We start from the raw sequence: 72,089 nt of genomic DNA, 5'->3' as shown, positions 1-72,089 counted from the left end.
AACAGGACGCTGACTTTCGTTGACTTAACGGCCACAGGTGTCGCTGTTAAGTCCAACAAACACACAAATTTTAACCAAGAGGCCGTGTTCGAGACTGGTGTTTGTTCTGTAAGTTACGTTTGTGACGTTTGTCACGTGTTTTCCTTACTTACGTTACGTTGTTTCCGTACGTATTTTACTTAGTTCACATTCCTATTTCAAGCCCAACCATGATGTTTTTCCTAAACCTAAGTTGGTGATTTTGTTGCCTAAACTTAACTGCGGACGTTACCGTAGTGTTGTGTGGCGTACAAATAACACGTGAAAAGCCTAAAATGCGTCCTCATATGGAATGTTGTGGGTGTGTGTAATGTCGTGCTATTTCTACGCCTTCCTGTGAGGCCGGGCGGGTTGGTATTATCTACAGCAGATGACACTCGGCACGCCCCCAGCTTGGAGAAACAGAGTACCGACACGGGAGCAAAACAATGTACTGCTGTGGACGTATTTTAGCTACCTAAAAGAAAAGCTCACCTAAAAACACCTATATCTGTTTAAGTGTACACTATCTTTAGAATATTTCCACCTCTTTACCTTGCTGTCAGACAGCCCTTTCCGGAGGGGAACTGAACTGAATGTGAAACTTACGGTATCTATGCTCTCTCTCAGTTCACAAAAAAGTATAGATAAGTTTCACTTTGAGTTCAATTCCCCATCTGAAAATATTCTAAATATAGTGTATACACTTAAATGAATATTGGTTTTTTTTAGTTGAGTCTTTCTTTTAGGGCGATGAAATAGGTTCTGCTGCTGCCCCCGTCCAAAGCAGTACATTGCTTTGCTCCCATGTTGGTACTCCTGTCTGTTTCTCCAAACTGGAGGCGTGCTGACCGTCATCTACTGTCTGTAGGTAATACAGTGACTATGGATACGTACCTCATACAACCCCACTGAGAAACAGCCAAACTCTCCCTTTCATGCTGATGCATCAATAGTTGCAGTATCTGTATGTGTGCAGAATTTCTCGTGTTGTTGGTATTGGTGAGTACGTGATGTGGGTGGCAGTTAATAATAGCAGTGAGTTTAAGCAGGAGCACAAACATCCAGACACACACACCGATCACCAGCCTCCCGAGCAGCTCTTATCAGCGTCTCGGTCCATCGGCTGTCTGCACCGAGTCACCTTCACAGTTCAATCAGTGTTTGTGACTCCTTTTCTCTGTAACACCGTTTATTATCTACATGGGGGGGGGGGTCAAAGACCAAAGGAGGGAGAGTAAATGAAAAGGATTCCAAGAGCTGCAGATGGCTTTAGCGATCCCCCTCGCTCTCCGTCTTCGTCAGAAACCTTGAAGTAATGAACTCTTATCTCACAGCTGAGTCTTTATACCGTCTATGTGTCACTTCACAGCTTTTAGTGGGAGACTGATGTGCTGTGCGTGTGTGCTGAGAGTACTATCTGTTCTGGTATTTGATGAAATATTTCTTTATTTTGTCTTATTTTTTAAGACAAAAGAAGTTATGCTGGAGGAGGATAGAGCAGTCACAACCTGGCAACCCCAAAGAAGTTCTTATAAAATGATTATTGCTGATCTATGCAGCATTAATCAATTATTTATTGACCATATACTAAAATGTACATGTACATAATTAAGTTAATTGTCAATTAGTTGCAAGCAGGTGAGATAAAATAAAGGCTAAATTCTGACAATAATTATTAATACATTTACAATAAGTCATGACAGGAATAAATGTAAAAAAATATTATAATGTTGGAAAGTAACTAACTACAATTTACTGTACAAGTACTGTGCTTTCCATTTTATGCAACTTTATACTTCTATTTTACCACGATTCAGAGATAAATATTGTATTTTTCACCCATGTACATTTGTTTGAAAGTCTTCTACATAAGACATAAAAAGGCATTAAGATAAGTTTTTTGTTTTGTTTTACACATTTGGTCTAATGTAAAGCAGCAGTTTATTGCTTTGAACATCAATTTGATTATTGGGAAATGTCCTCATATTGAAAATAAGTGGTTTTATCAATATCGCCAGAACCCAATAGCTCCACCTCAACTACAACATTAAAATCATCAGTAGTAATAATCTTATCATATATTGACTTCTGAGAGGGACCATTTTGCATAGTGAATACTTTTATTTTTGATTTAAGTACATTTAATTGTAATTAACAATTATTCCAACCAGGAACATAAATGTGTTTCAGGACAATCCATCAATGTATTCTCGGCTCGAATGATTTCTCATAAAATGTTATTTCTCATTTTTCGTGCGTTTTCCTGACGCACGTGTCAATTTCCGCTCCAGGCTTTTTCAAAAATAAAAGTTAGGTTAGGTTAAGGCAACATAACTACATAGTCAGGTTTAAGAAAAGATTGCAGTTTGGGTTAAAATAACACAGGAAGTGGCGTAGCTTAAGTACACAAGTTATGTGACAAAAACTAGTTAGTTAGGTTTAGGAAAAGATCATAGTTTCGATTAAAAAAACAGGAAGTGGCGTAACTAATACACGTAAGTTACGTGACAAAAACTAGTTACTTAGGTTTAGGAAAAGATCGTAGTGTGGGTTAAAATAACACAGGAAGTGGTGTAACTTATATACAGAAATTACGTGACAAAAACTAGTTAGTTAGGTGTAAGAAAAGATTGCAGTTTGGGTTAAAATAACACAGGAAGTGGCGTAACATAAGTACATAAGTTACGTGACAAAAACTGGTTAGTTAGGTCAAGGAAAAGATCATCGTTTGGGTTAAAATAACACAGGAAGTGGTGTAACTTATATACGGAAGTTACGTGACAAAAGCTAGTTAGTTAGGTTTAGGAAAAGATCGCAGTTTGGGTTAAAATAACACAGGAAGTTGTGATTTTAAGTACGGAAGTTACGTGACAAAAACTTGTTAGTTAGGTTTAAGAAAAGATCATAGTTTGGGTTAAAATAACACAGGAAGTGGTGTAACTTAAGTACGGAAGTTACTTGACAAAAGCTAGTTAGTTAGGTTTAGGAAAAGATCATAGTTTGGGTTAAAATAACACAGGAAGTGGTGTAACTTCTATACGGAAGTTATGTGACAAAAAATAGTTACTTTAAAAATACTTAAAAAGTTACGTGACCAATACATCAATGTTGACCTCTGGTTTCACACAGGGTATGACCACCGTCTTTTGGGCTAAAAGTCTGGTCTTTTTTTTGACACACCCATCCACACCGGCGTTTGTTGCTCTTTGTACTTCCTGGTTCACGACTACGTGGATTAAATACAAAATCATTTTGTCGGATATATATACGAATTACAGTGCATTACTTTTTCTTAGGTATAACTACGAATGGTGTCCGAGAAGAGCCTTCAATCCATCCAATAGCTGTTGAGATATTTCACTCCAGACCACAAATGTTAACCTTGTGGTAACGATAGGGGAGAAATCAAGGGATCCCCAAAGTCGGTAGGAATCTTTCTGTGGGGACCGTTAATGTCTGTACAAAATGTCATGATTATCCAGTAGCTGTTGAGATATTTCAGTCAGTACCAAAGTGACTGGCGTTGCCATCCCTATAGTCACTCTGCTGATGAAGGACAGCCGGTGGAGGGGGGTGGGTGTAAAACAAGCCCTATGTTTGTTTTGTCACCCCCACCTGCTGTTGCTTCCTCCTTTCATTTATTTTAGCTTCCCCTCGTTTCATCCTTCACTTCTCTGTCTGTGGCAGGTTGTTCCCAAGCCCCTCTCACAGCAGGGATTCACAGATGGCAGATAGATAGTTCACTCCTCCTGCGTCTCATCCAGTCGTAGTTATAAGTTATACTCGTAACAATATAATTACACATTATGATTACCTTCCTTTGATTGAATTATCAGTTATTTGTTGTGGCTTTTTTTTTTTTAACAGCAGTCTCGTCTCTGCTCGAGTTGCTCTCGAGACCCGTGTTTGAAGACCCCAGTCAGTGTGTTTATTTAGCTTTTGACCTGAAGGACACTCACTCACAGAGGGCCAGTTACCTTGAAGGTCCCCACAGGTGTGTTTGTCTATCCCTGTCCTTTCACTGATCCTATTCTTGCTTTTTGTCTCAGCTGTCACCTTGAAACAGTCTTTGTTTGGTTTGTAAAATGTTCTCATGTGACCTCACGGCGCCTCACAGACTAGAGTCATTCAAAGAAATCAAACATATCTATAAGCTCTTTTACATTTCTTTGCCATGTAGCCATAAAATGAGCTATTAATCATGTTCTATATGCTTGTAATGTATTTCCTCATACGTGTTTTCCGGCATTTTAAAACAATAAATAATACCACCGTTGAGCTAAAGCGCTGATTGATTAGCTTACACCATCTCGAGGCTTGTTTTGGAGCTTAGTTTCTCAACCTGGAAGCAGAAGAGTAATTCATTTTCTTCCACAAACACATTATGTCCCAGTAGTGTTGTTGTGCTGAGAAAAGTGGGTGTTTGGTTTTTCAAAATAAATGTTACTAATCCTGTACAAAAGTGTGTGTGCATCCCTTAAGTGGGTGAGTTTTATGTTTTAATGCAGTACGATTAATGTTTGGCTTTGGCCCAGCTCGAACCTTACAGCTCCCTCATAAGGTTTTATGACACTCAGCCAAGCATGTCTGTCTTTTCGTCAGCTTCTCCCCGCAGGTTCCTCGGCTCAACTTCATACTTCCATAGTAATCAGTGCAGTTGGATGTGTTTGCCAACGGGACGGGTCCACAGTGGATATTATGTTGGCTAGTTCAAGGTCAATATTTGTAAAGTGACGGTAACGCCAAGAGACATTTAGATTATTCATGCTACAACAGATTCAGGTTATAATTCTCTCTAGGTACATCACTACGAGTGTTTTCACATTGAGTTGATGTATTGTTATAAAAATATTGATTATAGCTGCTTTAAGTTGAAGTAAAAGTGGAACTATGCAGTAGAAACAAAAAACGAATGTCGCTGTAATAACACGCTGTCGCTCATGACCGTGTTACACACGTTTTCAGGATATAAAGAATTCATCTGGAGGAAAGAAAGATGAATAATAATAAAATAATGAGGTACCATTCAAGTAGGGGAGAGCGGGGTCAGTTGGGACACTTTTGTATCGACACCAAATAACCTTCCATTATTCACAGACTACTTGAACAGTAATGAAAATAATTTGATCCCTGAACAGAGACAGGTGTCTAAGGAGTGCATTTTCCCAGAATTGTGGGATTTTCCCCGGTACAGAGGGACATCTTGTTCTGGGCTATCATTTAAATAGAAAAAAAATGCAGTCTAAATTTAGTCTAAACACATTTTATTTACAATGTCACTAGTTCATAAATTCCTTTGAGAAGAAGAAAACATTTGTAAAATGATTACATTTTCATGAATTACTCAGATATGGAATTTGGCAAATCAGTGGGTCTGATTCAATTAGGAAATACCTTTGTCTTGTTTTTGTCTGCTTTTGTTGATTTGTATCAACGTGTGTGTATATATATATACATATATATATACATATATATATGTATATATATATATATTTTATTTTTGCCAAATAAATGAAAAGCATGTTGAAATCAGAACATGACCTCTGCACTGTAACATTAATGTACTGAACCCAAAACAGTGATATGAACCCAACCGTGAATTTTGTGAACTGTTCCACCCCCTAATATATATATATATATATATATACACATATATATATATATGTATATATATATAACTGTTCCACCCCCTAATATATATTAGGGGGTGGAACAGTTCACAAAATTCACGGTTGGGTTCATATCACTGTTTTGGGTTCGGTACATTAATGTTACAGTGCAGAGGTCATGTTCTGATTTCAACATGCTTTTCATTTATTTGGCAAAAATAAGTTAATAAATGTTTGCCTTAACAAAAGTATGGCTTACATAAAGAACATAAACGCTTCTTCATTGTCAAATCTTAACTGAAAGAATAGGTCTTCTACAGTAATTAGTGCAGACAAAAAATGCAGCTTTGTTATTTTGATATAAATATGATGTATTATAGACTAAGGCCATCAACATTAATTGAAGCATAAGCTCAACCAGAACTATACTAAAAAACAACAACACCAGTATAACATACAGTGTGTCTCAATTCCCTGATTATCAGCTCTTAATTGAAAGATTAGTTTTTCCACTCATAAAGTGCAGTATTTGGAGGATTACGGTTGGATTTCTGTACCACTGTGTTGTTTAAAAATAATTAATAAATATGAAACACATTACAGAGATTGTGCTGCTGGAATTACTGTGTTACTTAAGTGTCGGCAAGAGGGAATATAATAGCGCGGCTCAAGTAACGTTACGTTAATCATATGCTGAAATCCAGCGTCCTCCACGACTGCATAAGGCTGCATGTCTTTCACTATAAACCTCCCCGATGCTGTGGTTATGTTTTTTGCCCTGTCTGAGTCTGAGTCTGCATGTAGAGGCTGTTTAAATGCTGCGGGGAGGAGTTGGTCTTTCCTACCCGAAGTGTTGCCGCTACTTTTTATCCACCACTTTTTCCATCATTTTCATTGTAACACTAAATCCGTAATGCTCCCATACAGCAAAGCCAAACGATGCTGGTGGATACTCTAACTGGACTTTATCGTGTCTACTTGCCATTTCCTAAACTGACTGACAGCTGCACTTCATCCATGAAAGGGGCTGGGTCACGCTTCGTCAACACATGCGCAGTAAAATCTGATCTGCACTCACCGAAATTGAGCCAATAGCAACGCACGACCGCAGCTTCAGTTACACTGCGCATGTGTTAAACCTCTTACCTGTCCGCCCGTGTCCCAGCCTCCTTCAATAGGCCTTGATTTCTACAAAAAAATACACAATCGGCCTCATAACTTATTTCAAATGAACCGAACAATTCATACACACCCCGAACCGTGACTAGAGAACCGAACGGTTCTGACTTTTTACCTGAACCGTTCCATCCCTAATATACGTATATATAATCAATACTGTCCCAATCATCCTAGGGAGAGCCGACACACTTTTGACTCCTGTGCTAGCTACCAACAACAAGACTCGGTCAAAACCGAGTATACGGCTGCACCGTGTTTAGTCAGTCTGTGAATTTGTGGCTAAATTGTTCCACTAATAGTCAGTGGTCATGTCTATAATGTTAAATCCAGCGGTACATGTCCACCAGGTCCGGCGAGGACACTATTGGACGCGCTGCTCCACTCAACTGGCCGGTCAAGCGGTGATGTATTGAATACCCGTCAAAGAGTATAAAAGCAAAGAGAGGAAATTGTGTTTTTTTTACAGCTTCCGCCGCCATTTTGGACTGAAAACGATTATTATATCTAAAATGTTTTATTGTTCAACACAGGCCATTTCGGTAGAATAGGACAATAGAATAGAAATAATTGAGTTCTACTTTTCTACGGCACTTTTTAGGCGGATGATTTACTGGTGTCCGGTAGTCGCTGCAGTCCAAAATGGCGGAAGCATAGCTCTGCTGCTGGGCGCTGATGTTGACATGGAACGAACAATTGACGTTCTATGTGCACCTGATTGGTCCTTGGTTTTCTGCTCGCCATTTCAAACAGGAAACAACATGGCGGCCTGCTCGTGAACCTTCTTCTTCTTAACTTATTCCGTCTAAACAATCCACCAAAATCTACCTATGAAAACATTTAAAGAGAGAAATAGGCGACGATGCCACTGCCGAGTCTCCTTTCATTTCGCCTAGTTTGACAGTTTGGTCCTAGTTTAGTGAGCCGGACGCATCATGCTGGACGGAATCATTTGCAGGAAGGACTGTTCCCACCTTTTCATTTTGAAGAGCAACGACCAATGAGGAAACTACACTTGGCCGACCAATGGTGTAACTTCATCACTCAGTCACTAGGTGACAGACGTTTGCGTTTGTATGGCTGCAGTCAGACAGCTAACACTAGCATCAACAGAAAATAAGCTTCCCAGCGATATGTTTTTTGTTTGTGGCTATACTAAAAACAGTATGGTAGAAGAAAAATAACAAAAGAGCCAAAAATGTACTTACACTCTGTATATTTCAAAACTGTGAATAACATGTGAGGACCAGTCAGAAGGTCTCCACTCTGAGGTTGAAAGTGAAGAGGGTGTGGCTGAGTACGAGCGCATGGTGAATGGTCCCAACCGACCCCGCTCTCCCCTACATTGTCAAAGTCCACATATAGCCACCTCTTTGCACTCAACCCTGCCCGCTCTCCATCCCCCCACCCCCTGGTCTTGGAGGTTGGCTGCGAGGAACGTTCACCACCTGAGAGAGGAAGGCTGCGGCGGATGTTGGATATGAAATCACGTCCTGCTCAGGGTCTGAATATAGAATGTAGTCCTGATGGGGTACAGAGGGGATGTTTACATAGTGGACTGCAGGGGCTCCTCACACAATAGGGACGCATGTTTGTTGGATGACGGCAGGCATTGTACTGTAGAGACGTATTCTCTCACTTTGTCTTTAAGTAGAGCTCCAGTTGGCCCTTTGTTGCTCTGTGTTTGTCCTGTTGCATGCTGGGATATCTGTGGTCCTTATTTTGCTGTGGAACATTCAGATATTTATTTGGCAGTCAGCATAAAACACATTTCACTCATATGAACATTTATGAATGACTTTCCATGCTGGTAGTACAGCAGTTCAGATCTGAGAGCAGGTGTTCCAGGTTATCTGTGTCAAATGGACTCTTCCTTCCTCTCTGAGCCGTGTCTTGGCCTGTTTGATGGACTCTCCTGGGCCACCGTCCATAAAGGTTTCTCTGCAGTCCACTCTATGTGAGATATAACAAAACTGACAGAACACACCCAGTGGCGGACTCAGGCTGTCTGAGGGGCAGGGGCAAAAAACAAAACAAAAAGGGCACCAGCGTGCAGAAAGTTTTCAAGCATGTAGGGCAGCCTATCTGGCACTGCATTGTGTTTTATCAACCTTCAGGCCACCCTAAAGGACACTTCATCACACCCTCTCCACTAGAATGGCACCTTATAGGTCACTTTCATGTTTTCTTCATTCAAGGGCACCCTATGGCAGTTCATCACATTTTCTCTACTGGAAGGGCACCCAGACAACACTTCATCACGTTTTCTCCATTGGAAGGGCACCCTAGACAACACTTCATCACGTTTTCTCCATTGGAAGGGCACCCAGACAACACTTCATCACGTTTTCTCCATTGGAAGGGCACCCTAGACAACACTTCATCACATTTTCTCCACTGGAAGGCCACCCTATGGCACTTCACATTTTCTCTACTGGAAGGTCACCCTAGACAACACTTCATCACATTTTCTCCACTGGAAGGGCACCCTAGACAACACTTCATCACGTTTTCTCTACTGGAAGGGCACCCTAGACAACACTTCATCACATTTTCTCCACTGGAAGGGCACCCTAGACAACACTTCATCACATTTTCTCCACTGGAAGGGCACCCTAGACAACACTTCATCATGTTTTCTCCACTAGAAGGGCACCCTAGACAACACTTCATCACGTTTTCTCCACTGGAAGGGCACCCTAGACAACACTTCATCGCATTTTCTCCACTGGAAGAGCACCCTAGACAACACTTCATCACGTTTTCTCCACTAGAAGGGCACCCTAGACAACACTTCATCACGTTTTCTCCACTGGAAGGGCACCCTAGACAACACTTCATCACGTTTTCTCTACTGGAAGAGCACCCTAGACAACACTTCATCATGTTTTCTCCACTGGAAGGGCACCCTAGACAACACTTCATCACATTTTCTCCACTGGAAGGGCACCCTAGCGGGCACCTTGTCATGTTTTCTCCGCTGGAAGGGCACCCTATGGCACTTCATCACATTTTCTCCACTGGAAGGGCACCCTAGCGGGCACCTTATCATGTTTTCTCCACTGGAAGGGCACCCTGTGGCACTTCATCACATTTTCTCTACTGGAAGGGCACCCTAGAGGGCACTTCATCATGTTTTATCTCCCATGGGGGCATCCAAAAGGGCACTTTTGCTGTGATTTGTTGGAACATGGGGGCAGCAAGGGGAGATTTTATATGTTGAAACTGGTGTATGAACCTCTGAAATGTATCATGATTTTTTATTGAATTTTATTTTTAGAGTGATTTTCTAACAATAAAGCAATAATATTTGAGCAATTTGGAGCTCTAGAATGTTAAATGCTAATGTAAAAAATTAATTGGGTGGAGCAAATGAGTATTTCAAACACATGTTAGCTTATAACACCTATATTTTGGGTCATGACTATAACTTTAATGCTGACCCAAGTGGTTTTCATATGAAAAAACACTGTTGCAAAAGAACACACTTTTCTTTGTACTTTTTTGTACTTTATTCAAATGTGAGATTCACTGAATCTGCAGAACTTTATATCAGAGTTGAATATTTACAGCTCTTGCAGCAAATGAGAGATAAGCAGATTTCTTTTTCATTTTATTGAATCAGTTATTAGATGTTTATATGACTAAATGGGGGAGAAACCGGAGCACCCGGAGTAAACCCATACGTACCACCACAGTAGACAACACACAAACTCAGAAAGGCTCAGGACCAGGAATGGAACCCTCGCCTTCTAGCCGTGAGGTCACATTGTTGACCACTGAGGTGGTCCTGAGAGCTTCAGTCCTGCCCCACATCCAGTGGTAACCTCCTGCTCCACTGCTCTCTGTCCCTTTAAGATGAATGGCCGAGGCCAGTGGAGATGGTAACAAGGATGATAGGCAGGACTGGAGCTCTTTATTGCATTCATCTTGAAGGAAAAAAGAGAACTTTTTTCCTTCAAGATGAATACCACATTTAAGAGATTTCTTTTTTTTTTTTTTACTTTATTTAGTGAATCAGTTCCATATATTCACTAAACGTGTGAGAAACTGGAGCACCCGGAGTGAACCCCGCCATTATGTACATCTACGTCTGCAGTCTGCAGATATTGGAGATGGCTTTGCCCACAGATGAATATATGATATTAGATTGTTACTGATGCATCAAAGCGTTAACAGCAATTCACCACTGTATCTAGACGAGGTGGGGCTAGTTTTAACTGAGGGGAGGGGTGCTGACAGAAAAATAGATTTTTAGACCACAGCCTCATTTTATTAGAAAATTAAGAAAGAAAAAAAAATGCTTTCCAAGTACATGATTTAGTATTTTTGGTAGCCCAAGTATAGTGTCTATCTTGTAATTCTTATTACCTCAGTGGTGGAAGCTTTTGTAGTTACTCTAATTCAGTGATTTGTGTGTTCTGTGCTTTCGGTATTGACAATAACTGATATTTAAAAAATTAAATATTGATATCATGTTAATAATACACATGATAATATTGTGTAAATAATAAAATATATACAGTTATAGTTACAGACTCTCTCTCAACCTCGCTACTCGTATTTTGAGTGTAAGTCGTTTGCCAAAAAAAGAGACAAAATGCACAATACTTTAAAGATGAATTTGATAGGATTATTATTTTTATTTTTTTTTAACTTTCTAAAGATATTGCGATAATATCATTATTGTGAATTCTTTTGGCCACGATAATTATGTAGTGAAAATGCGATGTGGTGAAAGCCCTGGGCTCCAACTAGACTTATCGATAAGCAACTAGTAACTGAGTAGAAGTACAATATTTTCCTTCACATTTCCCTAAAATGGAAATACTCAAGTTAATTACAAGTACTTCAAAATTGCACTGACCACAGTACTTGAGTAAATGTTAGATACTTTCCACCACTGGTCATTTGATCCGTTGTTGTTATAAAAATGTTGATGAGAACAGCTATAAAGTGAAAGAAAGATTAAAACTCAGCGACTGACAGTTCTAACATTTAGGTCTTATCTTACATTCACTAATCATATTGTTGCCTATGAGCCCCCTGGTCTTACTGGTCTTACTGGTCTTACTGGTCTTACTTCTTTATTGCACATCAGTGAACTGTTGCACTTAAACGCATCACATAAAACTGTAAATACAACAGGATCTGATGCATGTTGGAGGGAAAACTAACAATGAGAAAGACATAAAAACAGATGGGAGGGTAGCTGAAATTTTTTTTAAGTGACCACTGTACATGATTCAGTATTTTTGGTAGCCCAAGTATTGTGTCTACTTTTTTCTCTCTTGTAATTCCTATTACCTCAGTGGTGGAAGCTTTATTTACTGTAATTCAGTGATTTGTGTGTGTTTGTGTGTGTTGTGTTCTACTCTTTCCAGAAGACATCCACAGTTAAGGGGAAACCAGACCAAAGCAGTGAGCCCCTCCTGGTGGTGTTATGAGGTACAACAATTCAAATACAAGCCTGTAACTACACTGTCTGCACACTCCCGTCTGTTATATTTAACACATGGCATTCATTGTTATAAACTCAGAAAAAAAGTTTGGAAATTTGTGTTTGGTGGATTATTTCTCTGTTATTACAATGCTAATGGTCATTGTATTTTACATCGTTGGAAAGCCTGTTTATTTACCTTCACAATGATGCCCAACTTGTAAGGATCATGCATTTGTGGGATCAGCAGCACAGCTGATTATGTGGGTAGCGCCCAAGAGAAATTTGCCAAAATGCTCTGCCAATGGTAAACAGTGTATTCTCCTGTTGGTGTTGACTCTTGTTTTGAGTTGTTTGGTGGATTGGATGATTGAACTCTCTATCAGTAACAAGGAACAAACAAGACATATTGGCAATTTTACACTTTATTCATTTAATCCACTGTCAGGAGCCTCAGTAGCGGTGGAAGATCCATAGGCAGCCACAACAGCCTGGCACCTCCTCCTCATGCTGGTCACCAACCTGGTCACACGTTGCTGTGGGATGGCGTTCCATTCCTCAACCAGGATTCGTTGCAGGTCAGCCAGCGTGGTGAGTTTATATCTAATCTCTCCTACCAATCAAGGCTCTGATCTCCTCCTCATCTTCTCTCATTGTTAACTTCACAGGAATGTGCTTTAGCCCTGGTTGGATTCTTTAAGAGGCCATCCAGCAGGAGCAGCCACAGGGTGACCAGAGGGGGGGTGGGGGTCAGTGTGTGGTGGCAGTGCCCTCTGTTCATAGTGAGATTAGAGGTTGACCTGCCCCCTCTGTTTCCCCCTCAAAGCTCCAACTCCTCCACAAGTGCCCTCTCCCTTTCTTTAACCTCTGAATGAGCCAGCAATGGAGGAGTTTGTGGGAATAAAAGACCTCTCCACTCAAGTCTCCCACCTGGTAACAGCACAGTTAATCGTCTTAAAGCAAGCTAAATATTTTGCTCTGTCAGAGTCTTCAAATCATTTTCCAACATCCAGTGAATAGACATTTTTAGTTATTCTTTCCCACCACTTGATGATGGTTGAGATGATGCCCAGAGAGTTAGTGTAGGGGGAGAGCGGAGTTGGTCGGGACGGCAGAGAGTCAGAGACTTTTTAGTAAGTTAGAAAGCAACTATGCCATTCACCATGTTCACCATGCGCTCGTACTCAGCCACACCCTCTTCACTTTCAACCTCAATGTGGGAGACCTTCTGACTGTTCCTCACGTTTTATTCACAGATATATAAGTAAGTAGTATTTTTTGGCTCTTCTTTTTATTTTTCTTCTTCCATACTGTTTTTAGTTCTGCCACATACAAAAAGATATTGTTGGAATGCTTATGTTCAGTTGATGCTAGTGTTAGCTGTCTGAATGTTGTTGGTAGATAGCACGAGTCCAAAGCGTGTCCGCTCTCCCTGGGATGGACAGTATTGTTTAAAGAGCCTTGACACTCACTTAAAATAGATGCTTAATAGTTATACCATACAGTCATGTAAAGTCATGAAAGAGATGAGCATTGAAGCTCATTCAAAGGTTGTTGTAGAAATGTGGGTACCTTGTTTTCCTAAAGTTGTTGATGCTACCAGATATAACAGGAAACTGCTTCAAGTGGGGACAACAGAGCAGGCGTAGGGCTGCTTTCAAGCTCTTTTTGCACTTTTTTTCACAGCTATCAAAGGAAGCTCAATTCCCTCCTTTCCCTTCGAGTTATCTGGGCCCACGAGGGAGTCTGGGCTTCGTCAGGAGTCACGGTCCCCCTCCCCGAAGAGCCACCCTGAGGAACTCGAGGAAGAGCCCTGATCCGGGAACATAAGGAACACCGTCTGACCCCGTCCACACCAGGAAGGACACGCTGCCACAATGACAGGCTGGAGGAGAGGAAGGAAAAGCATCAGCAGCAGAAAACGAAGGTCCTTTGTTTGCCTTGTGCCTCGTGAGACGGTCTGTGTTGGCAGATTTATGACCGCCATCCTGATCAGGACTTAATGTCATGGCGGCTGAGAGTACGAGTGCTATGGAGGGAGATCTAGGACAGTGGTTCCCCTTTTTCCATCACTGAGTAAATTAACAACCCCTGACTATTTCATATTATATTCAATGCATAACAATAACGGTACAGAACAACTAATAAACTGTACAATTAACCCAAATAGTGAACGTAATACTGCCATTTGGATGAATTTTGAATTATTTCCTGTGTATTTCCTATTGCAATGGAGATGAGTTTTCCTGTTATTTTAAGAACTTTTAATACAATTCTTTGTCTGTATCATGTCGGGGGGGGGGGGGGGGGGGGGGGGGGTTCATTGTTAACAATTACGCAAACTTAATAGGCTTCTTTCTTCTCCCTGATGCTTGGTCCTTGTTCCATTAGCTCTTTGATTGTTTTAACTGTGTACTTATCTAATGCAGGATGAGGTTGTTTAGCAGAGAGGGATGGCTCTGTGTTCAGGTCTTCACCGTGCACTTATCCTCTTAAATAATAATCCAAACTTTAAAAATAACAATTTCATTTAGTTTTCTTCACAATGAAATGCTGAGATATAGGCCAACTGTATATTTTTAGAAAAGTTGTCTTACACCCCTTAAAATCAAGAAGGCCTCGCGACCCCCCTGTGAAGCTTTGGCGGCCCCTAGTGGGGGTCGGGACCCCTTGCTTGGGAACCAGTAATCAAGAATATAGTATCTAGAGCCTGATATGAATTCAGTGCTCTTTACTTCACGTATCGAGTTTGTCTAAAACATGGGTGACATATTTAAAATAGCACTACTCTTTACAGCCCATGAGTCCCGTGTTAAAATTATTATTATTATTTTGCCTATGCATTTATTACATATCCAGCTGCAAGGTTAGCTTCAAACCTGTTCTTGGTTACACTGTGTCACCATCCTATCCTCAAAGTGTGCCTAGCAGAGCCCGGGGCTTCAGAGGCTGCAAAGAGGGCGAAGTACTGGAGGAAACATTTGGTATCTATAAACCACGCTCTCTTATAATAGACGAGTCTGATCCGGAGAGGGAAAACATGATCATGGAATAAAGGGGTTCCCAGCGAGGATGACCTTATGACACAAAGCATAAAGAGCTCATATTGTCAAAATAACTTTTGAGTGTGCCATTTCAAATATATCAAGTCAAGCCATGTCAAGATTAGGGTATTTATAGCCTGTTGCATATGGCTGTCTCAGTGGGATTTAAAGGCCACGACAGCAGCAGTTCCTGACCCAGCCCAGGCTCTGTAAGAAGACAAACTCCCCAAATATAAACTAGGTCAAGAGTCGGCCAGTACTGAATTAGAAATGTCAAAGCTACAATACAATATTCCCCTTTGCTCCTAGTGGATTTAAAACCCTACATGTTTACTTTCTCTCAAGCTCTTTTATCTTCATATTAAACCCGCCCCATACTCTAAAGTCACAAACTCAACCTTATTCAACCCAGTCAGTGTAAAGTGGCTTCATGTTTGGCCCCTTTGAAGTACATTCCTCCTCCAAAACTGATCCAGAGGTTTAATTGATGGAAGCTCGAGGAGGACAATGTGGTTCAGTCCTGACAAGGCCGGAGCAGAGAGGGAAACAAGACAAAGATAGGGTTTAGAGAGGGAAGGTGCTTTTATTGTTGTAGCTTCTTTTCCTTTGGAAACAGCTTCCTGTGTTATTCAAGCATTTTCTTTCCCCCCTAGTAAATTATTTTTGACCATATTCTGGTAGCAATTTAGATACTACGTTGCACCTTGGTGCAAAATTATCCATATTCATTTAAAAAATTCAAAAATAAATGAATGAATAAATAAATTACTCAATAAATAAATATGTCATTGAATGTAGCAAATATAATATTAAAGTTAAATGTAGCCATTAATTAAGGTCGACCCGCTGTACGGAGCAAGGAATGAAGACTGGAGTGCAGCTAGCTGGCAAACATATAGTCCATCAATGACCTCTGACCCCATGACACATGTTGAGTGACAGTTGAGTGTCCCCTAATTTGCATAATGAGGCAGAAATGCATAAAGACATGTAGAAAGAAATGTGTAAAGAAATGTATTAGAAAAGAATACATAAATAAATAAGTTTGGGGAAATAAATAAGGGGTGAAATGTAAACGGAAAATCGTGCATAAATAAATACATAAAAAAATGCATAAATAAATACCCACTAAAAAATAAATAGATACATTTAAAAATTAATAAAAAATACATCAATAAATAAAAGGGAAAATTAAACAGAATAGTAAATTAATGAGGGAATTAATACAAAGATAAATAGATAAAAAAGCAAATTAAAACAGAAATATCAATTTATGTCACATTTTTATCAATTAATTAATGACTACATTTATTTTTTATATTATTTTTGCTGCATTTAATGACATTTATTTATTGAGTCGTTTATTTATTAATTTAATTATTTGGTTTATTTCTGTAACGCAAATTTCAAATACTATGGTTTTGAAAGGTCCCTATATTCTAATATGTATCCTATCTAGACCAAGATGTATACAGGCACAAGCAAAAGTCAAAAACCTGGGTGGTCATTCAAGAATGAATTGAGATAACTTTGGCGATCCCCTGACTTTTTCTCTGGCGCCATCATCAGGTCAAAATGTATACAACAAAGGTTAACCTTTTTATCCCGAGGAAAACTACTGTGCAGCAATACAAAGTGGGAAGAGTGCAAATACAAAGAATGCTAATCCCAACATATACAATGTACTGTATACATGATCAAAATCAAGTATGGATCAACCATCAGTATGGATACAAAAAACAACAACAATAAAATAACCAAAATATTTATATAACCAAAACTCTTGCAGTTGCTGTACTTTGTGTTTTGTGACAGGTATATTATTATATTACTTATAAGAGTTATTCATTTTCATGCAAAAATGATTAATAAATACAATTTAATTTGGAGAAAAGCTAATTTCATCCTGACTTGGTTGCTATATTCTGTTGTCAGGACATGTATGTTACAGTTGCAAATGTGTAGCCTATTAGTACTGGTCACTGTTAAGACTATGCAAAACCTTTAATACAATAAGGACTGGTTGAAACCGGTTGAGAAATGTAGACGTTCTAGTGCTGTTTATCCAGACCAGCGGCAGCTCCCCATTCACTTGTATAGGTTTACCCGTTCACTTGTATAGGTTTACCCATTCACTTGTATAGGTTTACCCGTTCACTTGTATAGGTTTACAGTCTTGCCCTGTCCAATATGGCGCCCACACTGCCATTCATTTTTCGAATCGAGGATTTGATTATCAGCTATAATATCATAAACATCCAAGATAAATGTAACCACGAGCTACGAGATTGTGAAACGATGGTATATGCTCCTGTAGAAGCTACAAGTCCGTATGATATCAACCTGGTTTTAAGAAATACATGTTTTATTCGCGATGTCATCGGGAAGTACTACACTACCCACAATCCTAAGTGTAACAGCGACCTCTCTGATTGGCGGAGCTCGCTGTTGCCATGGAAATGTAACAGCGAGGGTTACTGCTCGTAAGCGCTCGTACGTAGCTGCTCGTCCATGGCGGGCTGAACCGTTGCGCATGCGCGTTTGGCTGGTCGGCCCCGGTCGCTCCGCCATCTTTTGTCGGCTGCTCATTGTTCAGTGTTCACTGTGGAGCTAACAGCTAACAGCTAACAGCTAACCGCGGCGGCTCACCAGCTAACCAGCTCATACTGCGCAATAAGAGAACCGGACGGGGTCACAGGCTGCTGCCCGACACAGTCGTGGATTTGCTCTCAGGGTTGCGACTTGTTCTCGGCCAGCAAGTTAAACAGAATGGACGATGACCAGCCCAAAACCCTGTAAGTGTGTGTGTGTGTGTGTGTCTGCGGTACCGTTAGCTAACCGCTCGTAGGTTAGCGGTAGCTCAGTGATCACTCAGAGGCAGCGGTTCATCCTCAGCGTCCCAAAACCGAGAGATATGAACCTCAAACTCTATTAAACATCCAACCATTGAATGTAGGTGTAAAGATAAGGTAACCCATGGTAATGATGTAACATCTGGTAGCTAACGTTCACTAACAGCTCAGTCCTGAAAGAGCTCAAATCAACGCGTAGGTTCACGCTGCTCGCCATGCAAATGTTAATTATCATTAAAATAAAAACAGTTTGGTGTGTTTTGTGTAAACCGAATTAAATAATGACTTGCACAGATTGGCAATATGTGGTCAGACTGCTCTATACTGCAAACACGTCTGAGGATGATGAGGAGAAGACAGAAGAGCCTGTTTATTGTATTGAGTTTGGTGCGCGATCACCTCCACGACGTTTACTTGGCGATAGCATCCTCATTGCACAGGCCCAGGACCGTGGATACCTTGTACGGATCGTTTTATTACCAGTAACCTCGCTACAGGTGAACATAGGCTAATGCTGAAGTTAATTTAGAAAACGGGTTATTTTAATGACCCGGGTAAGATGAACATACATCTATTTCAAGCCTGCAGTGTTGTAAGACAAGGTCAGGCTGCAGATATTACCATCATGTTAGTTGTCCCTAGATGCACTCTATGTTTGGATTATTAAATCCATACTACCAAATCATTTGCCATAAACGGCCTTGAGATTTCATTCTTCATTTACTCCAATCTTGAAGGTAGAATTGAAATCTGATTATTGCTGGTAAAGTTATCTGTTTTTTATTGTGTTGTGTGTGTGTGGTTTTGGCATTTACACATCCACCAGTCTTTTAATACTGATATTCCATGGGAATATGGATGTTTAAAATGCGTTTGTAGTTATGTTACAAAACACTAGAGTATAGGGAAGAAACTTAACACCATTGTAATCAGGCAGTTAAAGACATTTATGGTTTTGAGGCATATGGATACAAACATAACACAATTTAGAAAACAGAGGTGAGCTACTCTACTCTTACCTTTCCAACCCAAACACAGCCCTTCACCTAGTGATCTAGGCATGTGTCAACTAAAACAATCTAAGAACAGGTCCAGATTATCTGTTTACCTCTACCCTGTATGGTAATAGTCGGAGGAAAAGCTCGCCACTGCTTCAGCACCCTCACAAGATGTCATATTTTACATCACAAAACAGTAATCAGTACTTTCTGTGTGTTCTGTCCATTGCAGGTATGTGGGGAATCTGTCCCGGGACGTGACAGAGGCCCTCATCTTGGAGTTGTTTGGCCAGATTGGACCCTGCAAAAGCTGTAAAATGATAGTAGATGTGAGTTCATTTGTCAGCTTTCACTCTATTTTGCTCCCACCCTCCCCCATCTTGCATGAGTATATACTCGGATTACAACAGGAACCGTTGTCCAATCCAAGGACAACTGTCGTATAACATGAGAATTCATACATCAACACTTTGCTTCCCGACCTTGTGATCTGATTTAATTGCTTGCTCACCTCTTCATCATGCTCATCCTGTTGATCCACAACTATTTCTCCAGTGTCAAGGATTATTCTGGCCTCCCATTTTAATGCTAAATGATGTCATTATAGTTACTAAGACTTGTATAATGGCCACAGTAGGGCTGTCCCGAATACCAGTTTATGGGCTTCAATGAGAAATATTCAACGGTATTTGAAGCTTCGCAGCACAGCGCAGCAGGCTGACATGTTCTTCTGTCTGTCTCCATCTCCCCCGTTTCAGTGCCACTACTGCACACACACTCACCTCTACACACAAACGGCGATATCCGTCTGAAAATTACTAATAATTAATGTTGAATATGAATAATGTTGTGGGATTATTCCTTATTTCATGGGCTATTTGGGGATTTATACATTATTATTACATACTTATATAAGAAATCAACAAAAACTAAGTATTTGATAACTGATTTGGAGGTTGATTACCATGGCAACGGTCAAAGCTTCGAAGCATTCGGGTCAGCCCTAGGCCACAGTGACTTTAAAGTCCAACTGAATTACACATTCTTTTGTCTGCTACAGCAATATATACTGTGTATATATATATATATATATATATATATATATATATATGTGTGTGTGTGTATATATATATATATATATATATATGTGTGTGTGTGTATATATATATATGTGTGTGTGTGTAAAAAAAATCTGAAACCAAAAGGGAGAAATTCTGTATATTTAAATTTTTTTCGTTTCATGATGGCACCCCCAATTTTTACATACATTTGATAGAATACCATTCTGGTAGCAGTCTACATAGATGGAGACCTTATTTCAATACAGCCAGTCAAATCTTGCAGGGAGAAGTGCACTGCTAACAGTTAGCTAATTAGCTGCTCAGCTGCAGCATATTCAAGTGCATGTAATCATACCTGCAGATGTCACTTTGGTCTGGTTAGATGCTTGTGTGGTCCTTGCTCTTCAATAAATAACAACATGTCTGCCCATGACTAGTAGGCTACAGCGCAGCAGCCGTGGCCAGAGGCATTTTGTTTTCGGGTTGTCCGTCTGACCCATCTCAGGAACATGATATCTCAGGAACGCCTGGAGGGGATCTTTTCAAATTTGGCACAAACATCCTCTTGTACTGTGTACCGTGATTAGATTCTGGTGGTCAACGGTTACTGTGACCTCACAAAATATGTTTATGGCCATAACTCAAGACAATTTTACACAAATGTCTAGTAGGATAAAATGATGAAGTGATGACATTTTGGACAGACATGGATGTAAACCGCAACGGAGGCATACAACTGCAAGGCTGTAATTCTAGTTCTTCCTTCTTTAATCATAAAAAACAATGAACAATACATTTGATTAATATTTGTGTTTCCTGTCCACTCCAGACAGCAGGTCATGATCCGTACTGCTTTGTGGAGTTCTATGAGCATAGACATGCCACTGCCACAATCGCAGCCATGAATGGTCGGAAAATACTGGGTAAGGTAAGCTATCATATCTCCTGGGTGAGTCGACTGTGGCGAGGCTGGGTGGGCAGGGTTGAAATGAAGCGGCTGGAGAAACTTGTATCTTTTTAGACTTTATCTTACTTCCCTGTTCCTGCTCCACTGCACTTAATTTGTTTTATTCCCCTGTGCACATTATTCTTCTGTGCACAATCTGAAATGACCGGGGAGGGAACACCAGACACTGATCTCTGTCACGTTACTGCTGTGAATCCTGAAAACAGAACGTCTAAATACTCCACAATGTCAGCCTTTGGATTTCCTTTGTAATTGTTTGGCCATGAGGGATTCAAAGTAAATTACTAGGTTATTCTAGTGTATTCTGTGTTATCTCCTACACAGTTGTTTAGTTTGAGGTTTTTAGGAGGCTAAAGGATTGTGAAAGTGTTTTTTGCTTTTTCATTCTTCTAAAAAGAGAGAAGCTATTAGAGTGCTACAGGAATGAGTCCTAAAACCCAGAAATGAGTTAGCATTTGAGCTCTTCTGGTTCCCTCGTCTGGAAGTCGATGGGTTTTTTTAGTGCCTGAAATAATTCTTTCTGCAATAATCCAAAATCCAATGGAACAATCCCATCGGCTTCTTGTCGAATCAGGGCGATGCTAACTTCCTGGTTGGCACACAAAAATAGGTCATCCCCGCAGCACTCTATACAGTGTAGGAATTTATACAACTTTCAGACTGATGCGGTTTATTAAGTATTGACACCGTTTCAGATTTAATTTAGACCAGTTATGTTTTGAACAGGCACTGAAGCTCTGAATGTTTCAATATCTATTTTAGCAATATTGTTATCATCGTGCAATATTTTTTTCTGTGCAACAATATCATTGAAGTTTGTGCACACAAAAAAAGCTCAGTTGTTCTGTTTTGCACTCTATGGCCGTTGAAAACCCAAGAATGTTTACTTAATGATATAGAAAAAACTATGAAACCAGCAAATATCCAGACTGGAGAAACTGGAACCAGTGATTTTATTTGGTCATTTTTACTTACAAAATGATCTGGAATAATGTTGAATCCATCAAAATAGTTGCACGTTAATCCAACTCGTTTCTTAGAGTTAAGACATTTGACAAATAAAGTTATGAAAGCATTTTCAATTAATTGTCTTTCCGCATGTGTGTTGTTCAGGTTAGGGCCAGTTGTCACCACACTGTCACTGGCTGTAGAGTTCTATTACATGACAGGCATACCTAATAAACTGATAACTTACATTGTGATTGTACACAGGTGTAAACAAAGTGCTGTTTGGGGTTTTTATTGTCACTTAATGCACCATGCTGTCTGTTTGAATTAAGATGTTCCATCTGTTTGATTGATTTAACATGGCCCTGCTGTGTAATCTTGCTACATGTATTTTGATCTACTTTAATTGATGCTCTTCTGTCCCCTTACATCTTTACTGCTATGTGTTCTTTTGCAAAGTTATTTCCACATAGAATCCACATAAGAGCAACTTCAAGAGAAATCCATTCAGTTGAAAATATTTTATCCTCAACAGGTATTGAAGGACCATTTGAGGAGTATAACAAGTTCGTAAAAATCACTTGTTTGTAAGTCCCTTGTTATTTGGACCTTACTTCCTACAGTTTTGCTCCAAATTTTGACTTGACTGAGACTGAAATGTTCCTGATTATTGAAGGTGAAATCTTGATATCCCTTTTATAGTCTCCACTGTATTTAACTGTTTGATTAAGTAATGCCAATTAGATAATAACAATGGATAAATCCAGTTGAAGTGGTGGTTTAAGAACCCACATGGCCACCTTATTAAAAATAAAGTTCTCAATCACAAAATATAAAAGTAAAACTGGTGTGTGACAAAACCTCTAATCAAAGAAAAATCACCTTCCTCTCTTCTGCAAGCATACTTCACTTCTCACCTTCTCCCCTCTTCCTTCGTTCTCGACATCTGTCTCTTTTACAGGAGGTCAAGGTCAACTGGGCCACGACGCCAACCAGCCAAAAGAAAGACACAAGCAGTAAGTAGTAAGAAAAACTATAAAGATTGTTATGGTTTCTTCTTCAAGGGGTTTCCAGGTAGAAAATATTATCATTCAATATTCCGTGTACAGGGGGACTAAATGATTTCTGTATAGTGCTACAGTTCTACACAACGTTGTTTGTTTATTTCATATTTCTGAGTTTTTTTTCTCATCTCCCAACTAATCTGAATGTTTCATACGTGAACAGCCAACTCAATTATCCATATTTACAAAATCTGTCTTTATCTTACTAAACAAAGTAGTTCCAGTAAATAATAACACAATAAAAACAGATACAATTTAAAAATAGATAACGAGCGCAAATCCTATTAAGTTGAGTGAAGTGCAATAAATGAAAAGTGCCATCCCACATGTAAGGATGTGCCTTATTTTATTAAAAACAGGAAATGTTCTACTGGATAAAACTGTACATGAAAACGTAATAATAATACCTGCAACAATAAAATAGAAGAAATACAAAATGGCAACATTAGACATTTTAGTAAATCAAGTTCTTACAGTCAGACTGCAATGTTTTTTTATATTGTTTGTGTGAACTATAATGTGAATGTATGTATGTTATTTATTTTATTTTTTAGGTCACTTCCACGTCTTTGTTGGAGATCTAAGTCCTGAAATCACCACAGATGACATAAAAGCTGCTTTTGCTCCATTTGGGAAAATATCGTAAGTGTATTCTCATGATCATTGTTAGTCTGTGTGATTATTTATTTTTAATATATTCTATATTACCATCATTAGCATATTTTAAATCTCTTCTTGAAAACTTTCTTTATGGATATTTAATACATTTTTAATTTGTCCACAGGGATTGTCGAGTGGTGAAAGACATGGCCACAGGTAAATCTAAAGGCTATGGCTTTGTCTCCTTCTTCAACAAATGGGTAAGTGTGCCAGTAATGCCCATGTGTTAGAGGACTGAGAAAACATGAGCAGCTTCTGATTGTTCACTTAGTTGAAGCTCAGGGTTTACATGCAGATGTTTGGTGTCGGTGACTCAGGAGTTTGCATGTTTCTCTGTCTGTATAATCAGGATGCAGAGAATGCCATACAGCAGATGGGAGGACAGTGGTTGGGAGGAAGGCAGATCAGGACCAACTGGGCCACCAGGAAGCCTGCTCCTAAAACTACAAATGAGAGTAAGTTCACTGTAATTAAATGAAAGATAATAAATGGATGGGAGTGTTATCTTAGCTCTGCTACCTACTTACCTTGCCTTGCAAAGGGTTTCCAGATGTTCTGTTGCAACTGGGAACATCCAATGACTTTGTTTGTTTCCTCCTGTGCATGAAAATCTCACAGGACTAATAAACACATTAAAAGTTAACACTTAGGTGCCCAAAGAATGAAATCTATGTATGAAATCCCAGTAGGGCTGGGTATCGGTACTCTGACTGAAATAACCCGATACCAAGTAGTATCCAAACTTCTCCAGTAAAACAATACCTGTAATCCTTTTTTTTGCCTGGATCTAGAAAAAAAAGACAATTTGTAGGGTTTTGTTTGCAGCCAATCACAGCAAGCAATCTTTGATTTAATGGGGCGTGTGATTGGCCCACTATCGCTGCAGCTACAACCCATACAGCCGGGATGGCCTGCCTGCCTGCCAGTGGCTTTCAGCTAACGGTGCTAACAGCGCTAACAGCGGCAACAGTGCTGACAGAGTTAACTATTTTAACCTCGGGGGAACCGGTGGGTGGGTGCTACGCTTCCACAACAACGTGGACCTGCCACCGTGGGACGGGGGGGCAGCGTCATCAGCGGTAACCACTGTATGAGTGCTATAGCTAGTCAGTGGGACACACGCAGAGCCTCTATTCACCCTAACCCTATGATGGGTATCCAATGAAGTACTCTATTGGTATCGGTATCACTTTAAGGGTACTGGCATCGTCATTTTTTAAACAATACCCCGCCAGAAGAGGCAGGCTGTTGTATTATAAGAGAAACATTTTGAGAAAAGGCAACAAATGAAATGAAAACTGCTCTAACTTTTCTTTTAGCGACCAATAGCAAGCAGCTATCTTTTGATGAGGTGGTCAACCAGTCTAGCCCCACTAACTGCACCGTCTACTGCGGGGGAGTCACAACAGGTCTCACAGGTGAGTACGTCCATATGATTAAGATGCAGGTTTAGAAGCACTACTTTCTAATGGAATATTAACAGCTTTATTTTCTTTGTAGAGCAAATCATGAGACAGACCTTCTCACCTTTCGGCCAAATCATGGAAATCCGTGTTTTTCCTGACAAAGGCTACTCATTTGTGAGGTAACTTTCTGATGGACCTGTCGGACATTTATGTGATGCAATGAAGGCTTAACAGTCACATATGTACGTCTCATATGTGCACAATGAGTTGATATTAAACAGTCCGTCTCTTTTCTGTGTGCAGGTTCAACTCCCACGAAGCAGCAGCTCATGCCATCGTGTCTGTCAACGGTACATCCATAGAGGGCTATGTTGTTAAGTGTTACTGGGGCAAGGAAACAACAGACATGGTTAGCCCCATCCAGCAGGTACAGATGCCACAGGTATGTACAAGGATTATCCCCAACACATGTCTTTAATCATCAGCCTGCACTGCTGACATCAAATGAAATCCCTGCTGAGCTGCTGCAGTGCTTGTTCATATCACTGTGGTGCAATGTGATACTCTGCCTCCTAAAATATGATTGTGTATGTCAGCAGAACACGGTGAGCTTTGCCGCGCAGCCCTACAGTCAGTGGGGTCAGTGGTACAGCAACACAGCTGCTGCTGCTGCTGCACAGCAGATTGGTCAGTATGTGCCCAATGGATGGCAGGTGCCAAGCTATGGAGTCTATGGACAGACCTGGGATCAGCAGGGCTACAAGTGAGTACCAGAGAAGATGCAGGATCAAGCAGCGAACATCTTGTTTTCATGCAGCCATCTTGTTTCTTTCCCCTCCCTGCATCTGTTGTTCTCTTGCTCTGCCAGTTGCTATCACCACGGCAACACTAAGTGGGTGATATCGGGTTGTTTTTTTATGGTCTCCATAGTAACCGTGTTAACAATGTCTCTCTCGCTATGTGATGCGGGCAAAAGCTTCATTTCTGAATATGGGACTATTTTGTGAGGTCGACGTATTTACGATATTTATTTACTAAGGATGCACCGATTTATCGGCCAAACATCGGTATCGGGCGATTTTCGCCTCATTGACTGCAATCGGCCAATCGGCAAGTAAGATGACATTCACCGATGGCAGTGGCCAATGTTTGTGTGTTGCACTCATTTTGTGCCGGCTAAATGTGTCAGCTGCTGATTTAACATTTGACATTTAATTTAAGTTTCACAAAATGCTGAATGTTGGACGAGGTAATAACGTCCTCTCATTGAGACGGTAGTTGTGTACAGGCTGAGGGGCTTTGAAGCAGTTATTTTAAAGCTTGTTTCATAAATCTGTATGATTTTAATTTGTGCTCATTCTAGATCTGAATGAATGAATTTAAGAGTGAACACAGTTCAGTTATTTTTTAATAATGAAGATGTCTTGGTTTCCCAAAGGGGGAATAAATAACAATATAAACAACAACAAAACATCGGTATCGGGTATCCGCACAAATCTGTATTTTAAGTATCGTATCGGCCCATCATTTTGCAATCGGTGCATCCCCATTATTTCCGATATTGTCTTCACTCTCGACGATCGCTGCCGCCATCAGGAACTCCCAGCGTAGCTTTGAAGCCTGCACATGTAGCTGCCTTAGGTACGACTTAACGCAGACGTATGAATTCAGCGTTACTGGCCCTATATACACTTGTTACTTCAAATGTCCAGTGGTGTAAGAAGTATTTCAGATCTTTTACTGAAGTAAAAGTAACAATACTACAGTGTTGAATTACTGATATATTGATTTATATTTTGTATTAGATAATAACCTGAATCTGCAAAGTAACTAAAGCTGTCAAATAAATGTAGTACAAGTACAATATATGCCTCCAACATGTAGTGGAGTAGAAGTTTAAAGTACAGTACTTGAGTAAATGTACTTAGTTACATTTCACCTCTGCAAATGCCTCGTATCAGGATAAAGTCCAAATGCAATCTAATACTTCCATTCATGCTTAGCCACATATTTGTGGCCTGATCACGAATGTGACTGCTCCAGATCAGCCCCACTAGATGTCCCACTCTCCCGCTCCCGCTCCGCTGCATTCACTCCACAACAAGTGATGAGACTCAAACAGACAGTCATGTCAAGTGATGAATCTTCTGTGTTATAGTAATGAAGTCATTTTACAACATGTAGCTTTACATTAGCAATATATTTAGGAGACTTTGTGCGGTGGTGTTTCCAGATTCATGGAATATAATCTGCGGATATGGCTATCTCGCTTTAGGTAACGCTTAGCTTGTCATCCAAGCAGTGTGTGTACGCAGGTATACGCCTTTTTTTCAGTTGTCCACCCACTGCTAACCCCCCTCTGAGGTGCATCTTTGTTACACATTGTTTAAGGAAACTATAAGTGACACACAAGCATCACTAATGCTAACGTAGCTCCTCAGGGATTGAAGCTGTTATTGTTCTCATTCTGACGACCTAACCGGTGACAACACATTCGTTCAGGCTGTAAGGACGATGGCTGTTGGTAGCTGCTGTTGGTTTTGTTTAAATATGCCAAATTGTAATTTGATGGGTTATTGTTGTTTGGACGATTAAGCTAAGATAGTTAATATGTGTTTACGTCAGTGGTCACTTGTTACCACGGTAAATCTTCACATATTGCTCAGCCTGATGGAGACACCAGGGTCAGTGTGGCCAGGCATGGCGGAGGCAGCCAGGCACTTCCTGTCAAACTCAGCCATTTATCCCTTTTCTCCACTACGAAGACTCTTGATCGCTGATGACACAGAAATGTAAACGATTAATTCACAATCCTAATAATTGTTTTTCTAAAAGCTCTGTGGATGGATGTGTTACTTTTTAACAAATATTCATCCACATAAAAAAGTGATCAATAAGACCTTTTAAGCAGTTTAGGAAGATAGCTTATAAACGGAACACAAACATGGATGAATCGTATTTATAAACTAGGAGCGAGACAAAAGTTCTGACTCCATCACGCCACACACATCATTAAATGGTTGAACTCATTAGGGATCAGATGAACGCTACAACAGCGTCCGTTAGCGTTTGTCTAACTGCATTGTTTCTGTGTGCTGTTCCAGTCATTTACACGCCGGTGCCGGATGGACAGGCGTGGGCGCTGTTAGCAACGGGAGCATGGTGGAGCCCGGGCAGGGAGTCAACGGGACGGTGCTGACCAACACGGCCGGGATGAGCGCCGCCGGCTACCACACCCACTGATCACTCACCACAGTAGCCCTCTCTAAAGCCTCCGAGGCCACAAGGATGATACTCTGCTGGGGGAAGGAGTGCATTAGATGCTCTCTCTCTCTGTCACCACACACAGTTATTCTGTTAGAGAGGCTGGTACGCCATTTTATCAAACCTCTACCAGCCCATAACGTCACCCACTGCCCAAATCTGCAAGTGTAAAGAAACCAATCCACTCCAGAACACTTAAACACTGTCCAATCAGCTAACTGCTAATGCACCTTGCATTCCCTGGGCCCATTTTATTCTTTGGCGTATTTTTGTAATGCCTGCAGATAACTGGCCAAATGTAAATTCTACGAGCGTGTCAAGATATTTCTAGCACAGCCACATTTTAGTTTAAAAGCAAGATCGATGAATTCTAGTAAAACACCAGGTTTTGTTTGTTTTCAGCCCCTCAGAGCCAAAGAGCAAGGGCAGAATTTTATACCAATGTTTAACAATCATACGGGAAGAAGAGGCTACCAACTTTACCACAGAAAGCACCCAATAGTCCAGAGCAAGTAATGCAGTGTATTGAGTAAGGGGTGCAATTTAAATTTTCTCCTCACTCTCACTTTTGGTCTGTCCACCTGTTACTAAAGTGACAAACAAGTCGAATCATTCTGTGAAATGTAGGAAATCACTGAGCAGAAGAAGCAGGCAGGTTGAGGGAAAGCGGAAACCACAAAACAAGTAAAATTCAGAAGCTCCTTCACTCTCATCTCCCGGGACGGACTGAACGGACTGAACAGAAATGTGTGTGTGCTTGCGTGTGTGTGTGCATGAACTGATGCTTTTACACACAAGAACAATGTCCAGTTCATCTTCCCCTGAAACAGAAAGGACTACGCCATCTTTTTTCTTTTGCAACCGATAAAATAGCATCATTTTCTTTTTTGTTTTGAGCAACTTTAAAATGCTGACATTGTATAAAGAGCTTTTGCCTTTTTTGTGTTTCATTTGGGGACTGTCTTATAAAGAAATGTTGCAGTGACACCATCGAAATCATGTGACACGTGAGACCTTTTTATGTTTGTGTATAAAACATTAAACTGTCAACTTTATTTTTTAAATTAGATTTTCAATATCTCAAACAAACCAATTGCAGGGATTACTGCCATTCTTATCTTACTTATAGGCAGACAAATATTGCACAAATACTTATCTTTTCTCAAAATTTGAAATACTAGGGGTTTTTTTTATTTATGTTTTTGCATTCCACTTTCTTTTGTCTGTTTTAATGTAAATAACCAAACGGTTTGTTCAGTTGTACTGAATCTGTATAAAGACAACATGTTAATTTCTGGTTGGGCTAATGGACTCCATACACAGCTGTTTGACAGTAGCATCCCTGTCCAGTGCTGGTCCGTGTACAGTAGAGACGGTGCAACATTTGATTCTTCCAGAGGCTCGGACGACGAGCAGCATTGCTATGCAATGCAAAAGCCTTTTCGATTGACAAGTAATACATAATTTAAGTTATTCTGTCTTAAACCTAAATAACAATTGTTTTTATAGACGAAGAAAGGATCAGATTTTTGCACTGTGACCATCATTTTTAATATAGTTGAAAAAATCCATTGTGTTGCCTTATTATTATCCGTGAGTTACTTTTTAATTTAACCAAAAATCATCCACGAGTAGGCGGTGCCTAAGAATGTTTCAACCTATGTTTTGGCGAGGGAAGTTCTGTTGATGCTTCAGTAACATGGTTTGAATTTTTGCTTTGTCTCATTAAAATGCTGATGCTTAAAACAGCCCCCAGTTACACTGTTTGCATCGTATCTTTAAAACCAGCTGGAACGTGTCGGGTTTGACGAAGCATCACTTAATTACAGCACACTCCTGCAGACGCAGAGGTGTCTCCAGCAGCATGTGATGTATTCAAAGTGTACGGACTTCATTTTTTTGTTCTTTTCCTTAAGTCTCTAAAAGTCGCCTAGTAACATATAATTACAGTCATAGATCATTTTCAATAGCCATTAATCTGATTATTGTCTGGATTAATTGTTTAGTCCACGAAATGTCAAGAAAACAGTAAAAGAATAAATCTCAAAGGATCTTCAAATGTTTTGTATTGTCCGACCAAAAGTCCAAAACTTATAGATATTAAGTTTTATATCTATATGACAAAGAAAAGCAGCAAATGTTAACATTTGAGAAGTCGAACCAGACAGCTTTTATGATATTTTGCTTGAAAGATGACTAACTTTTAATGCACTATAAACATATTTGCTGACCAATCGACTAATGGTTTAATCCATTAACCATCTCAGCTCTAATATAGTACATTGCACTTTTACTTATGCAGTGTGAGGACAAAATAACACCTATAAGGTTGTCCCTGCCATTGAGGACACTATGGTCACGTCCTTTTGTATTTTTTACGTTTTACTTTCAGCACATATATTCAGTTAAACACTTAGTAGGCTGATTCCAGTATGTTTACACTCTTATTTATTTGATAATTAACTAAATTCAGCAATCCACCTGAATTTTATTCTGGCACAAAACTATGTAATCTGGTACTTAAGAAACTGGTGTCAAAAGTTAAAGGCCCATAATTTGAGTTGGACTTGGAATTGTTTGTAGAGCTGAAATGATTGACAGACAATTATTTGATAATAGATTCAGCATTTTCATTGAGCAAAAATGCCCAAAATAGTGGGGATGTGCTGCCTCTTCTTTGTGTTACATCATTGTAAACTGAATATATTCTATTTGGACTGTTAGTCGGACAACAGATTTATAGGCTAATCAATCAATCAATCAATCAAAAAGATAGACATGAAATGATTAGTTAGTTGCAGCTATGAACTGCTCTGACTCCAGGTTCACCAGGTTTGTGGTCATTTAAATACTGTAACAGCATTTGTTTGTTAATGAAGTACAGTATAAATGTCATTATAGGGGTTTATTTGCTAATCTTGAAGCACCATAATTTTTTCAAGTGGGTTTAACTAATTAGTGCTTAAGTTACATGTACACACACAATGCACAGACAGTTTGGGGGCAGCACCTAGTGGGCTGATCCAGGCCTGGTTAATTAGCTGTCATTAGTTTAGAATTAGTTGTTGATTTACTTGAAACAACTGTTCCATTTAAAGGCTAAATAATACTTACTAGAGCTAATACAAGTACTTCATTAATTCATTAGTCAATCTACAGAAAATTAACCTGCAACTATTTTGGTAATCGATTAATCGTCTTTTGTCCTCCCGTTATCTAGTTCAATTATCTAGTTCAATTATCTAGTTCCATTATCTAGTTCCAGCTTCTACAATCTGATTATTAACTGCATTCATCAGTTTTTGATTTCATTGTAAACTGAATACAGATAAAATCAAGACTTCTTAAGACTTTAACATGTAACATCTAAAGGAATTTAACATCTAGCTGGGTGAATAAGAGCTGTGTGAGGCTCTACCATAGGAGGGCTATGGGCTATAGCACATGCTTTGAGCTAAATGCTATGATAATGCTAACATGCTAACGTGTAGCTGGTCAGTTTAGACTCTAGAGTGTTAGCATGCTAACATTAGTTGTACCCATAAACACTGATAATAATTCATATTACAGTGGGAGTACAAGAGAGTAGAATAGAACTGGAATAGATTTAGACTGTTTATTGTGTTTATAAAGGCCAAAGTCAACAAGAAAACACCTGATAAACGAATCTAAACCAAAGATACACTGGTTAATCCACATGAACTACATCTCCCATGAGCCAGCGCTCCCAGAGAGGCCGCCCCCCCTTTTTCCCCCACGTGATCGCGTCCAGCCAATAGGGAGTGTCGTTACAGGCGCAATGCGGCTGCGGGGATGTAAGGAGGAATGGCGACGGTCGAGACGGTTCCGGAGCCGGAGAGGAGCTGAATGAACCAAACAGAAGCAACGCAGCTCCTTTAACGCTCTCACACAGTAAGCGCGTGCGTGACCCTGCTGGTGTGTGCACAGCATGTGAACATATACATGATATACATTACAGAGCATTGAACTGTGTTAGCAAAACTTAAGAAAGCAATGTGTTTTAAATAAAGTTTCATATTGCAACTTCAATTTAGCATAAAAAAAACATGGATTATTTTCCCTTCACTTTGTATGTTCCATGGATGCCACTTTCTACTACTGCCATACTGCGATTATACTGCTAATCTGATTAGAACTCTGTTTACATCATAATCTATTTATTCTATTTATTACTAGGCTTCCTCTTCATACCTGCACACATCACAGGATATCTTTTCTGCACGATTTTATGTCTTAGATTCTAATTAATTTTTAATTGGATTATGGATTTGTTTTTAACAGAGATTCAAAAAACCACATGTGTTACATTTGAAATAGTTTTGGCCCCAAAAGATGAAGAATTAAATGAATCAAACTTGTATTTAGTCGATGACCCCACAGTGTTGCATGACGAGGAAGAATACTATTATTGCTACTAACCCTCCATCATTATTGAACCACAACGGTGCAAATGGCTCTAAACATGGGGTTAGTTCCCTCTGCAATCTCAGGCCTGTTCTCATTCCCAGGGCGTCAAATACCAGCACTACGTCACGGCCGTCAGCGTTCGATACCGACGCACCCTTTAGCGTTGGTATGAGACTAACCGAGCTTTCCATTAACTACAACGTCAATATAACCACTCAGGGAAAGTGCGGCTGCAGCGTGGTGACGTACCGGTGCAGGAGGGGAGGTGGAAAGGTCGCTGTTTGTGTCCCGTGCGTAGTTACAATCAGCTATAGCTTCATATGTACATATACCCTGTTCACATCTCTCCGTCTCATTTTCATTGTACAAACGTCGTCATTTTAAGCCCAACCATGTTGTTTTTTCCTAAACCTAACTATAGCACTTTTATTGCCTGAACCCTAAAAGAGTGTTTTTGTTTAATTCACAACATTAAGAACGTGTTTACTGCGAGTGAAAAGTGACGTCGAGGGTTCTGACAAATGCTAAGCTTCCAGTTTCTTGATGATTTCTTCTAATCTTATTGAACTGTTACTCAGAGGGATATTTGTCTGTTTGCCATGTACAAAACAAACCCTTCATACATCATAAAAGCATGAAAGAAGTACTAAAGTACCAAAAGTAGTCCTCTCAGACATCTGACGGGACCCAAACAAGCTTCTGTAGCAGGAGAAGGTTGTGTAGGTGACTTTCTCCTTTTTCATTTCCCTCTTCATCCAGGTTTGAATCCTGTTCGTGATGGAGAGTCCCAAAATGGAAAGTGAAGTAACAGTGTCCTCCTCGTCCAGCGTGGTCTCACCCTCCGCTCCCCAGACTTCCACTGCTCAGGCCAACCTGGCAGCAAAGCAGAGAGACAGCAGAAAGACCACATACACGACTCCCGACTTCCTCTCCGACCTGGGGAGGGCCACCCTGCGGGGGATTCGCAAGTGTCCGCAGTGTGGCGTCTACAACGGCACCCGGGGGCTCAGCTGCAAGAACAAAGCCTGTGGGGTCTCCCTCAGAAACGCTTCTTCGGCGGCGAGCAGGAACAGCAAGAAATGTGCGGTGGAGGTGGTGAAAGTGATAATAGACAGCGAGGAGAGGGTGGGGAAAGAGCGTGAGGGTGGAGGAGGAGTCCTAAGCGGTGGCTCAGGTGGAGGAGTCCAGGTGTTTTCAGTGTGTCACAGAGGAAGAGGAGCCACAGCTACGCAGTTGGGCTTTGTTGAACTCGTCCCCACCGATACGGCTATAGCGACAGGTGACGGCGCCACCCTGCTAACCCGCATCAACCTGGGACGCTGCTTTTTGCCGTCATGCAGACAGGGTCAAAGGTCAAATCAGGGCGAGACAGAATCAGCGGTGGCCGGTTCGAAACAGTCCTCCGACAGTCTCTGCATCCACATCAAGCAGGCGATAGAGTGTCGGAGCCGTGCGACGCCGCTGACCTTAAAGAGCTCCGTCCTGGAGGGTCTACAGGCCTCCATTCAAGCCAGGGAGGAGCTGTGGAGGCTGGCCACGGAGTCTCCAGGCCCTCTGGTGCAGCGGGTTACAAAAGACACCCTGGTGGTGAAGTGCCACACAGATTCCCAGCATCCTTTGGGTTTGCTGCATCTCACAGTAGGTGCAGGTGGGCTGTCTGAGGTTGTAAAGAGCGAGAGGAGGAGCAGAGAGCAGCAGCAGCAGCAGCACGCCGTCTTTCACTGTGCCTGTGAAGTTAGCAGCAGAAGAAGTAAACCTGGTGTTGATGGAGCAGCTGGATCCAACAACTCTCCTCCTCCTCCTCCTCCTTCCAGCTCGGTCACACCACAACCCTGCCTTCACTTCTACGCCTGTGTGTGTGCCTTTGCAAGCGATGAGAAACTGGCGTCAGAGTTTGCTGCTTTCATCAACTACACCCCCACTGGTACAATGACTCAGCATGTTTTCACTTTCTTTTTTTTAAATTTTCTTTTTATTTGGAAAAGGCGTTATCACAGTGTATACAAAACTTTACAGATAGTTATACTTAACTTTTTTCCCATTTTAATATACATGTACAGTTTATATGCATATGCACGAAAAGAGGCGTGCGGATGCCACAGTACTTGTGAGTCAACTCAGTCTTCTGGAGAACTGTGGGTCCTCCAACCTCATTTCTGAAGTACGTGGCCGTGTAAACCGTTCCACAAGTCCAGATTTAACACATCTACACATATACACATCGATATTCAGTTGCATACTCGCGCGTATACAGCCTACATGCCCATGCATACTACTCCATCAAACTGTCAGCAGTTACATTTAGCTTTCTTGCATATGCCTAGCTCACACTCTATTAAAAGACATAACTATATACATTAGAACCAAGGGAGCTTACATTACATTCTTAGTCTTCTCAGCAAGAAGAGGAAAGGAAAAGTCAGTGGAGTCATACAAAGTCTGCTCTTATTGGGTTATAAATTCGATCCATTTATTCCAAATCTGGTCAAATTTTCCCTTTTGGATCCTCAAAGAGTAAGTCAACTTTTCCATTTTAAATATTTCAAGGATTATTCCATACCAATCATCCGATGTAGGTGTTATTGGATTTAGCCACCTTCTTGTGATAGATTTTTTACTTGCCGCCAAAAGGGCCTGCAGCAGCCTTATATCACTCCTCTGACTCAAAAACAAAACGTGTCCCAGATAAAGAGTCTCCAGGTTCAGGGCTATTTGAGTCTTAAATACAGTGCTTAATGAGTTATGAATACCTTTCCAGTATAAACTCAGTTTGGGGCGGTCCCAGAAAATATGAATTTGATGATGATTTGCCTCCATTGATCCACATTGTCTCCAACACGTCAAGATTGTGTTCTTGTATATTTCCTGGTGTGGGGTCTTAAAATATCTCATAATATTTCTCCAGCACTGTTTTCACTTTCAACACATTTTAAAGGAATAGTTTGAAATTTTGGAAAATACTTGCAGAGAGTTAGATGAGTACTGGTTTCCTGACAGGAAGTCACTGTTATAGGCCAAGAAATGATCCAGCATATAACCCCGCCCCCCCAGACCACTTTCAGGCAAAACATAGAACTGCCACATGCACTCAGTTGCCAGTTTATTTGGTACACCCAGCTAAAACTAGTGCGGTCTAATATAACAGTCCTGTTTTAGGGAGGTGTTGATTCCACGGATGTATAAAGAGAACTGGATACAGCGTTGGAGGCTCCCGTTCATTCCTATCAGAGTGTCTCAGTGGTGCATGAAGCTAAAATGGCTCGACTGCCATGGGTCCATAGAGCAGACACAGTAGCGTTTCCTTTAACTCCTCCCAGCCCTCGCTCCAACCGCGGTCTGGGTCTCATTCACATGAACGGGGGAAGGGAAATAACTCTGGATTCAGCTATTAGTGCGTTGTACTAGTGTTTGTACTGGGAAGTTGATTCACTTCAAAAAAATTATGGCATCACGTGAACGGACACGGAGGTTGTAATTCCACCGTTTGGCCACTACGAAAATTAGCTTCAAAGCCCAGCGCTCTTCCTGGAGGCTTGGCTGATTCAACTCTGTGATTATTTTGGAGGCTGCAGTTTGTGGTGCTGTTATACAGCTGTGTCTATAACTTTGTCCACCCCATCTATATCAATGAGGGCAGGCTAGACAGTAGAAACACCCCTCTGTACTGTATGATGCAATACAATTTAACAGCCTCCAAAATGATCATAAAGTTGAATCAACACCTTTCTATCAATGTCATAACCTTCAGTATCAGAATGCATTAGTTTTAACTGTGTGTACCTAATAAACTGGCACTTGAATCAAAGAACGTATATTGCTAAGAAGTGAAAGTCAATAGGTTGTTTCATTGCAACATCAGCGCCCAGCAGCAGAGCAACGCTTCCGCCATTTTGGACTGAAAGCGTCCACCGGACAGCAGTAAAACATCCGCCTAAAAGTGCCGTACAAAAGTAAAACTAAATAATTTCTCTTCTATAGTCATATTCTACTAAAATGGCCTGTGTTGAATAATAAAATCTTATACATCTAATAAAAAAGTCTAAACTAATCCTTTAGTGTATTATTTGGTTTAATGTAACCTGTTGCTTCTAATGTCCTGTTCTTCCTTTCAGGCGTGCAGCAAAGCGCCATCAGTAGAGGAACTGGTCCCAGTGAGAAGTCTCTGCAACAGGCCCAACCCGTCAACTCTCCTCATAAGACAAAGAAAGCTCGCCTGGATGAATCTCTCTCTGGTGGTTTCATCGTAATACTTCCTGAAATATTTATTCTCACTCATTAATGCACGATGATTTGTCTGAATGTTCCACTGTCCTCCCTCCTCTCTGTCTATCTCTATCTTGGTTCTTTACCTCCCTGGCTCTGTGTAGCCCCCTCAGTGGCCTCTGTCTCTGGGGTGGGGAAGGAGGGAGTGTCGGCCTCCGGCCTGAGGAGAGCTGGTCAGAGGAACGCCGCTGGTGCCGGTAGGCTGAAGGCTCCAGGTGCTGCCTGTCGGCCCCCCCCCCCTTCCTGCCTTTTCATCTTTCTGTCTGTTAAAGAGCCTTACTTCGTCTCTCAGACATCTGTCTCTATCTTTATCAGCCCTCTGTCTAATCCTGCAGCACTAATCCTGATCCAGGGCGCACTGCAGTGCTATTTTAACACTTCATTTGAAAACATTTGCAATTCAATTTACTGGCAAAAGCTTGAGAGACTTTAAAGACTTGAGTATGTGGTTGGTGTGTGGTCCACCTAGAAACAAAAGGAAGATAATGAATGTGTGTGTGTTGATGTCTCAGGGAGCACGCAGGTTGTGGATGAGCGTACGGTGACGATGAGCTTCCAGCAGTGGCTGGCCAGCGTCACAGAGAAGATCCACCAGACAATGCACTACCAGTTTGATGGTAAAGACACGTTGATAAATCATTTCACCATATACTGTATGTATATAAGCACCTCTGGTTTAACCCATAAGCCTTATTAATGGCTCAATACTGATAGAAAGCATAATTCAATGATTATTCTCTGCAGGGTGACTGACTCTGACTTTGGTTGCTTGTTGCAGTAAAAAGTTTTTGCATTGATGTTTTTCCATCAGGGAAACCACAACCTCTGGTGTACCACATCCCCCAGGAGTTCTTCAACGCTCTGCAGCATCGTCTGTCGCTGGGCTCCAAGAAGAGGAGGCTGCCCAACTTCACCACAGGTGGAACAACATCTTTTACTTAATCAGATTCATTATGTCATTTCAACATCATAAATCAGCTCATTCTTATCACAAATCTGGAGCCACAAGTGTTTGAGCTGCATCACACCCAGATATCTCAGACAAACACAGTGACAAAAAGTAACTAAGTACATTTACTCAAGTACAGTACTTAAATACAATTTGGAGGTACTTTTACTTGACTTGGGTATTTCCATTTTATGCTACCGTACACTTCTAATCCACTACAATTCAAAGGCAAATATTTTACTTTTTACTCCGCGACATTTATCTCACAACTGTAGTTACTTTTCAGATAAAGATTTTATATAAAAGAACAAATGATAATCTTATAAAATACAATGCATCGTTAAATGTGGTGACCTCTCGTCATGTTTCACATATCTATGAGTTGGTAGCAGTTCCATCAAAGAGACATTTCACCACTAAACTTCTCGCATGGTTTCACTTAAATCAGTTTTTTGAGGTTCAAACAGGTAAAAGTATCCAATATTTCACAAAAAATGCAAAAATTTGAGAAAAATACAAAAACTAATACAAATTTGTCTAGCAGAACAGAAGTTTTTTCTTCTATCCGACCCTCATTAATCATCTCAGATTTACATTGTGACCCTTTGGAGTTTTGGAAACACTGGAATGAACTACCTAGCTGTATATAAAGTAGTTAAAAATAGCTCCACCTCCATCAGCTACAATACTAAAATACTACTTAATAGGGCTGCTCCCGACTAATCGGTCCTTTTGGTCTTAGTCCACCAAGATTTCTGTAGTTGATTAATCATTTTTTATGCTTTTTTCATGCTGAATGACTTATTTCCAAGAAACGAATGAGCACATCTCTGATAAACACCAGATTTAAAGTGGTGCCTCTGTATGATTCTTTGTGGAGAAACTCAGTTTCACAGATCTGTCGATTAAATCAACTAATTACTTAGTCGACTAAGAATTTCTTTGGTTGAGGACAGCACTGCTACTTAATACATTTAATACACTGATGCACCAGTATTAATAGTCTAATAATATCAGTCACAGAGACTGATTTTCTGCAGAATGAGTACTTTACTTTGAGACTTTAAGTACATTTTGCTTTAGTTAAGTGAGTTTTGAATCAAGGACTTTTTCTTTTAATGGAGTACTGTTACATTGTTATGTTAGTCCATCCATCCATCTTCAACCGCTTATCCGGGATCGGGTTGCGGGGGCAACAGCTCCAGCAGGGGACCCCAAACTTCCCTTTCCCGGGCCACATTAACCAGCTCTGACTGGGGGATCCCGAGGCGTTCCCAGGCCAGAGTAGAGATATAATCTCTCCATCTAGTCCTGGGTCTTCCCCGTGGTCTCCTCCCAGCTGGTCATGCCTGGAACACCTCCCAAGGGAGGCGCCCAGGAGGCATCCGTGCTAGATGCCCGAACCACCTCAACTGGCTCCTTTCGACGCAAAGGAGCAAGGACTCTACTCCGAGTCCCTCACGGATGACTGAGCTTCTTACCCTATCTCTAAGGGAGACGCCAGCCACCCTCCTGAGGAAACCCATTTCGGCCGCTTGCACCCGCGACCTCGTTCTTTCGGTCATGACCCAACCCTCATGACCATAGGTGAGAGTAGGAACGAAGATTGAACGGTAGATCGAGAGCTTTGCCTTCCGGCTCAGCTCTCTTTTCGTCACAACGGTGCGGTAAAGCGAATGCAATACCGCCCCTGCTGCTCCGATTCTCCGACCAATCTCACGTTCCATCGTCCCCTCACTCGCGAACAAGACCCCGAGATACTTAAACTCCTTCACTTGGGGTAAGGACTCATTCCCTACCCGGAGTAGGCAAACCACCGGTTTCCTGCTGAGAACCATGGCCTCAGATTTAGAGGTGCTGATTCTCATCCCGACTGCGTCACACTCGGCTGCGAACCGATCCAGTGAGTGCTGGAGGTCGCAGACCGATGATGCCAACAGGACCACATCATCTGCAAAAAGCAGCGATGAGATCCTCAGCACACCGATCTGCAAACCCTCCTCCACCCGACTACGCCTCGATATCCTGTCCATGAATATCACGAACAGGATTGGTGACAAAGCGCAGCCCTGGCGGAGGCCAACCCCCACCGGAAACGAGTCCGACTTATTGCCGGTTATGTTAGTACTTTTCAAAAATAAAGGATCAGAATATTTGTTCCACCACTGGCTAAATAAACCACAAATGTGAGCAAATGTTGACTCTCTTTCTCTCTCTCTCTCTCTCTCTCTCTCTCTCTCTCTCTCTCTCTCTCTCTCTCTCTCTCGCTCTCTCTCTCTGTGTGGACGTCAGCGTTTGTGAGAAACGATGGACTTCCTCTCTCCAAGTACACCTGGCACATCATCAGTCTCATGCAGGTCAAACGCATCTTTGACACCTCAGAGGTAAACACTTAAAAATCATATTTTGCTCCGTCTCGCTTTTACAGTTTCAGGTTGATGTCAGTAAAACCTCTCTGAACATTGTTCTCTTACAGTCCGGCTGCCAAAAAGCAGAGAAGATATGAGTTGATAAAAGTGTTGATACCTCCTTATTTCCCTCTACCAGCTGCCTCTGGAGCTATCTCAGAGTTTTGTGAAGAACGCAGACGGCTCTTATTCACGTTTCCGCTGCCCTGAGCCTCCGCCTGAACCAGAACTACCAGATGGATGCAGGACAGATCGGCCGCAGGCTATACGACCGATGGAGCTCCGCACCTTCCTCAAAGTCGGTGAGTGACGGGTTTTCAGCCGTTTTCAGCCGTGATATAGCACCAAGAAATCAGCTGTATAGTTCCACTGTGGTATCTCTGCAGGACCGGCAGATCAGAAGGAAGCCAGTCCGTTTGTGATGGAGTGGATCCCAGACGTTCTCCCTCGCTGTCAGATGGGAGAACTCAGGATCAGCTTTGAATTTGGCCACCAGCAGAGCGGTCAGCCGGACAACTGTGAGAAAACGAGCGCGGCTGAGAAAGCAGGTCGTAACAAGTCGGACTCAACCCAATCCAAACCAAACACCAAGGCTGTCGAAATCCTTCAGGTGGTCGTCTAACGACAGGAACCAGTGTCAACACATCTCTGGGATGACAGATATGGATTAATATGACTCATTATACAGTATGGGACATACCCTTATATCCATGTTATATTATGCAAGGTATCAGTTGCCATGTGAATTACACAGTATATTATTGAACAGTATTTTTAGACAATCTAGTCTGTAGGGGAGAACTCATCATAATGCTAAATATTCATAATATCAAACTCTCAAAGTAAAACTACAAAAAAGGAAATATATTTTTTGAAAAATATGCATTTTTGAAAAACATATTACTGAAACATGTTTTGCTCAAGACAAATCATACAATCAGTAAAAATAAAAAGTAATACTGATTTAAAAGTGAATAAGAACTTTGGGTCGGTCAGTCTTTCTCACAGCAGGTAAACGTGCCAGTTCCTCACATTCACTAGAACGTCTCCTAAAGGGGAAAAAGACCCTGGATGTGTTCAAACTTTCAAAGAAGGATTTTTGTTTTGCTATGTAAGCATAAAGAAAATAAAACACATTTAATGGACAAAATGTCTTTTTTGGTTTTTAGTGAAATGTCTCCATCGTGGACAAACGGAGACCGCGAACCGCAAACAGGACAATAGAGACAATACAGCAGTCAATAAAATAGATGCTCCTCTCCCCAAGACAAGTGCATCTTGTCCAGCAGCTCCTCCAACTTTAAGACGCACAGCTAGCAGGGCCGGTCCCAGCTAGCAGGGCCGGTTCCCTGGTTCCAGCTAGCAGGGCCGGTTTCCTGGTCCCAGCTAGCAGGGCCGGTTCCCTGGTTCCAGCTAGCAGGGCCGGTTTCCTGGTCCCAGCTAGCAGGGCCGGTTTCCTGGTCCCAGCTAGCAGGGCCGGTTCCCTGGTCCCAGCTAGCAGGGCCGGTTTCCTGGTCCCAGCTAGCAGGGCCGGTTCCCTGGTTCCAGCTAGCAGGGCCGGTTCCCTGGTCCCAGCTAGCAGGGCCAGGTCCCAGCTAGCAGGACGGGCCGGTCCCAGTTAGCAGGGCCGGATCCCAGCTAGCAGGGCGGGCCGGGTCCCAGCTAGCAGGACCGGTCCCAGCTAGCAGGGCTGCAGGCATTGGTATAGTTCTTTATATGTAAGGCATTAATGTATGTATATATATATATATATTTAATCATGTTTTTTTATAGTGCTTCTTGTATTGTAATGTATTATATGTAATGTCTTGTTTTGAGTCTGCAATAAAGTTTGAATTGAACTACGCATGCTCAAAGCTGATTGGCTGTTGCCCCGCTGGAGATTTGATTGGCTGTTTGCCTCGTACTGGCGTCCTCATTGGATCGTAGATGGCAGGCGTTTAAGTTAATATTTCTGCTGTCGCCATGGAGATGTGGATTATCTTCTACAGAACACCGTTTACAGTCTTTCTTTTGAAGAAACCAGCCGTAGGATATTGTTATAAACCAAACCTCTGGTAAAAAAACAATCTGATTGAACTTGGAGTGGTTCTCTAGGACAACATGACTAACTGCTAGCAGAGAAGACGCTACTCGGAGGGGATAGTACTGGATGGTACCGGATGGTACCGGATACTACCTGGTCAAGAACAGACCGGAAGACCGGACATGAACGCGGTAAAACTGGGCTGGACAGCAGGAGAACAGGTCTGGGCCCAGTCCACCTGGGTTAAACTGTGTGGGGAATGTAAAATAGCGCATTATGTCAAATTGTAAAATATTGTAATTTCCTGGTTTTGCATCTGTCCAAATGAACGTAACTGGCATTAGCATGTTAGCATGCTGAGGTTAGCATTTAGCTAACCTACCTTTAGTCCTTTAGTGACCTCCAGCCCTCTGAGCTGCTGTAGACTCTTACTGGTACTGAGGGATCATTAGAGACAACAGACCGTTAAAATGCTGAATAATGATTTAGAAAATAATCAGCTTTATTGGCTAAGTGTGTGTACACATACAGAAGGAAACTAAGTCCCATTTGAAGTTGATCTCAATGTACTTAAAGACAGAATCATTTACAGGAAGATAGAAATAGACATACAGCTAAAAACAAGGCCAACAAAGTAGAACAAAGAGAACTAAACATAGAACTATTCTGTACATAAAGCAACAATGACCAACAACATCCAGAACATACAAGTCAAGAGTTCTGTAGATTGTAAACAAATACAAATAGTGCAAAGGAATCAAATATTGAAAGTACTAGATTACTTTATATACATGAAGTAGATGGTAAATATATAGCACTTTTCTAGTCTTCCGACCACTCGAAGCGCTCTACACTACATGTCAGCATTCACCCATTCATACACTGCTAAGGTGCCTACTTTGCCCATCAGGATCTAATCTAAATACTCATTCACACACCAATAGGCCTTCCGGAGCAATTTATGGTTAAGTGTCTTGCTCAAGGACACATCAACATGTGACCTGAAGCAGCCGGGTATCGAACCACCGACCTTCTGATTGGTGGACGACCTGCTCTACCCTCTGAGCCACAGCCGCCCCAAAGCTGGAGTATATGCATGTACAGTATGTCTGTTTACAGTGTGCAGGATTTATATGGCTGATACTTACATGTTAAAGCAGAGAGTGCATTTTTAATGTCAAAAAGCGACTTGTGCCGACACTTTTTTTTTGTGTTGGACTATGGTGATCTTTTGTATGCAGTCCTCTGCTCAGTGTCTTCATATGGTTGACACAGCTTACTAGCTGCTCTGAGGTTCATTACCAGTAAAACTCTGACTCCACTTTGAGTTATATTCTCGGGTAGGATGGCCTGCCCTGGCCAGCCGTGGGCTCTGTCATTGGTTCACCTTTTATATACAAAGCATTCTTGGTCTGCTCCCATACTACCTATGTGTCCTCATTACACAGATTACTCCTTTTGCTCTCAGGACTAATTTATGCTTTCTGTCTCAGATGAACGTATGGAATTGGTAAAGGGCTTTTGTGTATTTTGCAGCCTCGGCATGGAATAGGTTGCAGAAGGACTCGAGACTGAGTGAGTTGTCTTGTTGAATGCTTCTGTATGTATCTCTAGATGAGGATGGTGTTTCTTTCTTGGATGGTCTTGAGTCCGGACATACTGTGGATGTAGTGGGTGCTGATGTATTGAGGGAGTCGGTATGCCAGTTTTATTGCCTTGTTCTGGATGATTTGTAGTCTGTTGTATTAGTGTTGTGAAGCTGTGGTCCAGGCTAGTGCTGCATATTCAAAGATTGATCTGATGTTTGGTAAACCTCGAGGATGATTTCTGGTGATGCTCCGTGTTTGTGTCCGGTGAGTGCTTTGAGGTGGTTGAGTCGTTGGTTGCCTTGTTTTTCCAGGTTATTGATGTGGGTGGTCCATGTCATGTTCCTTTGAAAGGTGACTCCTAAAAACGTTGCCTCCTTGGCCAGGGTGAGGAGGGTGTTGTGGAGGGTGAGGTGGACCGTTGGTTTGAGTTGGGTGTTTCTGGTGAACAGGATGAGCTGGGTTTTGTTGGGGTTGAGTTTGATTCTCCATTTGTTGGACCTCGTTTCTATTGTTGAGATGCATGTTTGAAGTTTTTTGACAGCCAGAGGAATTGATTTGGAGTGAGTCCAGTAATAGAGGTCGTCTGCAAATTGTGAGATGTGTCCTATAGTGGGTGGAAGGTAGTAGACGTCCGAGATGTAGATGAGAAAGAGGAGGGGACTGAGGACTGCACCTTGTGGGACACCAGCTTTGGGATTGAAAGGGGTGGAGAGGGAAGTGGAGACCTTAACCTTTGTCGGCTGTGGAGGAAGCTTGAGATGATGTTGTATATTGGAAGTGGTATTTGGAGTTTTGGGTCTTGTAGTATGTATATTAGTCCGTTGTGCCACATTTTGTCGAATGCTTTTTCAATGTCGATGAATATTGCCAGAGTGAATTATTTTTTGGATTTAAACTGGATTGGTTGTGGCCAAGTGTGGATCTGAGGGACAGGAGTGAGTGTTCTGGAGGTGGTTTTTGAACAGGGTTGCATTTTCTTGGTTATTTTCAGTGTATTTTCCTTGATGTATGAGAGTTGGTATGTTGTTTTTGTTTTGTGCACTGTTCATGTTTTTTAATTTTCTGCCAAAAGCTGCGTGGGTTGGATCTGTAGTCGCTGTCCAGTTTATTGAAGAATTATTGTTGCTGTGAGTGCAGAGTGAGTTGTTGTCTGATCTGGTTCTGGAGCCGGTTTATTTCTGTTTTGGTATCCGGTGATCTGTATTTGATGTAGTGCCTCCGTAGTTTTCTTTTTTCTTTTTGATAAGGTGCAGGATGTGGGGTGGGAGCTGTTGCTGTGGTTTGGTGGTGGAGTGAAGTGGGATGCATGTGTCACGAGCCTGGGTGAGTAGTGATCCGATGTTTGTAGCCAGGTGGTCTAGTGAATGGTGGTCGAGGGGGATCTGAGTGATGTCCGTGGTGTCTTTGATGATGTGTTTCCTGTAGTTTTCCCAGTTTGCTTTTTTGTAGTTGTACCGTGGTGTTGTGGCAGGTGTTGGAGTGGGAGGGAGAAGATGGCGAGGATGGGGAGGTGGTCGCTGCCGATGTCGTGACTCACTTGGAAGTTGTGGAGTGTGGCTGAGAGGTCTGGTGAAGAGAGGGACAGGTCCACTATGTCCATGGTGGAGTTGGCAGAGTGGATGTGTGTGTTGGTTCATCATTATTGAGGATAGTGAGGTCGGTGGTGTCCAGTATTTCTTTGAGTGTTATATCTGATTTGTTTGTAGTGTTGCAGTTAAAATCCTTGTTTGGCATTAAAATCTCCCATTATGAGCACGTTTCTGTTGTTGGTGATGGTCTTGATGAGTTTTCCTGAGGGCTGTATTCCAGGGGGACAATATATTGAAGAGATGACGAGAGTGGTGGATGTATTTAAAAGCAGTGTGGTGGCCATGTATTCATTATGTGGAAGTTCTTCTTGTGTCAGATTAAAAAGGGTTTCCCTGTATTCGATTCCCTGTTTGATTAAAAGTGCCACTCCGCCCCCATGGCCTGTTGGTCGCTCTTTTTAAAAAATATTAAAACCATCCAGGTTTCGTTAATGGAGGCTACTGTGACTTGTTTTTCAGTTAACATTTGTTTCAGTTCACTTTTGTTTTTCCTTATTCCTCTGATGTTCATGTGTAAAAAGGTGGTAGCCATAGAACGGGTTGAAAGGATTGGATAAAAAGACAAAAAAATTAATTATGAGTGGTTTAAAAGATGGGACTGTTTAAAAAAGTTTGTGTTTTTTCTGATGCTTTCCAGGATTTTCTGTACGGTAGTCTTGTCTTTGCATAGGAGTTTGAGGTCTTTGTGAATGTTGTTGAGGTTTGTGCTGGGGTCCTGGGGGGTCGTTGTAGGGTCCTGGTGGGTCGTTGTGGTGTCCTGGGGGGGTTGATGGAATGTGGGAGTTGGGGGGGAACTGGAACCTTGGACGATCTTGTGGACAGGAGCTTCTTGGTGCTGTGGTGGTGAGGGCTAGGTAGGTGGGGCAGTGTTTGGAGATGGAGGGGTGCTTGCCGCCGCAGTTGGCACATTTACTGTCTGTTCTGTCCTTGTTGTATTGTTTGGGCTGGTGGTTTCCTGAACATCTGAGACATGTGACCGGGTTCTTGCATTGCATTGATGTGTGGTTGAATTGTTGGCACTTGAAACATTGTTGGGTGGATGGGGGTGGGTGAGATTTTCGATTCTGTAGCGGAAGAAGTTCATGTAGAAGCCTACTTGTATGAAACCAGGTGCATCTGCGGGGTTGTTGAGGTGGATCCTTATGAAGGTGGTGGGCTGTTGAGTGGCTCGGCTGATGATGCGGTGTGTTTGGTTGTGGAGATGCCTTGTTTTTCCAGTTATTCTATTATTTTTTCTGTGTTTATGTTGGTGTGGATACCCTTAATAATCAGTTGTTTGGTTTGTTGGTGAATGGTGGCTGGTGTGGCTTTTCTTGCTGGGCGGTATGTGATTTTTGAGTGTTGAAATGAGTCTTGGTGCCAGGGAGAGAGAAGGGAGTTTATGGAGTGTATATCGTGTGTGAATATGAGAATGCCTCCTTTCCTCATGCAGATTAACTTTTTGATTTTGATGTCAGGTTTGCCGCGGATCAGTTCTTCGTAGAAGGATTTGTTGGTGGTAAAGATGTCGTGGTTGATGTTATCGAAGACTACTGGTATGAGTGAGGGGCTTTGGGGTGAATCTATATCTTCTTGTTCTTTCTGCGCTCTCTTCTTGGGGTTGGTGCTGAAATGTTCACTGTATTTGTCCATGTTTTGGTTGACGGTCTCTGCAAAGGTGGCTGGATGAGGGAGGGGGAGGGGGGGGGGGGGGGGGTGCAGGGGTGCAGGGGTGCAGGGGTGCAGGGGTGTGGGTGTAGGTTTACTGTGCATCAGGGTTGTGCTCATGAGTCCGATGGTGTTTTGGAGTTGTGGGATGAAGTGGGCAAATGGAGTTGATATGATGTTTTTATTGAGTTCGGTGAATAGTGAAGGAACTGGCCTTCTACCTCCGAGAGGTCAAGGCCCAGTTACGTGCTGGTTAATCTTGTGTGACAAAGAGATTTTCCAAACAGACGGGTTAAAGCATAATAATACAATTTATTCCGAACAATCAATGTTGCATAAGTAAAATAAAAGAGTATACAGATATCTGGATCCAGTCTACGTGTCCCTGACAACAAACAGTGCATGGGTCAGTTCGCGAAGTCTGAACCCCGAGCTATCCCTGATCCAGCCTATTCATGGTTTACACAATATTAATATTCATGAGCTTATGGCACGTGATGTTTCTGCTGCATGTCTTCTTCGTTATCTCCTTCTGACTCCTTCCTCTCTTTGACCTTGCAAAAGAAAAACAGCACCTGCCACCTCCCTTTCCTCGCAATCACTCCATTCACAACAAATCCAACAGTCAGGTTATTGTAAGCACTTTTGTACATAATAAATCCAACAATAGTTGTTGGATTTTGTCCAGTAGTGTTGCTAGGACCTGGGTTTCCATGGGGGTGTTGGGTTGGGGGGGATATTGTTTCATTATTGCTGGTGATGGGAATGGTGAGGGGGGAGTGCAGTGCTGGTGTTTCCTTTGGTGCTTTGGTGTCTTGTGGTTTGTGACTGGTAGTTTGTGGTGCAGTGGCTCCCACTGGTGGTGTGGTGGGCTGTAGTGAATCCAGTTCCTTGAGGGTTTCTTTGATGAAGCGGTCAACCGAGGGTGATCGGTTTTGGATGGTTTTGGATTTGTTGGCAAACCGAGCGCGGCGGTACAGGCGTGGGTCTTTGGGGGGTTGTGCACGTGTTGGTTGAGGCTGATTTTGTTAAAAGACCATGCCCATGTTGGCTTAAAATAATAAATAAATAAACAGATAAAAGATCAATAAAAAACGCTTCTCCTCTCCGTGATGGTGGCGTTGGGCTCCTGCTGCATTCCTCTCTCCTGCTCAGCTCAATTTTCAATTTGAGTTTCGCAGGAAACAAACAGTCAAACTCTGGAGATCACTCGATAGGGAAACGCTCTGCTCTGCTCTGCTCTGCTCTGCGAGATATATACTGAGAGCCATCCATAACCCTGTCATGACACAATTAATCCATGAAGGACAATGGGCCACCAGAACACCCCTCTCCATAATACTCCAAAACAAACCTCCATAACCATCAATCCCCCCCCCCTTTTTTTTATCCATCATTCTCTTTTAAAACATCATCTTTTTATCCATCACCCTATTAAACACCATCCTTTTATCCATCATTATTTTACTTCTATCTATCTATTTATATTTTACTTTATTTTATCTTATTCTTTTTTAATCTCTCCTTAATTTGATTTGGACCCTGACTGACAGCCAGCCACCCTCACCCCTCTCAAGCACACACACACTGTACACAGTCACATGATATTGATCATTGCCCAGTTATGTTGGCTTTTTTAAAGTTTTCTTTATTTTTCTTTATTTCTTTATTTTTTTATCTATCTATTTATTTATTTTTCATTTATTTATTTATTTGATCCGTTTTTGTTTTTTTTTGGTTTGTTTTTTCATTTTGTTTTTTTTCCTTATTAAATTTGATCTTATTTTGTTATAAGAAGAAAAAACAAACAAAAAACCCTTCTCCACTGGCCGGCCATGGTTCCATGCTGCCTCACCACCAACTGGGCTCCGCCTCCATCTCCTCTCTCCTCCCTCCAATGATAACTGCCTATGGATAGAAAAGAGCAAAAGCCCTGAGCTATCAACCAGGCTCACAAATTTACTACTACTACTTGTTGAATACTTTTAAATCCAAAATGAAAGGGTTAGGAGCAGAGTCCTTAAGATGTTGTTTTTTAAAATGACCTGCTATGTTCTTTTCATTTGTTCGTCTCCCTTTGTGTTTTCTGTCTGTAACTGTGTGTTTTTGGCCAGGTGGCCCTTGAAAAAGATATTCTCAATCTCAATGGGATTCACCTGGTTAAATACAGGTTGGAAATGAAATAAACTGTAAATATATTTGAAGTGGGTGTTTCAGTGTAACAGGGTGCCTGATTTCATCAGAGTGATGGTCTGTGGTAAGAAACTGTTCTCTTGTGTCTACAGTGCTCTGTAGCGCCAACGAGAGGAGAGCAGTTGAGATAGGTTGTTTCCAGAGGTCTGCAGTGATGATTCATGCCTGTTTCCGGACTGTGGAGGTGGAGAAGTGCTGAATGAAGTGCAGGTTGGCACCAGTGTTTTTGTCTGCAGTCCTGACTGACTGGTTTGTGTGAGGTCATATTTTTAGTTCAAACAAAAGGTATAAATGCCGTTAAATCAAATGTAGCTGTTTGGAACCTGCTCCATGGGAAGAGATGTGTGTTATTGTTAGTGATGAACGTCGGTGGCACTTTCTGTGGAGAGAAGTTCTGTATCACCTCCTTAACTTTCATGAGTTGATGGATGTACACATTTCCACCAGCAGATGGAGACATAAGCCTGATCTTTTCCCAACCGGTTTACTGGATTAAAGCTTTACAAGCAAACACAAGTAGAGAAGGTGGAATACATGAAAGGATTATTCAAACTGCCTTACTTTGACAAAATCAGTGTAACCAGTGCCTCAGTGTTTTCTGTTTCTGTGTTAGAAAAATGAACAAATATAGAAGGAAATTCAGTGTTTAACAGCATTTCATAATTTGGCTGGATCTGGCTTCCTCCCTTCTGGGCATCACAAAGCAGGAATTACACACTTGCTGTTAGATATATCACTGGAAACATCACACATGCTTCCAAAATGTGTCCAAATGTTCATGAATTAATTAAGATTACAAGTTAATACCATGAGAACATCACGCCAAATTATATGCACTCCTCAGAATAGCAGCTTGCACACTGTGTATCTACATCAGGGGTGTAGGCGTATAAGAAGAGTGCCAGCCCCCGGCCGCGTTCCTCCCTCACAGGCCCCCAGGACATCAGTGTTGAGTACAGCCTCTGCTGCACAGGGGGCCCGGCTGCCAGACAGCTCTGAGCCACGCATTTAGCTGTTTATGTAGTCTGTCAGTCACAGAGACGCATCAATCCTCTCCTGGAAGGAATAGCAAGCACATTGTGACAGAGAGACTTCCTCCGTCGCCTGAGAGATGTGTTACAGACAGACAGAAAGGGCCTGATGGAGGGGGGGGGAGTAAAACAAATGTCCAGAAAGCAGACGAGTTGAATATTATATTATTTAAAAAAAAAGAATTAAGGCCTAGTCACATCAGAAAGTGGTACAAATTAATCTTTGGATCTATCGCTCTGTGATAGCTAACTTGCTAACGGTCAGTTAGCCATCTAGGTAGCTTAGCTCAGTGACGGGACAATTAGTTCACGCAGTTTATTTGCATCGACTCCTGTTTCATAAGTGTTGCAAACCATCGGCCTTTTTATGGAAACATTTTTATGGAACCATTTTTACTACCACGAGGAGCTTAAAGGGCAATTCCATTATTAATAATATTTTTATTTTTTTATTTTTATATCATTCTGTAGCTTCCCAGTAGTGTTCCTTATGTATTCAAATCCAAACATTAACATTTTGGTCAAAGTATGTATGTTTTAGAGTCAAAATGCTATTTTCCCAAGCCCTTCTAAAAACGTTTTCCCACGTGACCTGACGGAGGTTTCTGCATGATGACGCTGGCACTTATACAGTATATATACATCCTTAAAGTCATTTTACGTTACATACAGTAACTTTGATGGCGGTTGGTGTGCTCCCAGTTTAGAGAAGCAGACAGGAGTACCGGCGTAGAAGCTAAGCAACGTACTGCTGAACTAACCCATCATGCAGCGGTAGACCAGCAAATCCCATGTTCTGCAAGGTAAAATGACTGTTTTTGTGAATGGAGTCTGGTGGCTATGAAGACAGCGATATATAACGGCTTCAGTTCCCTTTTCGAAAGGGCTGTCTGATGGCGAGGTAAAAATATTTTAAATATAGCATACACTTAAACTGACATTGATTTTTTTAGGTGGCTAATAAATGTTTTTCTGCTGCTCCCATCCACAGTGGCTTTACCTCGCCGTCAGACAGCTCTTTCCGACGGGGAACTGAAGCTATTATATCGCTCTCTTCAAAGCCACCAGACTACATTCACAAAAATAGTAATTTTACCTCGCAGAACGCAGGAATATACATACAAGCCCACTTCAAAAAATCCAAGCTATCCATTTCAGTTGTCTCCAAACTTAGCACAGCTAACTTTGACTCAGCTAGTGCTAGCGTTCACATTATTAATAACCTTATTGATTAGCTTCGATCACTGCACGTCACTGCTTTTTGCAACGGCTGAGTGGTCGTTTCCATTTGAAAAAAAACAGAACAGAACGTAGATGGACCCGCCTTAAAATATAGAGTTAAATAAAAGACCTAACGATGCTGCTGGAATAAAGTGCATTCATCCTGAGGGGAACATGAATGCCTGAACCAAAATGTCATGGCCATCTATTTTAATATCATCTAGATGTCAGTCTTAACCAAAGTGGCGGACTGACGGACAGACATTGACAAACAAGTTTTGTAAAGAGAGAAAAAAATTAGGTTTAAGCAATTCTCACAACCACATGTCAAGTGGAATGTGACAAAGTTCACAGCCAAGTCAACTCTGTCCGTCTCTCTTATTGTATGACTGAGTGAGTGGAAGCAGCCAAAATACAGCCGACCATAACTGCATGTCTGTCAACACCAGGCAACAGACACGCACTGAGCCGACAGCTCTCTTCTAGCTCTGTCATTCCACATTATCTGCAGACCAAATGATCTCCAAGGTCATATATCCATTGCATTTACTGACACACAGAAGATGATCTAACTCTACCTTTTTCCCTGTCTTTTGTTATAGCATATTTGGGGGTTGAGAGCAGGTTACTTCATTTGGAAACTTTTATTTCATTGATGAGACATTCCTTCCTCCCAGTATCACCTCCTCTCGTTAATCACAATTAATCTATGTCCATTCATTTACACGTTGCCCATTGCTTTCATCAACTTGTAATTTCATATTGGTTTTAGGAAAATGCACATTGCTGTTGTTGTGCACATTAATATTATTGGACTGTTTTAAGTCAGTAAATTAGTTACTTTTAAAGATTTTGCATGCACACACCAACCAACCTTATAGCAGTTTTAGCTAGTTGTTTTGGTTTACGGCCCCCAAATTTACTGTCATATATATATACAGTATACTGTAAATATACAGTGTATATATACAGTATACTGTATATGGTAATTGGTGTGGTACTATATATGTAGACAGTACTCTTAAATCCTAGAAGGTACAAATTAATTCTTATTTTCACTTTAGTTTGTTGTTGCATCGTACTCAGAGATAATCCCTCATCTCCTGAGTCAACTGTGTAATTATAATAAGGTCAGAAAGGTTACTACAATCTGCACGCAATAAGTGAATACTGTGCTGTGTGTCTCTCAGCACAAACTAAAACATTAGAAGGGGAAAAACCTCGAGGAAACACCGATCATCAGTTACAGAGGTCAGCGTTTTCTGAGCCAAATGAACGAGGCAAAACACATTATGTGAGCCTGCCTGGCAGAGTCACACATATTAGATATGCATACTCAACAACACGCACTAATCTAACGTGGTGCCCTTCGGTGTAAGACAAGAGGGAAATAGACCTGCCAACGGGTCGTCTACCTGCCAACTGGAAGAGGTAGAGGCAGGCTGACGGGACTTGTCAACACATCCGTGATGACTGACGACAATCCGTGACATGCAACATTTCTACATCCTCGATACAAACTCCACTCGGCCTGCCTCAACAGAAAGTCATTAACTGATGGCTGAGGCAGGACCAGACAGAGAAAGTGATATTGACCCTTTACCCAACGACCTCTGAATCCTGCCTGACAATCTTCAGGTCAACCAACCCAATCCAACTGACAATCCATAGCTCAATTCCCAAACTGTCTGTCATGATTGCCACTAACCGTACAACAACCCATATTGATAACCACATATTAGGAGGGTTAAATCACCCCTGAATGATGGATGACTTTGTGGAGTGAGTCGATTTCGCCATGCATCGTTTCAGTATCTTGTGTATCAGACCCTTGACCAAGTAGAGGTGTTTAGTTAGTTGCTGATCCATTAACCTTCTAAACAGTGCTTGTATAGGTCTAGTTCCGTACTGGATTGAATGTAATGTCTTGAACTCACTGAACTGAAGATGTCAGAATCAGTGACGAAAGTTGCGGCGATGTGAACAGTGATGTGTTTACTTCTTTATGTATATGCTGAAGTATGTTTGAGGGTAATGCGATCACTTAGCTTAGAAAAAAGGTGAACAAACTACATCGTCAGTTAGTGCATTTCCATCCACCTGTTTTTATGCATTTAAATTGCACATAGAAAACCTCCGTTGAAACATTATCCATGTTTTTTCCTTCATGTGACCAGTGGGCTACCTCCGGGTCTGAGAAGTGAAGCCAATGCTGAAGTGCCATAAACCTGCATTCTCTCTACCAGCCAGCAGGGGGCGACTCCTTTGGTTGTATAGAAGTCTATGAGAAAATGAGCCTACTTCTCTCTTGATTTATTACCTCAGTAAACATTGTAAACATGAGTTTATGGTCTCAATCGCTAGTTTCAAGTCTTCTTCAATACAGCATGATGTTCATTTAGTAAATGATGGTCCCATTTAGAGTCAAATAGACCATAAAGCAGGGGATGCTTTAGGGCGGGGCTACCTTGTGATTGACAGGTCGCTACCACTGCGTTGTCCGGTCTGGGAGTTATCCGAGTTTTCGTCTTACAACTTTAACCCTTTCACAGTGTGTTTTCACTTCATGAAAGTTACCTTCCCCAGAGGCTTCGATTATATTCTTGATGACCTTCCTGAATTATTTTCGAGTGGTTTTGGTAAAAAAATGGAATTTTAAACGTAAATCTGCTGGAGCTACAGGTGGCTGCGTCCTATCCGCTCATCGCTCGACAGCGCCCCCCACTTCATGAAAGTTAATTGTCGTTTCACTTCTGGTTGCAACATGCCGACAACCAAAAACCAAGATGGCGACGGCCAAAATGTCAAACTCAAGGCTTCAGAATGACAGTCCACAAACCAACGGGTGACGTCACGGTGGACTACGTCCACTTCTTAGATACAGTCTTTGGGTGCGACTGGTTTGTCTCATCTTGTTAAATGGCACCCAACTGGCAGATTAACATCACCAACTCTTAAAAGTCAAGTACATTTTTATTTATATAGCCCAATATCACAAATCACAATCTTTAATATCTAATATTTAATCTGTAATATTCTCATCCTAATATTCGTCCTAATAACCGTGGAGGATGGGAACACACATTCATTTGCATTTTCTTTTGCTGATTTTCTGGTAATTTGGTTAAAATTTGTGCTACATTTGAATAGAAACATTTGAATGACTACGAAGCTTTGGACTGAACTGAAAAAACAATTAGAACCAGCAAAGGGATTCATAATTTCCACCTCTCCAACCGCCTTTTGCATCATGTAAACCCGGCCCTCCTGCACATGTTAACTTTCTCCCTTCCTTCTGACTTCCTCCCGATTGTTGAGCTGAGCGGAGTCATCATCAGATCCATCAGTGCAGAGTCATTGCCTGAGGAAACACGGGCCAATTATGGCCATAAATAATAATGGGAGAGCGCATCTGGCATGATGACTGATGGGCCTCTCTCACAGCTCATTTACATGGCTTTTGTGTGGCCATCAGCAGCTTTGCTCTAATGTAATGCTCAGCAAATGAGCCTTTCACTGAATATTGTACGATTCAAGGGTGGAACAGCGGCACCAGGATGGCACTTATCGCCACAAACATGGATCTGAAACTGGGAAGGAAAAAGAAGTAGGAATCGGATATATTTGCAAGAAGAGAGAGCTTTATTTTCCTTCTACGTGTTACCATACATGCACAGACTTCCTGTCTTGTGCCTTGTCTGTGCATGTGTGTGTTAGAGAAGTCCATCCATCAGCATCAATTACCGTGACATGGTGGGAGATTGATTGTGTCTGTGTGGTCAGGTAACAAACCAACCACCTCCCACACTCGAACACACACTCTGCAGATACCTTACATGTACCTGTCAGACACCTGCCCACTTACCCTGCCTCCTCTAATGCCATCCATGTCCTTTAATAATGAGCTAAGTGAAAAACGATAGAGTTAGTTCACAACAGAGATTGGTGGTCAGTTTTTAATTTCTCAAAGTAGGTGTCTACGCCGTTCAGGGAATCCTTAATCTGTCCTTTAGGTCGGTGGCAGCCTCGAGCCAGAGAACAAAAGGCTGCAGCATGCTGACGTGTGTCCCGCGAGCTGATAAGCCTGGTTGTTAATGGTGTTAGGGTAGATTTCATTACCCCCTCCAGACTGCTCTCATTAAATAAACATCCTCCTGTCACATCCCTCAGCCTGCGAGAAGACGAGTAACCCAGGCAGAAGGGCCGAAGAGGGGAGGAGGTATGAGTAAGATAGACAATGAAGTGGAATGTTAATGAAAAACTTGCCAATCAAAGTCAGGTCAGTTGCAAAATGTGGGTTGACGTCCTCGCAGAATAGCTTGCGGGGCTGTTTTGCTAGCGGCGTGGCTGCAGGGATGTGTTGGTCTGCTGGTCCACTACGTTGGTCCAGACTGAAATATCTCAACAACTACTAAACTCATTACCGTGAAATTTGGTCTAGACATTCATGCTCCCCAGAGAGTGAATCCTACTGACTTTGGCGATTCCCTGACCTCTCCTCTAGCGCCACCACCAGGTTCCTATTGGTGTGCTTTAGTGAAACATCTTGAATGAGTGACAAAAAACCGGATGAATTAAAAATGGCGTATGAAAAAGTAGCCGACTAGGCTGCTGGAGAAGTAAAGAAGATATCGGACAATTAATCGGCTATCGGCTCTTTCCTGCTCTAAACTATCGTTATTATATCGGTCGACTTCTACTTCAGTTAAAACCAAATATGTGCAAAGCTAATGACATTCCCATCACCCTCGGCTGTATTTTGTGTTTAGTGCTAATAAGCAAAATGCTAAAAAAAAACATGGTTAAGATGTAAACACTACATCTGCTTAACATCAGCTGCCATTGTGAGCATGTTAGCATTTAGCTCAGCCAGTCAGTGGTTGTTAAGACAACCGCTACATGATGATTTCAAATATACACAGTTGTTATTGTATCATCCAGTCACGTCTCCACAGGCGAACCTGTTCAGTGTATCACTCCCTGACTCTTACTCAGTTACTCATCCATCACTTTCCTCCACCACCATAGTTTCCTTTGCTGCCGACCCTTCCTTACCCTCTGCTGACCTTGTGGAGACTCTCTCCTTTCCCCTCTCTCTTCTCCTCCCTCTCTGACTAATCTATGCCATCACCCTCTCTTCATCTATCAGGGTGCTCTCATTGTTTTGACGTCTAGTTAATTCTCGGCTCATGATTTATCAAATTCTTATTACCGCTTGCTGAAAGCCTCATTCATTGTCCTGATGTATGGTAATGATAGTCCCGGTGTGGCTGCCTGAATCGCAACAAACCCACTCATTTATTTTCTTCTTCTTCTTCTTCTTCTTCTTCTTCTTCTCCTCCTCTCCTCCCTCCTTCTCTTCATGACTGCCTTTCTTTTGCAAACTGTTATCTTTTTACTTTGTCCTTGCAGTTGTCTTGACTCATCTCCCAATAATACGCACACAAATGCATACCGCTGTCTTCCTGGAAAAAGCCTTTACTGCAACCTGTAATAAAATTGACAAACCCTTTTGAACAGTCATGTTTGCTACATGGCAAGTTGTCAGTAAATTAGAGCTTCTTTGGTGCATTCGTTGACAAGCAGTTATTATTTAGAAAAAGACTTCTAAAGAATATTTGTCAGGGAATACTTTATTGTTGGTCAGTGTATTTAAATGTCTTTGTTTTATAAAAGCTGCTTATAACTTATGAACTTATAAAATGATCCACAGCGTTCTCTCTCATAACAGGAAGACTATAACATTTTGTTTATTTACTCTCTGCTGCTGCAGAATGTCTGATGATATATACGGTAAATATATGAATACAACGGTGTTTTATTATCTTGTCAGTCATTCATTCATTGTTTGTAGTTACACCGGCTTCACAGGAGGAGTTATATATATTATTGGCAAATTTATACATTAATAAACATTAATCAATGTTTTTATATCTATCACAAGTGTATATCCTCTTAAATGGTAAATGGGAAGGGTTAAAGTAAAGTGTTCTCCCCGGTGCTGCTACTACATTTAACCTGATTTTTGCTAACATTTAGATATTCTACAGAAATTGGATGTTACTCTCAGCAGCTGCCTACTTCAAGCTGCCAACAGTGAGTCTGCTCCGCTCTCCTCTTAGCCAACCACAGTGGCACCGTGCCGGGTACATCTCTTCACACATTTTATTAGCCTGTAGTTTAGGTATACCTTCATATAATGTAACTCCACAGAGAATTTACGACAGTTTAATCAACACTTCTCAACCAAAACGGCACATTATAACTTGCAAAGGTTTGTTGCAAGGTATTGATTGCATTTATTTGTACAGGTGTCTTTTATATGGACCTCTATAGTGTTCAATATTAAATAAAGATATTAAATAATCATGAATAAATTAAATTAAAACTCAAGGCATTACTATGAAATAATATAAAATAATTTAATCATTTATTTTCATATTTAGAGTTTTATTTGATATCATTATATTTAATTATACCCTTTTTTTATTTTGAAATGCCCTTTTTCAAAAGTTTTTCCTAATGAAAATTATTTTAAGTCAAGTCTTGTTTCATAATGTTACTTTTAATATTAGCTAGACCAACCACAACACCGAAGTCATTCTGAAACTAGAAGCTACTAGAAATATACACAGTAACTTTAAGCCTGAGCTTAACAAGGCTACTCATACTGACCAATACTGCTGAGCTTATTACTCAGCATCAAGGTGAAGAGTCTGTGTTAGCATTAGCTGCTGTTAGATTGAGCGACCACAGAGAGAAGTAACTGTAACCATTAACCAGCTAACGTTAGCCGCTGCCTTCTGCCATCAACGCCAGGCTCATTGGAGGAGTAGTGGAGATCAGGCGGCAGCAGCGTATCGCGGCGTATCGCAGCATGTCGACACTTTGTGGGTGGGACTTCTTCGCCGTGTCTTTGCCAGTAAATATACTGGAAAAACAAAGTTCGGAAACTTGTGTTTGGTCGATTATTTCTCTGTTGTTACAATGCTAGTGGTCATTGTATTTTACATCGTTGGAAAGCCTGTTTATTTACCTTCACAATGATGTCCAACTTGTAAGGATCATGCATTTGTGGGATGAGCAGCACAGCTGATTATGTGGGGAGCGCCCAAGAGAAATTTGCCAAAATGCCATCCCACAGCAACGTGTGACCAGGTTGGTGACCAGCATGAGGAGGAGGTGCCAGGCTGTTGTGGCTGCGTATGGATCTTCCACCGCTACTGAGGCTCCTGACGGTGGATTCAATGAATAAAGTGTAAAATTGCCAATACGTCTTAATAATAATAATAATAATCCACCAAACACAAGTTTCCGAACTTTGTTTTTCCAGTTTATATATATCATAGAAAAAAATATTGCAATGTCAGTTTTTCCAATAGTGTGCAGCCCTATCCCCTAGCTAGTTAGCTAGCTCGGAAGGTAGCATGTGCCGCCTTGTTAATAAGGAAATCAAAGGAAATGTTCTGTTGTTAGGTTGTGTGTATTTATTGACAGCAGACGGTCACTAGAGGGTTTTGTCACTTGAACGTAAGCATCATGTCATTTTGGGCTACTTGCTGTCTTTCTTCTTGGGAGAATAGTCTCTTAAAAAAAAATCCTCCTCCATCTGAAATTATTAATAAAACCTTCCAGCAGAAGAAGCATGAGACAGGATATGATGTAGGTTGATTTAAATGATTTAAACTGTGTGTGCTGTCACACCTACAAATCCCTGAAATTAATTTGAGCTTTCACTGCCTGAACAATGTGCTGATGTAGTGCCAAGTTATCCCCCCCCCGCCCCCCATCTCAGCATTTCTCCTTGCACTTTATTTTCCCGCTCTCTCCTCTCCCTCCTTCATTCTTCCTCTCTTTCTACCCTCTTCATCAGTGGAGATGAAGGACAGCCACTAGGGTAGAGGAGGTCAAGCATTAGCGCAACTATCTAATCACTACCTCTCCTCTTTTTCCTCCTCCCCTCCACTGACAAGTCATCTGTCAGCGGGCTGGCAGCCCTGGCCTCTCCATTAGGGCAGTGGCACCTGAGTATTTCTCAGTCCACACACACACACACACACACACACACACACACACACACACACACACAGATATACACACACTTTTACATGCATCTCCCTTCCCAGACACCACCCACCCCCTTGTGAGGAGGGGGGAGATCAATGCCGCCAGCTCCAAGCATCATTTGTCACACCGCTGCCCTCTCTTTAATGAGCTTGTCTGGCTTCAGCTCCTCCTTCTGTTTCCTCCTCACCTCTCATCCCTCGTTCAGCTGACTACTTCCATCTCTTCACTCCACTCGCCTGATGTACAAACACAGTTTTTCCCCCCTTGTCCCGCTGCCAGATGTCACTTCTTCTCTATTTAGGTAATGATACAGCAGGTAGTGGGCTTTATCTGTGGCCGGTGGTGGAGGAAGTATTCACATCCTTTACTCAAGTAAAAGTACTAATACCTCCAGTGATGGCGATGCTTTTTAATAAAAGTAATGGTCCAAACTCTGAAATGCACTTCCTGTGGAGATTACATCATCAACATCTGTATTCAATTTAAAAAAACATTTGCAAACTTGGATAGTATTTTAACATGTGTCTGTATGTGCACATACTGTATGCTTAGTGTGGTGGAACACGTGTACTATATACATTATATGTATGTGCATATATACATTTATGTATATACATATTTGTTTTTATCACCTTGTTTTATCACTTTACTATTCTACCATTATATTTGGTATTGATCTTTTTTGCGCTGCTCTGTTTTAATAGTTATTTTTTTAGGAATGCACCGATGCCGATACTGGATCGGATTACGGTGACGATGGGGCCGATCTATTATATTCAATTCTGTGTTTATATACCATATACATTATAAACTGGAATTATAATTCCTGTTTAAGTTTAGACCAATTTTGCTGCATTAAAAAGGTTTACACTTGATTCGTACTGGTGTACGATATATTATTTTAATAATAAATAATTATAATAACAATTCAGTAAATGTATTTCTATGTATTTATTTGTTACGTTTCGTTTGACAAAGTTAGGAAAACAACGTTTAAGTCCAGCCTGATGTTTCTTTACACATATGATGATATGAATGATCCCAGTCACTTCCACACAGTTAGGCATACAGCTTATTCATTAAAGACTGGTATCGGCTGTCACCCAAAGGCCAGGTATCACTATCGGTATCGGGAGTGAAAAAGTTGTATCAGTGCATTCCTAATTTTATTATTTTTACTTTGCTTAATCTTGCTTTTGTTGCCTTGTGAAGCACTTTGTCCCATTTGTAGTGATATATAAATAAGAGGGCTGAGGAAAAAATAGTGTAGTATCTAAATATTTTTCATTGCAATATTGCATGGATTGCATGGATACATGAGCATTAAGTATCGATCTTTTATTATATAAACTATTAACCTCTTAACAACCAGAGGTTGTAGCGGGCTCAGTCGTAAAGCTAGAATGAAACTAGAAAACCTAAGGAATCAGTTGGTACCATGTCATGTTAGCTTGTCGGGAAGAACGTTAAGTAACGCTCTAAAGTTACACTAAATTTTGGCGGGAAAAAAGTGGCATGGCCATTTTCAAAGGGGTCCATTGACCTCTGACCTCAAGATACTGTATGTGATGAAAACTCTGAGATGAACAGAGTGAAGACTGTATCTTATTAGATAAAACAGATGGTGAGAAACTGCAGTATTATTATATGTACTGTATTTAAGTACAGTTTTGAGCTAATGTAGTGGAGTAGAAGTATAAAGTGGTATGAGGAGATCATTCTACAGTACTTGGATGCACTAGAGTTGGATAGTCTGGAGCGCCGGGTCGGTAAATTTGTGACGGCAGTAGTAAAACGTGCTGAGGTAATGATGGTAGATGTGTAGTTGCCATGGAGCTTGAGCAGCTAATCTGTCTTAAGAAGACCAGACGAATGAGGTTTGTGTGCTAGAGAGAAATAAAAGAGGGAGGGAGGAGGAGCTGTGAGCGACTCTATTAGGAGATATATGTGGTGCCACTTCTTGTTGGGCTGCCAGGAGTCACCTTACTTGTCCCACAAGAGGTGATGCATGGGCCCCAGGATCCCAAACACAGCACCTCATCAGCCTGGATGTGTGTGCATGGAGTAGTGGTAGTTTCTCTGCATTTGTTGATCAGGATGTTGATTTGTGAGGCCATAACTGCAGAGACGCTGTGTTTTATGAGCATAATCTTTAATGTAATCCTACAACAGTGTAACTAAGCACATTAACTCAACTAGTGAACTTCATTTTAAATTCTGCACAATGAATACTTTTACTTTTGGTAGTTTAAGTAGATTTAACAAGCTGTAAACACAATGTTGGCATATTTTCACCTTTAAGGGGCCGTTCACACGCCGCGCCTAAAACGCGCCGAAAACGCCAGCAGTGCACTTTTATCCTTTTAACTAACGTGCTTTGGAGATTGCGCTCCTGTTGCGCCTGCCGTTACTAAGCAACCAAAACCTGTAGTGATTTAGCAGTAAAAGCCTCACTGACTAAACTAAACTAAGTCGAAACAAAGAGAAATGAATTTCCAGCACCGTAAATCCCTCACAGTAACGTTACTGCTGGATTTCCGTGTCAGTTTGGCCTTTTGACCTTTCAACCAGATGTTGTGACGTCCTCGGACGGAAAGCCAGTAAAATAGGACAGATGATGGGACAGATCATAAACATCTGGGTAGCCATGGGCTAAAATGATTAGCTAAATATTTACCATAGACTGATATTTACGGAAGAAAGAAAAGATATCTGCCGGCTGTGATTGGTCTTTCCTTGCATGCGTTCCAAAAGTTGAACTATTTTTATCTCGAGGCGCAGCCGCTGCGGCCTGAAAAATTGACATTGACAACAATGGATTTGAGGGTGCAAAAAAATGTGCCATGGTGTACGGCCCCTTATGGTACGTGTCCACAGGGGCGTTTTTTAACGCGAGGGATCGCCTCGCTTCCCAGCATTGGATGCTTGATGGGCTGCCACTAGACACAAAGCACCTGATTGGACGAACGCTTTCCCTCCCTGGGCTGCATCTCCCAGCTTTCAAACCAGAAACAACATGGCGGCTGGTTTGGAAACTTTCTTCTCTTATTTCACGAAAATAGTTCACTGAAATGTGTTTCTGAAAACATTTTATGTGAGAAATATTCCATGTTGATGAATCTGTCTTTATTTTGGATTGACAACGGTTAGTTTAAAAGTTTCTCCCGAGTTTCCAGAAGGGGCGAGTCGCTTCGGACGCCCATGTTTTTCATAAAGTAATCTAGACCTCAACTTTATGCAACTGAGGAGCGGGCGACGTGACGGTCCGTCTCTCGAATCGCGCCGCCACGCTAACAGAATGCATTGCACGGCTGCTTACATAGACAATGAATGGGAAGCACGGAAAGGACGGAGCCTGTGGACACGTACCATTAAAGGTACAGTGGAGTTTTTTCACTCTTATCAGCTGACTGTATACCAACAACTGCAATATGAAACTCTCACCATGCACCTTCAACAGTGCAGCTCTTCAGTGTTCTTCATGGAAAGTTGTGCTACTGGCTAGTGAAACTAACTGAGGATTCATCCATGTGTGCTGCTTTTCAAACTGTGCTTGGTAGACGCAGCTTGTTGTATTTATGCTTTGGTGTCATTCCAGCCCAGAATGAGTTCCAAACAGCGATTTATGAGACATATGAGAGAATCAAAGGCTGGAAATCACAGCTATAATGGATGATGTCCTGTGGATACAGATACATAAAGCCCGGCAGAACAGGATGCCAAATTCTCTGACTGCAGAGGAGGGAGGCTTCAGGGGAACATTTATCCTAAGACGCTAATTAAAATGCTCTTTAAAAAAAAGCACTATTGGTGATATAACTTGTTTTCCTGGAGCCTTTTTGATATTTATTGGTGTGATTATCTTCGCTAACACCGCATCAAATGTGCATGAAGTGATGTCACATTGAGATATTTCGAGCACAGTTTGGTAACATTTTCCAGCTATCAAATCCATCAACAGTTGTCAGTTCCTTTGGAACAGAACGGGGGCTTCTTCTCTTTAGACTAACATTGTGCACGTTACCGCGGTTTTGCACTCGGCGGCTCATGTTACAAAAGTCTTGGAAAGGGATGAGAGAGCGGAGGGCTACTCAGTTATTTGCAATCTGCACATTGTCACTTTAAGTACGGTACTAAATGTACTTAGTTCTTAGTTACTTGTACTTAGTACCATCCACCACTGGTAGCCTCTGTTGACCATACAGCAAAGCAGCCACACAACTTGTTGTTTTGAATAAGAGACATGGCTGTGACGTTAGCATGTGATGGTACACTATGAGCACATTCCAATGAATGTCATATTTAGCATAAAAACCATGTAAAACAGTTGGATAGCAGTGTAACCAGAATATCAGCAGGCATTGCACTTTAAAGAGATTGGAGTCTCTGTTTCTTTCTGGCACACAACTTTTCCAGATGCAAATAACGACGGTCAGAGCAGTAATAGAAAGAACGGTGCCAAACAGTTAACAGGAGACAACCTGTTCCTACAACTCTAGAAACAATAAACACTATTATCGGCTGATCCAATACATATTTATTTATTAAAGGAGTACTGCACCGCTTTAGCATTGCACTCCTATAAGCAGTGGTGGAATGTAACTAAGAATATTTCCTACTTGTACTTTACTTGAGTATTTCCATTTTCCGCTACTTTATACTTCTACTCCACTGTATCTGAGGTCAATATTGAACACATTTGTCTGACAGCTGTAGTTACTAGTACATTTTTCACGTCAGGATTTAAAAAAAAAAAAAAGATGTATTCTTATGTGAGTTTAATTTATAACAGTATATTAAGTAGTTAAAATGAGCTCTACCTTGATGACATTAAAATACTGCTTATTTAAATGCATCAATAATAATATTCCATACAGTATATCACTCTGATAGCGGTACTTTTACTTTTAGTACATTTTGATCCTGACTTCTGTATTTTTCTACAGCCACGTACATGAAACCTGCCTTGGTGGAGGTCTGCTCTCTCCGAATGCACTTCTAGTTCTTATTTTGGTGATGTACTTCTCCATCTCTCTTTTAATAAATCACCACTAAAACCTTCCTTTTGACAAACTAAGTGTCACATTGGAGTAGGGGTGGGCAATACATGGAATACAGTCCATGTATCGCGGCTTGTCCCACGCGCGGTGTATAAAATGACTACGAACATCGACTAAAAATTGTCATGTGATGTTTTTAAGCCAACCCACCGGGATGAGACTCGCTTTGGCATTTCCCTCTCTCCCTCCCTCCTACAGCCTCCGGCCTCCGGCTCCCTCTCACAGACACACACACATACGTAAAAGCCCAGATTCAAAAGACTCATTAAGACACTTGATCCAAAATATAAACTGCCTGGTCACAACGTTTTTGCGGAGAAAGCTCTACTCGAGTTCTACATTTCAGTGAGAGAAAAGTTGGCCAACCAGCTAACAGAGGTGACCCACTTCTCCACAACTACCGATCTGAACGTCCAGCTAACAGAGGTGACCCACTTCTCCACAACTACCGATCTGAACGTCCAGCTAACAGAGGTGACCCACTTCTCCACAACTACCGATCTGAACGTCCAGCTAACAGAGGTGACCCACTTCTCCACAACTACCGATCTGAACGTCCAGCTAACAGAGGTGACCCTCTTCTATAAGAGGGAGGCCTGATGCTGGAATTTAGTAATTGCTGCATTCGAAGCTCTTTGTTAGAGATAACCTCTCTAAAGGCCGGATCCTCACTCCGGGTTCAGGTGCTGCTCCTTGCATGCACCCAGTCACAGCTGGAGCTGTCTGGGCTGCACGTTTACACCATTAAAGGCAGTGATGGAAGCAGCATCCGTCCTCTGAGAGTTCCTCCACATTCTCGTTGTGTGCGGATGCCAATTAATAAATCTTAATCTTCCCAAGCTTCGATTTCAATGTCATCCCATTCCCAACAGTGCTGAATTTTTATCCACTTAATGATGCAAGTCATTGTTGTCGCAAGATGAAGTGCATGTAGTTTCTCATAACCCTTACTTTTTGTTTTTGCAAAGACATACTAGAAGAAGTGTTTGGTAGGTGTCACTGCGGTCTTTCCCAGTCTGACATTCAGATAACCACGCCGATAAAAGTTGAGTTATTGCACGTCTGACATGCTTTGATAAGTTTTTATCACATGTAAATTAAAAGCTGCTCACTTGTAAGAACCCGTTTTCTTCCCCAGAAGTTACCGTGCAAAGCCAAAGACATTATAATAAATTACTGGGGTAATAAAATGTAATATTCACTTTGGTTTATGACCAAACACCTGCAAAACGAATGACATTCCCATCAGCCTCAGCTGCTACACTGGTAACATAGTAAACATGGAACGTGGTTAACATACCTGCTAATTGTCAGGATGTTAGCATGGTGACATCAGCATTTAGCTCAAAGCACTGCTGCTATGGCTGTAGACTCTTAAGTCCATTCACACATGCCCTGCAATGTTCAGGAACATTTCCTGCATGGGATCATGTGTGAATGGGAGCAGGGATTGATATTCAGGGGAATTTAGTGTCACCAATTTCCCACCTGAAGACCTCTTAAAATGTACGGCTGTGTTGTTTACAGTTTAGCATTTACGCAAATGCTTTACCAAGTTGCTGAATAATAAATATAAAGAAGATTGGCACTGGACAAAAACAGCTCCTCGCCTGCCATGTTCCTGAAAATATTAAGAGACGTCTTTCGCCGCGTACACGTATTATCCGGCCTTGCCTCATCTTCTTCTTCAGTTGAGCTTATCACGGTTGGCATCCACAAGTGTTGCATTACCCAACGTATTCTCATACGTGGTGTGATGTCTCACCAAAAATGATTCCTCGTTTTCCTACGAAGGTCCAGCAACACGTGATGCACGTGTCAATTTCCGCTCGTTACATGCATACCGTCTTTTCAAAATAAACTTCCGTCTTCACAGGAAACACCTTAGTTAGGTTTAGGCAACAAAACTACTTTGTTAGGTTTAGGAAAACATCGCGGTTTGGGTCGAAATAACTCCGGAAGTGGTGTAAATTAAGTACAGAAGTTACGTGACGAGTAAATCAACATTGACTTCTGGTTTCACACGAGGTAGGAACACCGGCCTTCTGAGTGGAAGTCTGGTGTTTTTAGACCCACCCACCCCGACTTCTTCCCCACGCGGCATTTGTCGCTCTTTACATTTCCCAGGTCACGATTACGTGGATTACATAGATTACGTACGAATGGATTTTGTGGTATATACACGAATTACAGTGCATTAGTTACAAATGGTGTATGAGAACAGCCTGCATTACCGCCATCTACTGGACTGTCCTTTGCCTCATCTATTCCGGCATTGCCACGTGTTAAAAGGTGCCAGACGGAAATGTTCCTGAAGCATGTGTGAATAGTGAAAATCACTAGCGGTGACTGATTATCTATTGATTATAGTATGATTATAGTCTGATTATAGTAATTTACCAGGAACTATGTGAAAGAGGCTGCTGTCTGTTATACTATAGTATGATATAGTATAAAAAATGGTGCCAGATTGTGGTGTTAGCTGGTCATTTATCATTCCTCACTGCAGGTTCTATTTTGTCTTTTGCTGCACTATTAGCATGTTATCAGGGTTAATAAAGAAAAGAACCTGCCTGTCTTTACTGGCTTCCTTCCCTCCTCCTCTCTTCAAGTCCACCAACTGGCCCATTCCTCAGTGTTATTATTGGATTTCTAAAAGCCGGGAGGGGGCATATATCACATCTCCCTTCGTCACCCTCCTCCCTCGTTCACACTCATTCTTTCATTCATCTTTCTCCTTTTTAATAACTCCCTCTCTGCTCTTTGGCCATTAATAAAGATGAACTCACTCTGCTGTCGCCTCCTGCCTCCTGCCTCCTGCCTCCTGCCTCCTGTCTCCTGTCTCCTGTCTCTCAGTCGTCTCCTTTCCCTTTGCACTTTATTGACCCTCCTCCTAAAATCCCCCCCCCCCCCCCCTCTCATCTCACTTACATTTTCCTTGATGTCCTTTATCCCCGCCCTCCCCCCCACCATCTTCCCAGTCTACCCTCTTGTCTTCCCTCCTTTTCCCCTCACCTCTCTTTTCTCCTTCAATTTCTCTCCTCCTGACACAACAGTCCATCATGTGCCGGGCTCTGGACACCGGCCTCCTCTCAGACGCTCTCATTCATCAGGACTTTGAAAAGCAGAAATCACTCTCTCCTCTCCTCCGCTGGCCGCTGCCACTTATTGAGCTATCCATCACACCTGGCGGATGATCAATACGAGCCCTTCCCCTTCTACCCCTCCCTCAGCCCCTCGCCGTTCTCTCACCACATCTCCCCCTTCCTCCCTCCTCCTTCCTCCTTCCTCCTCCTCTCCACTGTATTTCTCTCACGTCTGGCTCCCTGCAGCCCAGGTTTATGTGAGAAAACTGAACTTGTCAGCCCTTTTTAGGCAGAACAGCTGCACCTGAAGCATGAAACACAGTGATATGTCGACAGCAATAGATTATCCTCTTTGACATGGGCATGTAATTCAAGTAGTTCAAATAGTTCAAATGAAATATTTTAGGTAAAAATGCACTTTACTGCAATGCTGGAAGAAGTATCAGATCTTCTACTTAAAGGGGAACTACGCTCATTTTCAAAATTCATACATGTTATTCATATGGTCTAATGGCCGGTTCAGACTACACGATGTCAGCCCAATTATAGCCCGACACAGCCATCGTAGGGTGTCGACTCGGATCGGGAACGATAAATGAGTGTCGTGTGAGAAAATCGCACACGGCATGTGTTGCGGCCAAATCACGACAAGGCAAAAATGTTGTGTAGTCTGATCCTGGCATAACTAATATTAGTAAACATAAACAACTCTCTCCCAAACCCAAAAACTAGAGTGCTAAAACTCGAACTGGTGATGTCATCGGGTATAAAGTCTGGAGCTGCTCCATAGACAGTGAATGGGAGAGATAATGAAGATGACACTGAGAGCAGCCAGAGGAACGTTCTGATATGGGAACATTTTCTGTTTCACAACTGAGAACACTACAGTAGAATAAAGAGAAATAACACAAACATTCTGTGGGTCCACGAAATCAGTCTCCATTCACTGTCTATGGAGCAGCTCCACACTTTATACCCTATGACATCACAAGTTTGAGTTTAAGCGCTCTAGTTTTTGGATTTGGGAGAGTTATTCATGTTAACTAATATTTTTTGGACTGTCTCAGACCATAGGAATAACATGTATGAATTTTGAAAATGGGTGTAGTTCCCCTTTAAGTAAAAGTAGAAATGCCACAGTGTAAAAGTCCTGCATTCAAAATCGTACTTAAGTAAAAGTACATCAGTGTTAGCATCAAAATATTCTTAAAGTGCCAAAAGTAAAAGTACTCATTATGGAGAATGACCCATTTCAGAATTATTTATTGATTTATGTGTGTGTGTGACAGAGACAGTGCACAGCTTCTTAGCTGTACCAGAGTTAGCACTAAGCTATTTTACATCTGTAGACCCTGGGCAGAAAATAGAGAATGGCATTTCTATTAAGAAAATGAACACTGTGGTATAAAAACACAATTATAAAACAGTAACGTCACATATTCACTAAACAACATCAGCAACAACACACAACAACATTAAGACACATCTAGTGTTTGTGTTCCTGTGTGATGGAACATGATCGGGTTGATTTTAGCCATGATTTCATCTTGAATTTAAAATCAGCAAGGCTGCAGCACTCTCCTACAGAACTTGGCACCGAGCTCCAAAAGTCTCCAGTAATATAGAGTATTTGTATTACTGGAACATTTAGGCATGAAGTATTTATATTATGTATGGTACTTGTGTGGTAGTTTTCATCTTTGTTTAGTGTGTTTAGCATGCTAACATTTGCTAATATGCACATAGTACAGCAGAGGCTGATGGGAATGTCATTAGTTTGGCAGGTGTTTGGTCATAAATCACATTACATTCATCCGAAAGCTGCCGAGACATTTCACTATAAACCGCAAATGTCAAGGTCATGGTGGCGCTACAGGAAAGGTCAGGTGATCTCCAGTCAACAGGATTCATCCACTGGGGACCTGATGAATATACAGTATGTACATCATTTCATGGCAATCCATCCGATAGTTGTTGAGATATTTCAGTCTGGATCAAAGTGGTGGACTGACCAACCGACACTGCCTTACTGCTACTGTTGCTAAGTCATCTTTCTGTAAATATGAGCCAAAAACGAAGCTAGAAAAGCCATTGTGTTCTTGCTGGAGAGCTTCTCCTCTCCTCCAAGGGACTAACTTGTTAGGCAGCGGTCTGAATTGATGGTGTTATTCCACCGATTCCTCTTCAGGTAGGACCTAGTTAATGGGGCCAGGCAATAAGAGGTGGATAACAGTGGCTATAATTCTGCTGAGAGCAGCTTTGCTTTGTAAAACTGATTTGTTCAGGACAGAGGAGTCGTTAAGCAGCGCGGCCCAGCCTCCCACATCCTAATGCCTCTCTAATCTCCTTTGGTATCGCTAATTCTTTTCGTTCTATACCGCCATTAAACTTTTTCACAGGTTCTTGGCAATGAATTAAATTACACTGGATGTATTGAGCAAACTAACCATAAATTGGCCTTTGCTGCCCTCGCTGGTGTAGGTGGAAAGCTGAGAACACACTGGAGTGTGCTGCAGGTGCACAGCAAACAGAGAAACTACTGATACACCTGCATGTTTCACCCTCTCATGTTTTATCATTACACTTCAGTTTCTCTGAAAAATAAATACCTGGTGACGTTTGAAAAAACCTGAAGGTCATTTAAAGGAATAGCTCACCCCAAAATGATATAAATGGTATGTAGTACTCACCTCGCTGGGCTCTCTACGGTCCCAGAAAAAGGAGAGCGGAGCTCCTGAAAAACGGAGGCTGAATAAAAGAAAAAAGTTATAAAATGTCAGAAAAACAAAGCATTTTTTTCCTGTAAAGAAATTAGTATGAGCACAACAAATTCCTTCAAGGGAGAATAATCCAGAAATGCTTTGTTTAGCGAATAGTTGTTTAGATTTCCATGAGCCCACGAATTGATATAAGACACTTGGATAATGCTGCACAGACGTTTCATAGCCTTTTTTTTGTTGTTTCTTGTTCTGCATCTGTCAAAGTCTGTTTGCACTGCCATGCTGATACTGATATGCTGGACCATAGAGATCCTATAGGGAGCTGAGTGCTATATAAAATGTACATTGTTTATGAGTGAATTATCATTTTAACAACACTTACCACTGTTATGAAGGTATTTTCAAAATCTTCAAAGATTTTTCAAACATCTGGAAGAAAAAAATATTTTTTACGATAAGAAATGTTTTTAATTGATTTTCCAAGTTTAAGTGGCAGCGACCATCTTTGTTTGGTTCTGGAGCCAAAATCGTTTTCATCAGACATGTACATGTATGCTCAATTTGTACAAGATGAACCAAAAATGTTATAGTGTTATTATGAGATATTTGTCCATATTTTTTCTTGTGTTGTACAAAACGAGCAAGGAAACATGTTATTTCCAGCTACCTTGATAGGAAACGGACCCGAAACTTGTGTTAGAAATCTATTTTATTATTGTATTATTATGCAGCAAATTAATATTTTTTCATGGCCTATTAGGCCGTCTGATTATTTTCTTCTTTTAATTGGAACTTCCATACAAAGCAAAAACAGCTGCCTCACATGAGACAACACCAGTTAAAAACAGACTCAAAACAGTGAAGTTTTTCTTTAAAGATGGAAGCTTTAAGGTTCCTGAGAGAACAGTCATTTCAAGTGTTATAAGGTTTTAAGGATAACAGGTGCAAATAAACACCAGCCTGGCTTCAGTCAGCAAAATAAAAGAAGACTTGACTTTTCCTTTGGGATTTGCTCGTCTTTGAGAAGCTGACAGAACACTGTCAAAATAAAGTACAGTGTGTACATGTCTGGTAATCATGTAAACATCTTGGGTTGGTTTGGATGCCTCCTCCTGCTCTTCTTCATGTCTGCCCAAATCACGTTACCTTGCCAGGCAGCTGGATTCACCAGATCACGAGAGAATACCTACCACGGTGGAAACGGTATTACCAAATTTCTACCGGTGGACACATTTCTACTGTCGCACGGTATATAGTATATACCGTCATGTTGCGCAACCCTGTGGCCTATTTGCTTAAATT

At 41.4% G+C, this 72,089-nt stretch overlaps 2 protein-coding genes across 6 annotated transcripts; both read left to right on the top strand.

Annotated features, from left to right (window-relative positions):
* Positions 1–17,830: 17,830 nt before the first annotated feature.
* On the top strand, positions 17,831–30,260 carry LOC141757092 (cytotoxic granule associated RNA binding protein TIA1-like). 2 transcript variants are annotated; one of them, XM_074617347.1, is made up of 12 exons: positions 17,831–18,085; positions 19,373–19,469; positions 21,031–21,129; positions 23,078–23,132; positions 23,735–23,822; positions 23,965–24,040; positions 24,190–24,295; positions 25,160–25,258; positions 25,341–25,425; positions 25,550–25,688; positions 25,843–26,009; positions 28,351–30,260. In XM_074617347.1, exons 1-12 carry the CDS (start codon positions 18,060–18,062, stop codon positions 28,487–28,489), a joined length of 1,176 nt encoding a protein of 391 aa, XP_074473448.1. In that variant the 5' UTR covers positions 17,831–18,059; the 3' UTR covers positions 28,490–30,260. The 2 variants fall into 2 exon arrangements, with proteins under 2 accessions (XP_074473448.1, XP_074473449.1); XM_074617348.1 differs by having other exon boundaries at positions 17,834–18,085; positions 25,846–26,009.
* Positions 30,261–32,129: 1,869 nt separating this feature from the next.
* On the top strand, positions 32,130–42,152 carry c19h2orf42 (chromosome 19 C2orf42 homolog). Of its 4 annotated transcripts, none has more exons than XM_074617886.1 (9): positions 32,130–32,430; positions 33,698–34,862; positions 37,051–37,170; positions 37,306–37,416; positions 37,714–37,818; positions 38,013–38,120; positions 40,443–40,534; positions 40,698–40,860; positions 40,945–42,152. In XM_074617886.1, exons 2-9 carry the CDS (start codon positions 33,716–33,718, stop codon positions 41,178–41,180), a joined length of 2,082 nt encoding a protein of 693 aa, XP_074473987.1. In that variant the 5' UTR covers positions 32,130–32,430; positions 33,698–33,715; the 3' UTR covers positions 41,181–42,152. The 4 variants fall into 4 exon arrangements, with proteins under 4 accessions (XP_074473987.1, XP_074473985.1, XP_074473986.1 ...); XM_074617884.1 differs by having other exon boundaries at positions 32,133–32,446; XM_074617885.1 differs by having other exon boundaries at positions 32,135–32,422; positions 40,945–42,151.
* The last annotated feature ends 29,937 nt before the right edge of the window (positions 42,153–72,089 follow it).

The sequence above is a fragment of the Sebastes fasciatus genome, chromosome 19 (genome assembly GCF_043250625.1).
Source record: "Sebastes fasciatus isolate fSebFas1 chromosome 19, fSebFas1.pri, whole genome shotgun sequence".
Classification (NCBI taxonomy): domain Eukaryota; kingdom Metazoa; phylum Chordata; class Actinopteri; order Perciformes; family Sebastidae; genus Sebastes; species Sebastes fasciatus.
This window is presented reverse-complemented; position numbering and strand designations above follow the sequence as displayed.

Bases quoted from the DNA above. Each gene is read 5' to 3' on its own strand.
- LOC141757092 (XM_074617347.1), top strand. From the start codon at position 18,060: ATGGACGATGACCAGCCCAAAACCCT. The intron at 23,133-23,734 runs GTAAGTAGTAAG...TTTATTTTTTAG, and splicing joins CCAAAAGAAAGACACAAGCA to GTCACTTCCACGTCTTTGTT. The intron at 25,259-25,340 runs GTGAGTACGTCC...TTTTCTTTGTAG, and splicing joins AGTCACAACAGGTCTCACAG to AGCAAATCATGAGACAGACC.
- c19h2orf42 (XM_074617886.1), top strand. From the start codon at position 33,716: ATGGAGAGTCCCAAAATGGAAAGTGAAGTAACAGTGTCCTCCTCGTCC. The intron at 34,863-37,050 runs GTACAATGACTC...TCTTCCTTTCAG, and splicing joins CATCAACTACACCCCCACTG to GCGTGCAGCAAAGCGCCATC. The intron at 40,535-40,697 runs GTAAACACTTAA...TCCCTCTACCAG, and splicing joins GCATCTTTGACACCTCAGAG to CTGCCTCTGGAGCTATCTCA.